Here is a 72,089-nt window from a genome sequence, read left to right as displayed (position 1 = left end):
AGTAAACGTCAAGCAACATAAATGCAATTGCATGGGTTGAACGGGCGCACCTCTAAACTTGACTTTTTGTTTTGCACCGGTTCTCCTTTATGTATTTTTTAAAGGAGACTTGGCTTTTGGGGTGCCTGGGCCCCTCCTTTCCCCAAGCATTCACCCCCCTTTCATGGTCGAGCATGTCTTGAAGGCTATCCATGTATCTGGAAAAAGGTGGGTTCCCATGTGCCTTGTATAATGGACCAAAAATATTGTTTGGAACATACAAGTGGGTCATGTCACATCTACATTCCAAATTTTGCAATTAAAGCGGGAGTCCACCGGGACTCCGCGTTTTTTTTTTTTTTTTTAAAAGCCAGCAGCTACAAATACTGCAGCTGCTGACTTTTAAATAGTGACACTTACCTGTCCAGCGCGCCCGCGATGTCGGCACCCGAAGCCGATCGCTCGCTCGTGCCGCCGCCATCTTGGGTATGGGAATCAGGAAATGGAGCCTTTCGGCTTCATTTCCCGGTTCCCTACTGCGCATGCGCGAGCCGCGCGGCGCAATCCGGACGGTCCCCACTGCCTCTGGGAGCTGTGTGTTTCCCAGCAGGCAGCGGGGCACTTGCTGAAGGGGGCGGGCGCTTGCGGAAAGGGGCGTAACGTACGCCCCTTTCCGCAGAGAGCTAGCCCGGAAGTGGGTGCAGGTAACTGGACCCCCCTCCCCCCTGAAAGGTGCCGATTGTGGCGCCGGAGGGGGGGGGGATTCCGATGAGCGGAGGTCCATTTTAGGGTGGACCTCCGCTTTAAGGTGGTCATACACTATACCAGGGATCTCCAAACTATGGCCCTCCAGCTGTTGCGGAACTACACTTCCCACGAGGCATTGTAAAACTCTGACATTCACAGACATGACTAGGCATGATGGGAATTGTAGTTCCTGAACAACTGGAGGGACATAGTTTGGAGACCCCTGCACTACACAATCTGACTGTACAATCTCTGTACAACTCAACATTTAGGCTAAATAGGTAATAGGAAGACACACTGCAAGAATTACTTCTAACTGTAGTAAATCAAACAAGCTCTTGCACTAAATCTAAGTTATGGAAGATCTAACTGATTGTCCAGTGTATTGTCACCTTTAAAGGTATGAAAACATGAAATTATTGTGTTTATAAACACTTCTCTGTTCTTTGTTATGTATCGAATGATTTGGTTAAAAAAAACATTCAAAGATATTTTAGAAATAATAATAATGAGCTTAGCATCAAAAAGGGTTGATTAACTGTAAACAGATACTAATTGCCTAGCAAGACACATCCAATTAGATGAAATAAACTCATTTCATTGGGCGTGCGCTGTTATCAAAGAGCACTTTGTATTTACCATAGTGCCAGTTGGATTTTATATTTATTATTGTGTTGTGTGTCTGCGTGCGCTGGTTCGCACGTTCAATCAATTATTTTTCTGGCGCACCGATTAAGGTATGAACCGGCGCAGCGCATTTGTCTAAATCACCCCCAATGTGTTCTACTCTAGAAAGAAGAGTGGACAATACAGACTTTATTTCTGAAACAATCTGCGGTCATCTTTCACTACTCTTTAATGGCCCACACTTTGCAGCTATAACAGCTTCAACACTTCTGGGAAGGCTGTCCACAAGGTTTAGGAGTGCGTCTATGGAAATGTTTGACCATTGTTCTAGAATGGCATTTGTGAGATCAGGCCAAGAAGGACAAGAAGGCCTGGCTCCCAGTCTTCACTCTAATTCATCCCAAAGGTGTTCTATCGGGTTGAGGTCAGGACTCTGTGCAAGCCAGTCATGTTCCTCCACCCCAAACTCGTTCATCCATGTCTTTATGGACCTTGCTTTGTGCACTGGTCCTAATCATTTGGTGGAGGGAGATTATCGTGTGAGGTTGTTTTTCAGGGGTTGGGCTTGACCCCTTAGTTTCAGTGAAGGGAACTCTTAAGGCATCAGCATACCAAGACATTTTGGACAATTGCAATGCTCCCAACTTTCTGGGAACAGTTTAGTGATGGCCCCTTCCTGTTCCAAGATGACTGAGCACCAGTGCACAAAGCAAGGTCCATAAAGACATGGATGAGCCGGCTTGGGGGTGGAGGAACTTGACTGACCTGCACAGAGTCCTGACTTCAACCCAATAGAACACATTTGGGATGAATTATAGTGGAGACAGCAAGCCAGGCCTTCTCATCCAGCATCAGTGCCTGACCTCACAAATGCGCTTCTGGAAAAATGGTCAAACATTCTCCTAGACACACTCCTAAACCTTGTGGACAGCCTTACAAGAAGAAGGTTGGGCCAACTCGATATTGAACCCTATTGACTAAGACTGGGATGCTATTAAAGTTCATGTGCGTATAAAGGCAGGTGTCCCAATACTTTTGGTAATATAGTGTATATATAATCCACTCCACTGCCACTGACTGTTTCAATCACTTAGATACACTAAGAAGACAGATGCAAGCAAAAATATATATACCCCCCCCCCCTTGCACCACTGGAGCCCCAGCCATACCTCTTACTGCCAATGCTGTGGCACATAATTACTTTAATGGTGAGCAAGGATTTTAGTAGGTCCTTGTCAGACTCTTCTAATAGTCAATCAAGGTCTATTACAATATCAGCTCAGCAGAAGGTACAGAGATGTGATCCCCAGATCAGGGGCCATATTTTCCAAGGAGTAACTAGTGAACAGAATGAACAGACTGTATACATCTCTAGTGAAACGCAGTGAATCAGATGCCTCTGCTCTCTGAACCAAGCCAAGTGAGATTTCTCATAGCCACAAAGTAGGGAACCCTTCTGGTCTTGGATAGTTCTAATGAGCTAGGGGTTCATTTTACACTGTCATTTTAGCATCCAAACCCTAGTTTGTGTAGGTAGATTGTATCATGTCCTATATGTTCTGTTAATTGCTCTGTACCTTGAATGTGATATTTTTACAAATGAACATGTGCTTGTAAAAAAAGTAAATGTGTGAAAGCTGTAGTCATATGTGTACTTGCAAAAAATATAATAAAAATTATTTTGTGAACAACAAAAAGTCACAATGTTTAAAATGCAACTTTGGTTAAAGTGACAGTGCTTCTATAATGTGTCATATTAAATAAGTCACTTATGTTTTGGAGTGTACCTGTGGATACCAGTGTGATGGTAGGACCACCAGACACTCAAAAATAGGAGGAAAAACAATTATTTTTATATTTATTGTCTATTTTTATATATTTTTTTAAAATATATTTTTGTATAATTCTTTTATATTTTGGACTCTGGGGCAAAGGCATAAAATGATAGCAAACCCTGATTTTTTTTTCTTTTTATTAACGTGTCTATTTATTTATATCTCCAATCCATCACCCCCTTCCCCTCTGGATAGGTTTGTGGGTGTCTCTTTAGCTAACTGGCTATTAAGACGACACCCATACATGTGCACTTCCATCTGGTGCTCTGTGCATCTATAGACACACACAGCACCTGGCAATCCATGCCCCTGCCCTCTCCCCCCAGCAATTTGAGTGACAGCATCAGGAACCTATTGCTCTGCTGCTCTCATTACTCTCCTCTGCAACCCAGAAGACTGGGCAAGCAGCACAGATTGTGGAGACCTGGTGGCAGTGAACATGGAATGTAGTTTTGGGAAAGGGGGGCACAGTTTGGTACTGGATATTTTTACCTTAAAGCAAGAATGCATTAAGGTAAAAAATGCCCAGCATTTGGTACCACTTTAAAAGATGCTCAGCAACTTTTAGCCAAGTGTAGTTACCGCTAGATCTGTCTCCGTGCTTACCATGTTCAGATTAAAACAGAGAACTACACAAACTGGCGGGATCACCAGATATTTTACAGCAACTTAAGAAATACTTCAACATAGCTTAGTTAACATAACATGGACACAGGGGTGTAGATACAATGTCTGCAGAGTGGAGATGGTGGACATAATGTTAGGAAAGGAAGTGGAGGTGCTTGCTATAATGAATGGATGCATTGATGTATTGCCTATAGGAGGGACAGGTTGGAGAATTGGATATACAGTATGGGACTGCCTGTATGACCTCTGTCCACTGTCCCCTGTCCCCTGTTTTTTAATAAGTAAGGCATGTCATTTTAGATTTTTTGGGCGTTTGATACTGCAGACTGTATGACACCTTAAAATGCAGCTTATTATCAATTGGGGGGTCTGTGTTATTCTGCTAATTGTTAATACTCATTGGCTTACTTATACTGCATATGCTTATTTACCATTTTTTCTTGCCTTTACTGTATTTTGCTTCATCTATAGCACATCATGGCCTTGATTTTTGTGTGTGATACACTACATATGGGGGGCAACTTTTGTTCTTTGCTTTGGGCGCTAAAAAATCTTATTCCAGCATTGATTGGAAAAATGAGGACTCACAGGGAATTCACCAGAGTGGGATCAGCACACTACAAAGACCCCTTTAAGTGGTTGATGAAAGCTTCATTTTATCCAACAGCCTGGCATCAGTGCCAGTGGGAGTTTCTTAGAAAAAAGACTCCAGTGAGACTACTTTCCATGAGTATTTAAGTAAGTGAGGCTTTATTTTCTGCATACATTTTAAGTCAGAAGAAGATAAAAAAAATGTTTTTTTCTGCGATTGCATCTAGTTTTTGTCTTAAACAAATGCTCAAATGCACTATAATATAAATAAAATGAAGTAGCCTTTTTTTCACAAAACACACTTCAGTTTGCAATGTAGTCCACAACAGTTGACCAGTCGATGGATATTGGACCTGATCTGCAGATTTCCAGGATTGAGATGATTTAGTCAAAGTGCTAGGAATTGTGGAAGTGTGAAAGGAACCTCAAAGGATTGAAAGGCTAATCCTATAACCTAAATCTGTGTCCCTTCAATAACTACTAACAACCCGCTTGCTGTTACTATCCTAGACCTGCACTACCCCTACACACCAACAATTACAATACATCTATACATCTGTTCCCTGATGATAAAAGTATGTGATTGTTAATAGAAGGGGGAGGGGGGGAGGGACCTGCTATGGATGTAATTGTAGTAGTAGTAGTCTGCGCTGTACAGAACACACACAGTACGATGTTGTTTAAGACCTCCTCATTTTATGAGACCAAAATATGGACATCATTTTATTCTTTCAAATGGTACAGTAAAAAGCCACACATAAATAGATTATGTAATGGGTTTTATACACTGTATGATCTCTGTTTTTATGGTGAGGACTATTTTTTCTTCTTTTTAGTGAGATTAACATAAAATATTGCATATTAATATTATGAAGTCTTCTTTTTAGCCAGCAGGTGGCATTCTAGCCTTGCTTTAATATCATAAGCAGTGGTGGCCCATCCATACAGGACGTAGGGGAGCTTCCCCCTAATCCATGCGTCCGGCTTACTAATCTACATGCGGGGTGCCAGACGCATGAATTCCAATGTTTTTTCTTTTTTTTTCTTTTTAGAAGCATGTGTTTAGAGCCAGAGGCTTCAAAAAAGAGTGGGCTTGGGGCGCAGATCACCTCACAGTCAAGCCTGTCTCCAGAAGGAAATCCCCCTTATTGTCATCTCGGCTTCTATCTAGGTAAGTGATAATCATTTATGAAAAGGAAAATTCTTCAATATAGAATTTAAAATACTTGATTTGTCTTTTCATTTACCTGAAAGTTAAAGCGGGAGTCCACCGGGACTCCGCGTTTTTTTTTTTTTTTTAAAAGCCAGCAGCTACAAATACTGCAGCTGCTGACTTTTAAATAGTGACACTTACCTGTCCAGCGCGCCCGCGATGTCGGCACCCGAAGCCGATCGCTCGCTCGTGCCGCCGCCATCTTGGGTATGGGAATCAGGAAATGGAGCCTTTCGGCTTCATTTCCCGGTTCCCTACTGCGCATGCGCGAGCCGCGCGGCGCAATCCGGACGGTCCCCGCTGCCTCTGGGAGCTGTGTGTTTCCCAGCAGGCAGCGGGGCACTTGCTGAAGGGGACGGGCGCTTGCGGAAAGGGGCGTAACGTACGCCCCTTTCCGCAGAGAGCTAGCCCGGAAGTGGGTGCAGTTACCTGGATTATCCAGGTAACTGCACCCCCCTCCCCCCTGAAAGGTGCCGATTGTGGCGCCGGAGGGGGGGGGGATTCCGATGAGCGGAGGTCCATTTTAGGGTGGACCTCCGCTTTAATGATATGTTCTCTTCACACTGTCTTATATGAAAAAGTTGCAATTTAGTTGCAAACAGGAAACACAACAAAGGACCCTACCTGGCCTTCTTATATCAAACAAATGCAAACAAAAGAAAAATGTTTACAATTACATTTTTTACAGACCTCAAGAGAACACATTCGAGAAGTTTGTTTTTATATTATTTTGCTTACACTTTAACTGGACTTTTCTCAGCATTTACCCAAGATACATGATACTGATACATGTTGAATACATATAATTTGTGTATAGTTGACAAACAAACGGTGAATCAGTCATTCACCATTATTAAACATGCCTCTATATTAGTAACACTAACTGCTGGGACACAAAGTCCATATCATAATTTTGTCTCCGTTACCAGTTCACGCACCGTGACCCTGCTGTCACAGCTGGAGCTGCTGATCTTTCTTGTGATAAAGATTTTGTCCTAGATTTGCAGGCACGCATTTTGGAATAGGTTTCACCTTCCCTTGACTTTCACATTTATACCTACAAGGACAAGCTGGTGAATATTTTTACTGTGAAAACAGAAGCTAAAACTTGCTTTATGAGCAAAAACAAAAAGTAGTATATGGTATGACTCCGAGTGAACACAGAGCAGACAGATCCAACGGCCTGCTTGAGGAAAATGCTTATTTAGATATCTCTGCAATCTACATACAAACACTTATGCCGTGTACACATGGTTGGACTTTCCGGCAGAAAAAGTCAGACGGAATCATTTCATCGGATGTTCTGATCGTGTGTGGGCTTCATCTGACTTTTTTTTTTCAAAAATTCTGACGGACCTTGAAATAGAACAGGTTTTAAATCTTTCCGATGGATTCAATGCCTATTGGGGAAACCGTTTGTCTGTATGCTTTTCCGATGGATCAAAAATGACACAAAGGCAGCTATTGGCTACTGGCGCTGTTTGGCCAAAAAAGGGTTAAAACCCCCCGCAAAGTGCCGCTGCACTTTGCCGGTGGTTTGACGGTTTGATTTGATTGATTTCAATGGGCAGGGACATATTAGGACACATTACAGTACTGCAAAGATGATGCTTGCAGGAGTTTTTTTTACCGTCCTGCAAGCGCACCTCTCCAGTGTGCAAGCCCGAGGGCTTGCACACTGCAGAGACAGGAGAGGCTCTTTACAGGCGCTATTTTTAGCGTTGTAGTACCTGTAAAGCCCCGTACACACTCAGATTGTCTGCTGAGTTTTTCCTTCAGATTTACCAAAACCATGTAGTAAAAGGGCCTGCCTGATTGCATACACATTGAAACTGCTGAGGTTTGACCTCATATTATATGGTTTTGGTAAATCTGAAGGAAAAACTCAGCAGACAATCTGATAGTGTGTACGGGGCTTAAAGCACCTCAGTGTAAAAGTAGCCTCACTTCTGGATTCGTTTCAACTAGAAATGATGGCCATTTGATGGTATGCTAGGCAGAACTTATATATACAAAACTATAACATATCAATAAAAGAGTACTGGACACATAAATATGTGGAGTTAAACGGCCGCTGCCTTTTATTATAGGTTTAAATATAATATGATATATATATTTTATTAAACTTTAGCAATATAATTGACAATCAACACATCAATATTAATAACAACATTACCATAGCTTAGCTATCAGAGCTCAAGCCGATTAAACAAACAGAAAACAGTCCCTTTTCTAAGAAAAGGACAAACAACCTCATAATATAAAAATAAAGGAAAAAACCGCGCTCGACAACGGTGGGAAGTAAGAGAGGATAGTAATAACAGTAGCTACGGCTAAATACTAGTTATATCATTAGGTTGCTGCCACCCACAAAAGAAAGAAACTCCAAAAGGTGTTTCCTCCAAAAAATAAAACAATATGATAACCAGGGTGATTGGCGCTACCTACAAGTAAAACTCCTTATATGTATGTATATCAATATATAATTCTGAATATATCATGTATTCATCTAGAAGAATATATATATAATAAAGGGAGGCATAACCCCCAAAAAACTACCAATCTGCAATTTGAAATTCACAAGCTACTCAGAATTCCCAAAAAAACAACAAAGTTCCTACTAAAGATATGTTCCTGGGATTAACAAATAATTCCAATAAGCAACAGAAAAGGAAAAAACGAAACCAGACAACAAACTAGAAACCAAAAAGAATTTTTTGTATCTGTATCGCTAAGAGACAGTATTCCCTAAAATCGCATAAATGCCAAAGTGTGGTTTGAGTAGGCAAATTCCCAGTAAGAGGCGTATGTAAATGTGCTAGTGAGCTTATAATCCCAAACATGCAAACTGTAAGTGTAAACGCTAATATAGATACATATGCAAGAATTTTTTGCCTAAAGTCGCATTATCGCCAAGATGTGCAAAAAACCAAATATAAGGTGTATATAAATGTGCTTAATAAAATTAAAATTCACAATACAAAATTCAGATTATACAACCTATGCATGCAATATGCTAATATAAGCATATATATATGGAAAAACAAAAATATATTAATAGTATGGTATATAAGTATATAAAAAATTATATCAAAAATATATATCAAAAAAGTGCAGCTGAAAAAACAAAGGGCAAAAAAATGTGTACAAAAAAGAAGAAAGAATATATATATAAAAAAATATATATATATATAAAAAAGCAAAGGGTCTCTTAAAAAAACAGTAAATAACAAAAAATACAAAAATAGTGTCCAAATTCCCAAAAAATCTCTTCAACAGTGCAATTATAAAAAGTTCAAAAGATGTGACTAAAGTGCTCCTCGTGCAATCTCCAACGTGACTTCTGTGTTCCCCCACAAGATCCCCCACTCACCAGAAGGATAAACCCCTGCAGGGGTAATTCGCCTTGGAATCAAAGTCTACCGATAATCAGCTCTTCATTCGCATCCAGAGAGAGTTTTTTCAGTTCCTGCTGATGTCCGGCTCATCAATCGCAACCAAGGGGGAGATTTCCTCATAGGAAAAAAATTGTAGTCTCCATAGTGTGATTTGTATAAAAAATCAATTTATTGCCACAAAAATATAAACAAATAAAAACATAAAAAATGATAAAACAGAAAAGACAATTCTCATATGTTGAGACAAGATGTGGAACCACAGTCCATTAAAAAACCTTTCCAGCCTCCATATATGAATGATAACGTTCCAGGAAAAAGATAAAAAATCCTAGAACAGGGCTGAGAGAAAAGTAATAACCATACGCTAATGGTGCTTTATCCCAGATAACACAAAGGACTAGACACCAAAAAATATATATAATGGTGATGTCCCAGGATATAACCTGTTGTCTAGAGTCACTCCAGTGTTTGTAAGTCCCCCAGGGATAGAGCCCTTCTAGCGCGAAAAAATAACAATAGTAATCCGAACGTGGAAACCGCCCGGTGGACACGCAGCTACGGCTTGCACTCCAACTGCGCTCCAACGAACGGAACTGACGTAATAGGCGTAACTCCGTCGAACGCGTTTCGTCATTGACGTCTTCAGCGGCGGTGTCACGCTAAAACGTCTTTCAACTTAAATAGGAAAAAAAGGACCCGATCGAGCAGAATATGATTGGCCAACGTTCGTAATTGACACCCAAACAGCCACCAATGGGCTATGCCCTGTGCCTGAAGGAGTGACAACCACCGTATCCAATCCGCATGTAGTTATCACCCAGTTCCCAGCCAAAAAGGCGAGGGGAGGATATCCAAAAAAAAAAAAAAAAAAAGGAATTACAAAACTCAATTTATAGTAAAAAATCAATAAATTTAAGACCCATCTATTGTCCGCCTATTGGGTACACGGCACATAAGGGTGATCTATCCCAAAGGGAACTTAAAAAGACTGTATACATGATGACAGTACTTGTATGTTAAAAACAATAATAACATCGATGACCCTTATAACAAGTTATCATAAACAGAAGTATGAAAATGAGTATTTATACAAATAAAAAATTAGGGAAAATCAGAAATAGGTCACTACTGACTGAGATGGCTGAATACAATAGATTTCATTAACAGAAGAAAAAAAAAAAAAAAAAAAAAAGAGAAAAGGGGTCATCCTCTTTACTTCATTGCAATCCAGCTATTACCTGGTAAAAGTGCTCATATCAATCTAGTTTATCTATCAATCTAGTAAAAGTTTTCATCTCTCCACAGTGTTCTATAGTGGGCTGTAAGGGAAGTGACCAGGACTAGAAATGGTATAACATATCCAAAAAAAATTTTTAATAATAAAAATAAAAATAAATATAAAATTAAAATTAACCCCTTTCTAATGGATTTGCATTTAAATGTTTCAAAAGGGGGGGAGAGCCAAATCATGTCCATATGTCTCAGAATTGGCACGTGTGATCAACAATCAGCAACATTTAGGATAATCCCAAGTGGATATAAAGTCCTCAGAATAAGTCGATATATACAAGAAGGAACATTGTCTTAGAATATTACATAATAAAGAAGAGAAAAAAATAGAAAAAAATGCAATAGTGCCAAACACCATTCTACTAGCTTAATATCGATGAATATATAGATTCCAATCTACAACAGATTGGTAAGTAACATACATCTCCTAAAAGACAACGATCAAGAGACCATCAAAGAAGAGAGATTTATGGATCAGCTATGAAACAGTTTAGGTCTATATCCAGGTTGAGGCCCCGTGGCCTCCAATTAAAAAAGAGTATTGGGAATTTGGAGAGGAAGTCGTTATTGGAAGTCGTTATTGGAGAAACAGAATAAAAAAGATAGAAAGATGGAACTGGCTTTTATTACTGGTTTCAACTCTCAATATAGGGACTTCGAAAAAATTATCAAAAAGTATTGGCCTATACTTCCGGAAGATAAAGTGCTATCTAAGGTCCTTCCCAAAAAGCCCTGTTTTGTGTACAGAAGGGCCCCCACCTTACGCTCCTTTCTAGTACACAACGCCATCGATCCACCAAAACAAATCAAAATCTTTAATGACATGAAGGGATTTTATAGGTGCCAGAAATGCCTCCCATGTAAAGTTAGCAAGAAACAGCCAAGAAAGAAAGAAACGTTTAGGGCAAAAACAGACCATAAAGAATATAAAATAAAGGAATTAATTACCTGCCGGAGTACGCATGTAACATACGTTATAGAGTGCCCGTGCAATTTACAATATGTGGGCAGGACCACACGTCCTTTATTTGTTAGGATTAGGGAACATATTAACAATATAAAAAAAGGGTTCCCAAACCATAACCTTTCCCGCCATTTTGACGAATTCCACAGAAGAGATCCTTCTGGATTAATCTTCTATGGGATTGATTGCATTAAAGATAACTGGAGGGGAGGGAATAAGACCACCCTCATCTCGCAGAATGAAACCGCATGGATATACAGGTTGGGATCTCTTGCGCCACGGGGCCTCAACCTGGATATAGACCTAAACTGTTTCATAGCTGATCCATAAATCTCTCTTCTTTGATGGTCTCTTGATCGTTGTCTTTTAGGAGATGTATGTTACTTACCAATCTGTTGTAGATTGGAATCTATATATTCATCGATATTAAGCTAGTAGAATGGTGTTTGGCACTATTGCATTTTTTTCTATTTTTTTCTCTTCTTTATTATGTAATATTCTAAGACAATGTTCCTTCTTGTATATATCGACTTATTCTGAGGACTTTATATCCACTTGGGATTATCCTAAATGTTGCTGATTGTTGATCACACGTGCCAATTCTGAGACATATGGACATGATTTGGCTCTCCCCCCCTTTTGAAACATTTAAATGCGAATCCATTAGAAAGGGGTTAATTTTAATTTTATATTTATATTTATTTTTATTATTAAAAAAATTTTTTGGATATGTTATACCATTTCTAGTCCTGGTCACTTCCCTTACAGCCCACTATAGAACACTGTGGAGAGATGAAAACTTTTACTAGATTGATAGATAAACTAGATTGATATGAGCACTTTTACCAGGTAATAGCTGGATTGCAATGAAGTAAAGAGGATGACCCCTTTTCTCTTTTTTTTTTTTTTTTTTTTTTTCTTCTGTTAATGAAATCTATTGTATTCAGCCATCTCAGTCAGTAGTGACCTATTTCTGATTTTCCCTAATTTTTTATTTGTATAAATACTCATTTTTATACTTCTGTTTATGATAACTTGTTATAAGGGTCATCGATGTTATTATTGTTTTTAACATACAAGTACTGTCATCATGTATACAGTCTTTTTAAGTTCCCTTTGGGATAGATCACCCTTATGTGCCGTGTACCCAATAGGCGGACAATAGATGGGTCTTAAATTTATTGATTTTTTACTATAAATTGAGTTTTGTAATTCCTTTTTTTTTTTTGGATATCCTCCCCTCGCCTTTTTGGCTGGGAACTGGGTGATAACTACATGCGGATTGGATACGGTGGTTGTCACTCCTTCAGGCACAGGGCATAGCCCATTGGTGGCTGTTTGGGTGTCAATTACGAATGTTGGCCAATCATATTCTGCTCGATCGGGTCCTTTTTTTCCTATTTAAGTTGAAAGACGTTTTAGCGTGACACCGCCGCTGAAGACGTCAATGACGAAACGCGTTCGACGGAGTTACGCCTATTACGTCAGTTCCGTTCGTTGGAGCGCAGTTGGAGTGCAAGCCGTAGCTGCGTGTCCACCGGGCGGTTTCCACGTTCGGATTACTATTGTTATTTTTTCGCGCTAGAAGGGCTCTATCCCTGGGGGACTTACAAACACTGGAGTGACTCTAGACAACAGGTTATATCCTGGGACATCACCATTATATATATTTTTTGGTGTCTAGTCCTTTGTGTTATCTGGGATAAAGCACCATTAGCGTATGGTTATTACCTTTCTCTCAGCCCTGTTCTAGGATTTTTTATCTTTTTCCTGGAACGTTATCATTCATATATGGAGGCTGGAAAGGTTTTTTAATGGACTGTGGTTCCACATCTTGTCTCAACATATGAGAATTGTCTTTTCTGTTTTATCATTTTTTATGTTTTTATTTGTTTATATTTTTGTGGCAATAAATTGATTTTTTATACAAATCACACTATGGAGACTACAATTTTTTTCCTATGAGGAAATCTCCCCCTTGGTTGCGATTGATGAGCCGGACATCAGCAGGAACTGAAAAAACTCTCTCTGGATGCGAATGAAGAGCTGATTATCGGTAGACTTTGATTCCAAGGCGAATTACCCCTGCAGGGGTTTATCCTTCTGGTGAGTGGGGGATCTTGTGGGGGAACACAGAAGTCACGTTGGAGATTGCACGAGGAGCACTTTAGTCACATCTTTTGAACTTTTTATAATTGCACTGTTGAAGAGATTTTATGGGAATTTGGACACTATTTTTGTATTTTTTGTTATTTACTGTTTTTTTAAGAGACCCTTTGCTTTTTTATATATATATATTTTTTTATATATATATTCTTTCTTCTTTTTTGTACACATTTTTTTGCCCTTTGTTTTTTCAGCTGCACTTTTTTGATATATATTTTTGATATAATTTTTTATATACTTATATACCATACTATTAATATATTTTTGTTTTTCCATATATATATGCTTATATTAGCATATTGCATGCATAGGTTGTATAATCTGAATTTTGTATTGTGAATTTTAATTTTATTAAGCACATTTATATACACCTTATATTTGGTTTTTTGCACATCTTGGAGATAATGCGACTTTAGGCAAAAAATTCTTGCATATGTATCTATATTAGCGTTTACACTTACAGTTTGCATGTTTGGGATTATAAGCTCACTAGCACATTTTTTATTTTTTTTTATTTTTTATTTTTTTTGGGCTACTTCAGCGAATTCATCTGCGAGGCGCCAATCAACTTAGCGTTCATTTTAGTTTTCCTCGTCTTCACATCACATCATTGTAGCTCGTCTTTTTTCTTTCAATTGCAATGATTTTTATTGAGGTTTCCACATATACAAAGAAACAAATTAAAAGGGCGGGGTAGCATAGCCTAATATATTCTGGGGTATAGGATATAATGCAGTTGAGTAAAACGTAGACATAACTTCAATCACGTTTGAGCTTAAATGGTGAGTATATTGCTAGTAATAGGCGAGGGGTGGTGGCATCGACCCCACACCTCAACGCCCCAACTAAAAGTTGTGTTATGGGGTGGGAGACGAAACCCCCCCTCCCCCGCTCTATACCAACATACACCTCCTTTTTCCTCTTTTTCCCTTCTTTTTCTCTCTTTTTTTTCGTTTCCCTTCCTTATCCTTTCTTTTCCCTTCTTTCCTTTCTTACTCTCCTTCTCTTTCCCTCCTCCTACCCTTCTTTAATTGAAATGCTTTTTATTAAGAGTTTTCCGCACATAGATAGCGGTATTATACCGTATAGAAAGGGAAAAAAGAGACAGGTTACATATCAAGCAAATTAATACGCTAAGACTGCCGTACCACGGCTACTCATTAGTACCTCCCCTCAATACGCTTCCCCCCCCCCTATTCCCCCCGAGCCTCCCTCCCAACCCTAGCCCCACCTCGAGCACGCAGCGCCGGCAGCAACCGCCCCAGTCATAACCAGATAGCTATAACCGTTTAAGAAAAGGGGTAGAAAAATCCACCCTTAAAAGAGTCCACCTAAGGGGGGAGGGAAGATGCTCCTCCCTACCCCCCAGCCAGCGGGTACTAAACCATTCTTGTGTTGGCCTCACTCCAAAGGGAACCCCATGTCGCTCAGCCAAGGATACCATAATATCTCAAATTTTCTTAAATTATTTAGCTTTATAAGCATTGCTCTCTCGCACCATATTAAAGAGTTAATTGCATTAACCCAATGTCCAATATCCGGGGGATTTTTAGCTTGCCAATTAATTGCTATCAGTCGCCTGGCTTGATATAGGCACTTCAAGACAGATGGCTTAATCGGCGACGGAATATTTGTCTCTTCAAATATCCCCAGTAGACAGGCCCTGGCCTCGGGTTTCAGAGTGGTCTTGAAAGCTCTGTTTATTTTAAGAACTATTTCTAGCCAATAGCTATACAGTTTTGGGCATTTCCATACCATGTGGAAGAGATCACCCGGTGCCCCACATCTAGGACATTCATCCCTAGGTTTCCTGCCCATTTTCCATAGCTTCTGGGGGGTGTAGTATGCCCGGTATGTAAGGAACAAATGGGACACTTGCTGAGATGGAGATATAGAGGCCAAATGCCCCTGTTCCAGCGTTTTAGCCCATTGTTCCCGAGATATCGGGCCAACGTCCCCTATCCAACCCTGCCTACTCTTGGCTGGGCCTTCCCCTTTCAAAAAGCTGCCTCTAAGCTTTGTATATAGCCTCGAAATCTGGCCTTTTACATGCCTATGATCTATAAGGGCCTGGAGCTGGGGGATTTCAGTGCGTTCGATAGCGAATGACCCGTATTGGGCTTGAATTGCATGTCTCAACTGCAAATATTTATAGAACGACCTATTAGGGACATTAAATTCCTGTCTGATCGTTTCAAAAGGTTTCATTACGTTCCCCTCGTAGAGATGCACTATTCTGTTAATCCCCTGGCTATCCCATTCCGGAGCTCTATCTACCTTATTTAGTTCGGGCAGATGGCAATTACGCCATAGAGGGGTATAAGTAGTTACACCCGCATAACCTAGCTTTTGCTTTGCTTGCTGCCATAATCTGAATTTTGTATTGTGAATTTTAATTTTATTAAGCACATTTATATACACCTTATATTTGGTTTTTTGCACATCTTGGCGATAATGCGACTTTAGGCAAAAAATTCTTGCATATGTATCTATATTAGCGTTTACACTTACAGTTTGCATGTTTGGGATTATAAGCTCACTAGCACATTTACATACGCCTCTTACTGGGAATTTGCCTACTCAAACCACACTTTGGCATTTATGCGATTTTAGGGAATACTGTCTCTTAGCGATACAGATACAAAAAATTCTTTTTGGTTTCTAGTTTGTTGTCTGGTTTCGTTTTTTCCTTTTCTGTTGCTTATTGGAATTATTTGTTAATCCCAGGAACATATCTTTAGTAGGAACTTTGTTGTTTTTTTGGGAATTCTGAGTAGCTTGTGAATTTCAAATTGCAGATTGGTAGTTTTTTGGGGGTTATGCCTCCCTTTATTATATATATATTCTTCTAGATGAATACATGATATATTCAGAATTATATATTGATATACATACATATAAGGAGTTTTACTTGTAGGTAGCGCCAATCACCCTGGTTATCATATTGTTTTAACCTCATAATATAGGCTGCGACATGGGAAGGGGGGGAGGGGATGAGTCCTTCTCTTATTGATCCGGTAAACTGCAAATTGTGACGTATGTTTATTTCTTTTATAGGTGGAAACTCATGTCAAGACCGTTGCTGTTCGATTGGACCAATCAAAGGTAAGTATTTTTAACTGATATTTTAAACATGGTCTGCCAGCATCCCATACATGGTGGGTGGGGACAATGCTTGCCCCTCCCACCATTTTTATTACATAAATACATGTTGACTTTGAAAATCACTGAAAGGGTCATTGGCTGTATATTAGTATTTTTTTTATTATTCTAGAGATAATTGTACAAGTTTGTTACTTGCTATGTCCAATTTTTTTTGTATGTGATTTCTTTGTTCTTTTTATCTTGCAATAAAAGAAATCATTGGTATTAAATGGGGCCTGGAAATGGAACTGTCTTTTAGAAATCCCTACACATACCAACAATCAGCTGTTCAAGCATTGGACAAAAGCAGGGATTTGACAAAGGCTAATTATAATGAATATTCACATGGAAAGCATGTATCCTGCATACTTGTAACACAAAGCTGCCCTTGCCAAAGTCGCTTTTGAAAAATACTAGTTACCCAGCTATCATGGTGGTCCAGTGGCTTCTGTCTTTTCTGAGGCACTGATAAAAAACAACTATACAGCAGATAAATTTAGCCAATTCCTGCCTTTCTAACACACATACTTACTTTGGGACACTTCAAACAGTGAGCTGTGTGACACTTATGAACTTCCAGGAAAAGCAGTTGGACAGATCCATCTTCCCACTGTACAGGATCTTTCAGCTCTTGCTATTATACTCTTCAAGATCCTGGTACTCATCACATTTTAAGGAGGCATTCAGCTTTCTTTCTTCCAATTTCCAAAGAGAATAAAATAGAAATGAAAGGAATAGAACGGATTTTTTTTTCTATTTTATTGCTTTATTTTCTATTCTATATCTAATCTATTATTCTTTTTGGAAATTGGGAAAATATTAAAATTTGAAAACTATTTGAATTTGAAAATTTTTCGAATTCAAAAACTTTTCGAACTTGAAAACTTTTTGAACTCTAAAACCTTGCAGTAAGGAACCGGTGAGTGCCTCTCATAGTCTATCTTCAAATTTAAGAAACTGTTATGCCACGTACACACGAGTGGAATGTCCGACAGAAAAAGTTTGACGGGAGCTTTTCATCGTATATTCTGATCGTGCGTATGCCCCATCGGACTTTTTACATCGAAAATTCTGACGGACCTAGAAATAGAACATGTTCTAAATATTTCAGACTGAATCAATTCCTATCGGGAAAATCGCTCATCTGTATGCTGTTCCGACTGACCAAAAACAACGCATGCTCTGAAGCAAGTACGGGAAGGAAGCTATTGGCTATTGAACTTCCTTTTTCTAGTCCCATTTTACGTGTTGTATGTCACCGTGTTCTTGACAGTCGGACTTAAGTGTGATTGTGTGTACGCAAGACAGTTTCAGCGGAATTCCGTTGGAACTGCGTCGGAAAAAACTTCAGAGTTTATTCTGACGGGAAAACCGGTCGCGTGTACAGGGCATTACAGGTCATTGACTTAGAGAGCACTGAAGTATTGCATTTAGGGGTTTCCTTTAAATGCAATAAAAGGTAAATTTAATATACAAAAACAGTGAAAGCTCAAGTCATATTTCAATAAGTCCAGATCTCTAGAACATTCACCATTTTTAGAATACAGCTAATAAATAATTTGCCAACACACATTCCTTCTAAGACATTTTCAAATTTTGAATTGCAGATTTATCAATGAATTATTTTGGAGACCTGACACACTTGTCTGCTACAACATTATGAATGAAAACTTTAAGCAAAAATTCTCATTTGCATACACTTGCATTCACCACTGCATCTGTCACTCAGGGGGAGTGAATGCTGGTGTATGGTCAGTAAATATAGTTAAAAACAGACATGTAAATTTGCCAATGTAGCACTAACCCCCGAAGGAGCTGCTGGTTAGATTTGGGCTTACCGTTACCTTCTGTTCTCCTCATTGTACATCTAGGGGTGTCCTGTGGTAATGGCCCAGTAACCTGAGAGACTGACAAACAGATCCACTTGAATGGATTTTATTTTCAAAACGTAGACAATGAACAGTCTCTTAAATTGGGATCAGAGGGTTGGAAAGGGAATTCAGGTACTCTAATGCCGCGTACACACGACCGGACTTTTCGAGGGACTAGGTCCGACAGACTTTCGACGGAGTTCTGACAGAGTTCTGACGGACTTTCCGAATGAACGGACTTGGCCACACACAATCACACCATAGTCTGAAGGATTCGAATGTGATGACATACGACCGGACTAGAATAAGGAAGTTCATAGCCAGTAGCCAATAGCTGCCCTAGCGTTGGTTTTTGTCCATCGGACTAGCATACACACAAGCGGATTTCTCGGTAGGAACTGGGTCCGGCGGAGTTCCGGCGGAAAAATTTGAAACATGTTCCATTTCTAAAGTCTGTCGGATTTTTACAAACCTAAAGATCGCTGCAGCCCACACACGATCGAATGGTCTGCCGGAATTGTTTCGTCGGACCTTTGATGTCGAAAAGCCCACTCGTGTGTATGGGGCATTAGTGTCAAAGACAAAATGTTGAAGAGCTTGCTTACTTTGACTGCATCCAGAGAATAGCCATTCGCAGCTGGATGATCACTCAGGTTGCACAGTCCCTCTCTCACAAGGCCTAGCAGCCAACAAGGTGCCTACTCAAGAACAAGTCTTTTTGTTGTAAGAACGTACAAGATAATGTCTCCGCCACAGACGTTGTTGTAGAACATGTAGGGAAACTAAGCTGGAAAACACTTGTAGGATACCTGGATCTTTCAGCCAGCTTGGCAATATCCACAAGACCGGATACTCTCGGGTACTTCAGCCCTTCCAGGCTCTTACTAAGAAACCAACCCGTACGTGGTCTTCTTCTGAAGAGTCCTCCCCTTCAATGCTTGAAGTCACTGGGTCTCTCCCAAACCGGAGACGGCACCCAACCACCTCAGAATCCTTCTTTTAGTTCCCTTACCTCAGGCTAGCCAGCCCCGAGACATCAAATTTGGGTGGATCCACACCCCAGGCCATAGCCTTCCTGGGGGCTGGTCAGGAGGACCAGGATCATGAGGTCAGTACACCATTCTGGACCGGAACCCCGAACCACGTGACGTCTGCATCTTAAATACCCTATCTCAGAAAGCACAGAGAGAATGCCACTCCCACTGAGCGGGCTCTGAGAGAGAGTAACTTAAGCACCTAACCAGACCATAGTTCCATGCCTGCCAGAAGAGACAGTGCCCCCTGTGGCCAGGCTGAACATCTCACAGTCCAGTCAGACTGATGCTGAAGTCTAATTTAGATAATTGTACCCAAACCAAACTGCAGTGTAGGCAATTTAAACTTTTGAAAAAAACACATAGCGCGTGCTCTTCAGGAGCCGCTGCTACACAAATATGCAGTGATAACCTGCAAGTCATCATCCTTGAACACAAAAAGTCCAGGGCTGATCGTGATCATCCCATAGTGACAAATACCCCCAAAACATACAAACACCCCCCATTAGCTGCGGAAGCTGGCAGCCACCCATTGCTTTCAACTCACATGCCTCCCACAGCTAATCGGTGAGACTTCCTACCGGGGTTCTCACATCTACACTCTGTCAATTAAATACACAAGTGTAAGGCCGCGTACACACGGGCGGACTGTTCGCCCAACCTTGTCCGCTGAACAGTGTTTGGGCGGACAGTCCGCTCGTGTGTGGGCTTTCAGCGGACAGTTTCAGCGGACAGTTGGACGGACAAAGTCTTTCGGAAATTCCGAAAAACTGTCCGCTGAAACTGTGTTTGAGCGAACAGTCCGCCCGTGTGTGGGCTTGTCCGCTGTACTTTCGAAATGAGCGGACTGTTCCCGCTCGGAAAGTCCGCCCATTTCGAGCGCGTGTACAGGTAGGCGGGGCCCGCGAAGGAGACGTCGCGGGCTCCGCCGCCTGGAATGGGCTTAAAGGGGAACCCCAACGCCGAAAAAAATCGGCGTGGGGGTTCCCCCCAAGTCCACACCAGACCCTTGTCCGAGCACGCTACCCGGCCGGCCAGGAAAGGGGGGCGAGCGAGCGCGCCCCCCCTCCTGAGCCGTACCAGGCCGCGTGCCCTCAACATGGGGGGTGCCTTGGGGAAGGGGGGGGCCGCGCGGCCCCCCCACCCCAAAGCACCTTGTCCCAATGTTGATGAGGACAAGGGCCTCTTCCCGACAACCCTGGCCGTTGGTTGTCGGGGTCTGCGGGCGGGGGGCTTATCGGAATCCGGGAGCCCCCTTTAAGAAGGGGGCCCCCGGATACCGGCCCCCCACCCTATGTGAATGAGTATGGGGTACAATGTACCCCTACCCATTCACCTGTGAAATAAAGTACAAATAAAAACACAACACAGGGGGAAAAAATATTTTATTGCACAGCCGGGGGTCTTCCGTCTTCGGGGGTCTTCTCGCCGGACTCCTCCGCTATGTGTGTGTAGCTCTTTTGCCAGCGGAGGAGTCCGGCTTTCTTCCTCCCCGCCGCCGGCCTCTTCTCCCGACTTCGGGGGTCTTGTCCCCCTCTTCGGTTCTTCTGCCGGGCCACCGCGCCTGGTCCGGTGGCCCGGTCTTCTGTCACCGTCTTCCGTTCTTCTGTCGCCGCCTTCGGTTCTTCTGCCGGGCCACCGCGCCTTCTTGTAGCTCTTTTACAGGCGGTGGCCCGGTCTTCTGTCGCCGTCGCCGCCTTCCGTTCGTGTTCTTCTTCTTGTTCTTCTTGTTCTTCTCCAGGCGATGTTGACTCGACGAGCTCTCCGGCCGGAATGCCGGGGACGCGCTGTGCGGTCACTTATATAGTGACAATGGGGCGGGGTCACATGGTATATGTCACATGGGTTGGTCACATGGGTTGATGTCACATGGGGACTATGACATCGTAAGGGGGCGGGGTCACCATGTGACATCAACCCATGTGACATATACCATGTGACCCCGCCCCATTGTCACTATATAAGTCACAGCGCAGGGCGGCTCTGGCATTCCGGCCGGAGGGAGCGACGTGTCAACATCGCCTGGAGAAGAACAAGAAGAACAAGAAGAAGAACACGAACGGAAGGCGGCGACGGCGACAGAAGACCGGGCCACCGCCTGTAAAAGAGCTACAAGAAGGCGCGGTGGCCCGGCAGAAGAACCGAAGAGGGGGACAAGACCCCCGAAGTCGGGAGAAGAGGCCGGCGGCGGGGAGGAAGAAAGCCGGACTCCTCCGCTGGCAAAAGAGCTACACACACATAGCGGAGGAGTCCGGCGAGAAGACCCCCGAAGACGGAAGACCCCCGGAGCTGTGCAATAAAATATTTTTTCCCCCTGTGTTGTGTTTTTATTTGTACTTTATTTCACAGGTGAATGGGTAGGGGTACATTGTACCCCATACTCATTCACATAGGGTGGGGGGCCGGTATCCGGGGGCCCCCTTCTTAAAGGGGGCTCCCGGATTCCGATAAGCCCCCCGCCCGCAGACCCCGACAACCAACGGCCAGGGTTGTCGGGAAGAGGCCCTTGTCCTCATCAACATGGGGACAAGGTGCTTTGGGGTGGGGGGGCCGCGCGGCCCCCCCTTCCCCAAGGCACCCCCCATGTTGAGGGCACGCGGCCTGGTACGGCTCAGGAGGGGGGGCGCGCTCGCTCGCCCCCCTTTCCTGGCCGGCCGGGTAGCGTGCTCGGACAAGGGTCTGGTGTGGACTTGGGGGGAACCCCCACGCCGATTTTTTTCGGCGTTGGGGTTCCCCTTTAAGCCCATTCCAGGCGGCGGAGCCCGCGACGTCTCCTTCGCGGGCCCCGCCTACCTGTACACGCGCTCGAAATGGGCGGATTTGCCTCCTCCTTACGTGGGCGAGTCCGTTCATTTCAAAAGTTGAGCGAACTGTTTGCCCAACCTTGTTCGTCAAACAGTCCGCTCGTGTGTGGGCAAGTCCGCTCATGCAAATTTTGAGCGGACTGTTTGACAAACTGTTTGCCGAACAAGGTTGGGCGAACAGTCCGCGCGTGTGTACGCGGCCTAAATGTAGACGTTAAGGCTGGACTTGACTGCTTTGAAATGTCCCATACAGATGATAGGAAGAAGGAAAACTAAAGAGACTACCTGCATGCAAGGCCAATCACTCGCATGTGATCGCTCCATGCACAATTACATGTGAGTGCCAGCGATTAGCTACAGGAATCAGCAGTCTCCCAATGCTTTTAATGGGGCAGCCTCCTGTACCTTGTCGTGGGAACCTCTACAGGGATTCTCCCATCTAATTGAACTCAGTAGGGTGCATTCGCAGGTGTGAATGCACCCTTAAAAAAAAAAGTTCAAGAAAATCAAAACACAAAGTTACATTCTTAAAATTGACATAAGGCAAATAAAGTGGGCCTATACCCAAAATAGGGCACCCTAAGGGTTCTATTTATAAATGTTTTCACACAAGAGTCACACAACTTTCACCTGAGGTTTAAAGCGGACCTTCAGTAATTTTTTCATCTTTCATCTATTAAATATTTTTACCCTTGTTCTTTTAACTTTGGATAGTAAAACATTTTTTTTTCTGCCAGTAAATACCTTATACAGCCCACTTCGTGCTTCTTGTCTGGTCATTAGCCTAGGCATATGACATCATGAACAGCTCTCTCCCTCACTCTTGTGTTTGCCATAAATGGAGGGGAGAGGAGTCATAGGAGGGCCAATGAGGGCTGCAGAACTGGAGGTGTGCCTCTGTTTGTCTGTGTAAATCCAGGAAGTGAACAGGCAGCAGCTTCAACTGCCCACAGTTAAATTGGATGCAGCCAAAGGGATAGGAAGAGAGGGAGATTTCTGTAGCATATTTGGCAAGTACAAATCACAGTATATATATATAAAATAATATGCAAAGTAGTTGGAGGGAAGCTTCAGCGTGGCACAAATGGCACAAATGTTTTTATTTCAAATTATGTGAGCAGACTGTAGTTCCTCTTTAAATATTCTAACTGGATTCAATTGCTGGGTGCAAGTTTTGTAAATCTTGTGTTAAAAAATGTAGGCCTCATGTACATGGATTCTTAGCAGCTCCCTGGGGCTGAGGTGTAAAATCCCCGGCACTTTCTGGTGTGTGGGGAGTCGCATGTGCCTCCCACAGCCGAAAATGTGAGTGAATGACTGTGTGCAGCCATGTTCAGATAAACACTGATGGCTTCTGCATTTACCTATGCATGCATACACGTCACTTTTGCCCGTACACAGCAGTTTTGCATTTGGGGAGAAGTGTGGTACATGCAAGTGCAGGTAAATGCTGATGTAGAAGCCATCTGTGGCATGGCCTATTACAGCCTCTCACTTGTATTGTGGCACATGTGGCTCCCTGGGTGCTGGAAGTCCTGAGGATTTTACACCTCAGCATACAAGAGTTGGCAGGCATCTGTGTGCATGAGGCCTTAGTACCATAAACAGCAGCTGAAACTATGAGGTATTTCTAAGATTGCCAGCAGCAGAATAAACATATATCTAGGCAAGTGATCATGAGATCAAATCCGACTCCTGATCTTCTTCGTTATCAACAATCATGTGACCGCTCGCTCACTGTTATATCCAGAAAAAGCAGTTTCTTTAGTAAACATATATTGTGGATTATGCCACTGTATATGGTAGCGGGGTGCCCAGGAGTGGGATGTGTTTTTAATTGGTAGGCATATACTAATTATTTTCGTTTGGTCCTCGGATGCCATCAATACTTTCTTCTTTTTCTGGCTGAAATATAATGATCCTCTTTAACAAAGATTCTTACTTTTCATACTTGATAAACATACTGGTTATGTTTAATTTGTGTCGGCTTCTGTTGAAACAATAGACTGAACCTTGACTCTTTCCCTCCTAGGAAAAGGCTATTTTTCCAGCGGGTTCAGTGAGATGGAAAATGTAATGAATCCTGCCCGTTGCACATCTCCAGGGATGTTCATGAACTTGCTGTGATTTCACCCAGAAAGTTCTCATTTTACATTATTAACAGGGTGATTTTTGCAATTTTGCACTTTCATATTTCCAATCCATGCTTACGTGTGCTGTGATAATGACCCAGAGCTTAACAAATTATAACAACAAACACATTCTGCTATGCCCACCAACATTTGTCAGCCATCCTAAACTAATAGAACTCCTCAGCATGCTTTATATTAATAGTTAGTCCTTAAATAACCTCTAGCAGTGTATATCATTTGAAAGCTAGAAACACATTCTTCATGCAAACCAAATCTATCCAACCCATCTCTAGTTGCCAAGAAACCGTCCCAGCAAGGCAAGCTAAATGCCCAAAATATATCTATATATATATGCAGCATTTGATCATTTCTGAAATATGCACATAGTTTTTTAAACTATGGGGCTGATTTACAAAGCATTTGCGCCATGAGTTGCGCAGCATGCCAACGCGCAACGAACGTTTTTGTATTCACAAAGCATCTGCGCCTGTAACACAGCGCAATTCCCCATTTACTATCATGTTGCTGGCGCACGGGCGGCCGCGATCTGTGTGCCGCTATAGACCTGGCGCATGGCATCTTCAACTCAGAATTAAAAGAAGCTGGAAGTGCGAATATTATAGGGGTGATGTGGGGTGATGTGAAGAAGTATAAATATGACTGTCCAAGTAACAAATATGGCCAAAATAGGACGGAATATTAACTTTCTCTGAACAAGCCTGCTGCGCCTGCAAATACACTCGGAACTGCGTGAGATAATTGTATGCACTGCGCATGCGCAAACGGCATTTGCGCCCGTTCAAGTGCTCTGGTTCACTGCGCTGGCAAAATCTTCGTAAATGTCAAGTCACGTAGGTTCGTTTGCATAAGTTGAACAGGCGCACCTCTCAACTTGACTTAAGGCTATTTGCACACAGGTCATGTTAGCATTAAGAAGAAAAAAAATGAAGAAAAATAAATGCGTGGGGGTCCCCCGAAATTCCATACCAGGCCCTTCAGGTCTAGTATGGATATTAAGGGGTACCCCATGCCAAAAAAAATGGCGTGGGGGTCCCCTCAAAATCCATACCAGGCCTTTCAGGTCTGGCATGGATATTAAGGGGAACCCTGCGCCCCAAAAAAAAAGGGCATGGGTGTCCCCCTCAAAATCCATACCAGGCCGTTATCCGAGCACGCAACCTGGCAGGCCACAGGAAAAGAGGGGGGACGAGAGAGTGCCTGGACCGTACCAGGCCAAATGCCCTCAACATTGGGAGGGTGCTTTGGGGTAGCAGCCCCCCAAAGCACCTTGTCCCCATGTTGATAAGGACAAGGGCCTCATCCCCACAACCCTGGCCGGAGGTTGTGGGGGTCTGCAGGCGGGGGGCTTATCGGAATCTGGAATCCCCCTTTAACAAGGGGACCCCCAGATCCCGGCCTCCCCCTGTGTGAAATGGTAAGGGGGTACAAAAGTACCCCTACCATTTCACCAAAAAAGTGACAAAAAAGTGTTAAAAATTACAGGAGACGGTCTTTGCAATGGGAGGCTCCCGCTGTGTGATGCTTCTCTTCTTCTGACAGGTCTTATATAACGGAGGGTGGGGCGACCCGGTGACCCCGCCCCCTCTGACGCACGGAACTGCCCTCCGTTATATAAGACCTGTCAGAAGAAGAGAAGCGTCACACAGCGGGAGCCTCCCATTGCTTGGAGCGGCTCGAGAACCAAGAAGAGACGCCGTGGAGGAAGATGCCGGACGAGAACACCGGAGCAAGAAGAAGCGGATCAGAGGAAGAAGAAGATGGAGGAAGAAGATGAAGAAACAAAGGATGAAGAAAGGAAGAAGGAAGAAGACCAGAAGAAAGAAGATGAAAGAAGACTTTAATAAAGGACTTGTGTAAGACCGTCTCCTGTCATTTTTAACACTTTTTTGTCACTTTTTTGGAGAAATGGTAGGGGTACTTTTGTACCCCCTTACCATTTCACACAGGGGGGGAGGCCTGTATCTGGGGGTCCCCTTGTTAAAGGGGGCTTCCAGATTCCAATAAGCACCCCACTCGCAGACCCCCACAACCACCGGCCAGGGTTGTGGGGATGAGGCCCTTTTCCTCATCAACATGGGGACAAGGTGCTTTGGGGGGGCCGTACCCAAAGCACCCTCCCAATGTTGAGGACATGTAGCCTGGTACGGTTCAGGAGGGGGGCCGCTCTCTCATCCCCTTCTCCTGCGGTATGCCAGGTTGCGTGCTCGGATAAGGGGCCTGGTATGGATTTTGAGGGGGACTCCCGTGCCATTTTTTTTGGCGCGGGGTTCCCCTTAATATCCATACCAGACCTGAAGGGCCTGGTATGCTCTTGGAGGGGATCCCATGGCGTTTTTTTTTTTTTTTTTATTAAAGTCGCCTGGCCTGGGGCGACTTAAAGTCATGTTGTAAGTTGTCACAAGTCACGCTGTGATTCACACTCAGGTCGTGTCCAAGTTGTCTCCCAAAGTCGTGCTAGAAGTCGTGTTGCCCCTGTGTGAATGCACTGCTAATGATATGGCACTCGCTACTATGAATTGTGCCGGCATATTATGTGTTGCGCTTATGCGTGCGCCGGTTCATACGCTCACTTGAAAATTTACCTGGCGCACAAATGGAGGTATGAACCGGCGCAGCACATTCATCTTAGTAAATGAGCCCCCATGTGTCTTTGTAGTCATGTGAAAAAACAAAACGTTATTGGGGCTTTTTAAAAATAAAGGAACACCACGGACTCTTGCACAAGGGTTACCAAAAAAATGTCCCTAACCGACATGTGAGCTGGATTGTTCATATTTCAGACCACTTATAGCCTAGAACAGTGGTCTCAAACGGTGGCATGCATGCTTGATGCGGCCCTTTGCTATCATTTGTCTGGCCCTTGGAGCACTATTCCTCCCATTGATTCAAAACACTATTGCTCTCACTGACACCAACAGTGAGGCATAATCCTGCCACTGATAACAAAAATGGGGCACTATTCCTCCCAATGATACCAACAATGGGGCACTCTTTCTCCCATTTATACGGTAGCGACAATAGGGTACTATTCCAACAATAGAGCATAATTCCCCCCACTGATATTAATGTTGGGTCACTAATTCTCCCACTGACACCAACAATGGGGCACTATTCCTCGCATGTTAGCAAAAATGAGGTATTATGCCTCCCACTGATACCAATAATGTCACAGTATTACTCTCAGTGATACCACTTATGGGACACAATTCCTCTGATTGATACCAATGATGGGATACTCTTCCTCCAACTGATACCAATAATGAGGTACTTTTCCATCCACTAATATCAATGATGGGGCACTCTTCCTATTGACCACAGGTACTATATATTTTTTTTTTTACTTCTACTGACCACCAAGCCTGAGGTATGGTTTACTCCAGTTGATGATGGAACATTTTCCACACCTACTGGCCACAATCTGATCCACCTAGAGTCTGAAGGACAGTGAATGAGCCCTTTATTTAGAAAGTTTGAAAACCCCTGATCTGCAGAAACAAATCAGGTTGATGTAGATGTTTTACCAAACAGTGGATACTGAGCTAGACACTTCTGGATGAACCACCTTCTTTGCAAATAACAGGACTGCTGTAGTTACATCGTTGGTAAGGTTGAAAAAAGACACAAGTCCATCAAGTCTAACCTGTGTGTGCACTTTATATCAATATTACATTGCATATCCCTGTATGTTGTGGTCATTTAGATGCCCATCTAATAATTTTTTTTAATTATCTATGCTCCCTGCTGAAACCACTGCTTGTGGAAGAGAATTCCACATTCTTACCACTCTTACTGTAAAGAACCCTCTATGCAGTTTCTGGCTAAAGATATATCCCCTTTATTTTATACTTCAGTTCAGCTCCCATGGCTACCTCTCTGTCCCAAGTCGGTGATTGCACAATGAAGGAGCAGCAGCATACAAACAACATAATTCCTCTGCATGCTATCCTCTTCTGTAAGATTTTCAGTGTTGGGTTGAAAAATACTGAACTATGGAGCTCAAAGGGATTACTGGCTTTACCCCATAACCCCCACCCCCAACCAGGGGAGAATGCTGTTCTGAAGAGGATTGCAGGAAACTGACATCAAGACAGATTTAGGAAGAAATACTTATGCCACGTACACACGACCAGACTTTGCGACAGAAAAGGTCTGACAGTCTTCCAGACGGACTTTTGACGGAGTTTCGACGGACTTCCAAAGGAACGGACTTGCCCACACACGAACAGACTAAAGTCCGTGCGCTTTGAACGTGATGACGTACGATGCAATAGCTGACCTTGCGTCGTATTTGGTCCGTCGGACCAGCATGCAGACTAACTTTTTTTCCGATAAGAATTGAGTCAGTCGGGCAGATTTGAAACATGTTCTATTTCTAGGTCTGTCTGAATTTTTTAAAGAAAAATAATCGGATTATCCCACACACAATCGGAATATCCGACTGCATGATTCCATCTGACCTATTCTGCTGGAAAGTCCGGTCGTGTGTACGCGGCACTAGAGAATGTAAAAACACATTTGATGATTTGCCAATGAAAAGAAATGTTGCCCTATTAGCTTTTATTATAATATATTTTATTAGAGATTCATTTTAAGTGTACCTTTGGCCTGTCATGTTCCAGAGCGGCAAGCTTGGAAAATATCTGGCACTGGCATGCAGATTCCAGCTAATGAACACGATCACTGGGTCCGTGAATGTAAGAAGATACAGACTATGATGTATCATTTAGAGGACCTTAATACTCACTTCTTCTGCAATACAAGGTCAGTAATAAATATGTAATGTGAAAAGCTGTTTGCCTGGATCTGCTTTCTTTTTTGTGGATGCAGTGTTTGCAGGTAATGGACTGTAAAGATTTGGGTCTGTAGCAGGAAATTAGGCTTGTCTGAGCTTCTCCAAGGTAATAAAGACACCATGGTCATTATTCTGTATGTTTATATTCAAAACTTTTTTAATTAGATAGATTGGAGAAGGGTCACTTCTGTCAACTTTTATTGTCTGTGTGAGACTCACCCATTAATCCTCGGATAGATAGTCCATTGTCACTAAGACAGAAAGTGATTTGAATTACAAACTGTTAGCCCTTGTACACACGGTCGGACATTCCAACCGAAAATGTTCGATCGGACCATGTTGTCGGATAATCCGACCGTGTGTGGGCTCCATCTGACTGTTTCCGTCGGAATATCCGACCGACAAAGTTTTAGAGCTGGGCTATAAAATTTTCTGACAACATAATCTGATCGGACTTTGTCCGATCGTTTGTAGAGAATTCCGATCGGACAAAGTGCCACGCATGCTCAGATCAAATTACGAGACCAAAGCTATTGGCTACTAGCCTGAACGTAGTCCCATTGTAACGAAATAACGGCATCACGTTAAGAACGATTGGATTTTCCGACAACTTTGTTCGACTGTGTGTATGCAACACCAGTTTCGGACAAAATCCAATGGATTTTGTTGTCGGAATGTCCGACTGTGTGTACAAGGGCTTACAGATAAAAAAAAAATGTGAATGAATATTTTCTGTTGGGCACCTGTTCCTGTGGCAGCTGTCTAAAGCCAGGTACACACTATCAGGATTTTTTTGCATTCAACCCAGCGGGCTGAAGGAAAAAAATGGAAGTGCTCCATACAGCGATCTCCCCCCGCTGAGCTATTGTGTTTTGACAGGGGGAACGCCATTGGCTGAGCACGGTGATCAGATGCCGGATGTTTTCTATTGATCATTCAACTTGGGTACTACCAGCCTGATGAATTTTATATGCGATTATCACAGCAGCTATTATAGCCATTAGCAATAATCACTATGCTCTCCCAGCAGGGCTGGCTTCCCCGCCAGGAGAAAACAATGATTTGGCAGGAGAGAACTGATGGGGAAACCCAAGGTTGTAGGAAAGAAATTCGGTCCAACTATGCCTGGCCTAAGAGGGTATTTCTCTTCACTTTGGACAGATTTCCACTTATCTTCTGTTGCTTTTCAGAACAGGAAGTAAAGGGAAATATTCGCAAAATGACACAGACAGAAAAAAAAATACTGACAGGGATTCTAACCATTGTGTAGAGTTTTCTTTATTCCTTACTATATTAAATATTACCTACTTTAAATGAACCAAAAAATGTAACTATGGAAATACCCTATAATAGAATCACAACTATATTTTCATAACTCATAGACCTAAATGCTACTATCTTACTGTAGCAAGGTCTCCAGCTAATGTCCAGTCTAATGAGGACCTCCAAAGCCAAAGATAGCTGACATCCTTCAATATGTAGTGGGTTTTGAGGCATAGTGGGTGCAAAGATGCTGAAAGTCATTGGGCACCAGACACTTCTTGGATGTAAAAGAGGTTTTATTTCTCTTGAAAGTCCTTTTTGTATTTTTGAAAGAAAGAAGGTTAGGGCCAGGACACCCTTAAGTAGTTATAGATACAATTGGGCAGACTCAGAGACTTCAATAGGAGGACAGCCATGTAGGGCCCCAGCAAGACGCCACTTCTGCACATGCAGGAATGCTGTCTCCTTCTATGGTAACAGTCTTTAACAGTTCCTAACTCAAATGTAAGAGTCCTTTCAGCTCCACTACAATTGCCTCTTGTAGATCTTCAACACTGAGCTCCCAGTCTCTCACTAGACCCTCTGATTCACTGACTCTGAATCCCTTGAGCTCCTCGAAGGTTGGTGGTGGTATCTCCCTCAAGCGTCTCCCCTATCTCCCTCAAGCATCACCCCTGCTTCTCTGCTGGGTCCCTAGCTTGGAACTCCAGATACTTCTCAAGCTTCACCCCTGCTAACTGGAGAGGTCCCTGGCTTGACTCACAAGGCTGCTCTGCAAACGTCTTATCTGCGGGTTGGGTCCTTGACATGATCACTGCCTGAAGTTTCCTGATTCTCTACAGTGCCCGTTCGAGAATATGTTTCCGGTACTTTCTTCAGTTATTCACTGTGGTCCCTGGTAAAGGTGGCTGGCCTCTTTGTGACGATAGCTTCCCTTCTACCTCCGACCACTGACAGAACCGTCATTTTTGGTTGGACTGCAAGCCGCAATCCGAACCCTGTGCTGCCTTTTAACTTCTGGATAGGCCCTCACACAGTCTAGCAGCCAGATCTCCCCAGGATAGGCCCAATCTCTGACACACATCCACCCAGACAGCCGTTCAGGTGGCAAAGAACATAGGTGACCTGACTCCACCCAAATATATAGGTGCTCCCAGCAGACCAAGGGATTCAAGAAAACCCCTGCCCATTGGCTGAGATACCCCATATACCCATATCCTGACCTTGGGTTTCCCTTCTCATATCTAAAACCACCAAGTTCCCGGCCACCTAGTGGTAGAAGAGAAAAGTGCAACAAAGCCAAACTTAGGGAGAAATCAATAGATCTCTATCAATCAACAAAGATAACTACTCTTGGCAAGTAAATTTGTGAGGAGCTCCCTGACTAAAACCCAGGGTGCTACATCCTTCCCCTGCCCAAAAAATGACATCTCGGAGTTTGCAGAAAAATATAATTTGAGCTCCCAGGCCTGAGAGTGAATGTCCTGGCAAAAACTGGGATGGGGGGAGATAGGGAAAGGGTTATCAGGATAACAATAGAATAACATATGTGTGGCGTGCCACATGAATAAACATTGGTATCACATGAAAAGTAGTTAGTCACGTATGACATTTAAGTATCAAAAATAGTTATGTACATTTTGAGAGTAAGTAAGCAAGAATACTATCACCTAACTATCTATCTAATATATACAGTTGTAGCAAATATATACAGGGTTAGTGTTGTTATCCAGCTAGATCACTGTCCCTCCTTAGCCAAGGAACACGCACCGACACAGCAACACCTGAAGGAGAGAAGTCAAACAATGCAAAGGCACCCTATCCTATAAGAATATAGTGCAATATGTACACAGTGTTTTGAACTGATCCTCAGTCGAGGGCAGCATGAAAATGTAAAAACATCCTATACACGTCTACATTATTTACGTTTTGAAAGCAGGCCCCATTCTCATTGACAATGCCACCCCCTTTCCTTATCAGCATAGAACTATAAACTTCAGCAACGCTTTAATCAGTAACAGTCCTGGCGTATGTATATGAGTCCATTATTTGAAGAAATAGACAATCATTTCCCTATCATAGACTATTCTAACTAGCTACATGCTCAGTGTCCATGACATGTTACCGTCCATTAACTTTACTTCAAATAGACTTAATTTCCCAGTAGTTCCTTTTCTTCTTCGAAAGGCAACTCTGGGCAAAAGGGCATGGCTGCATCTCAGGCAACAAGCAGCCAAGTTATGATGCAAGAGACCATACTCCGGGACACAGGACCTCTTGCAAAGACATCTCTAGTCTGTCCACATGACAGCTGAATATAAAGACATTCTCTTCATCATTTGCAAACACAGTCTGCTGGAAGTCACAGACCACTCTTCAGGGTGGAACACCCCAACAACTTCAGTTCTAGCTCAAGGTATCACTCACTGTATCTGCCGGCAACATTCAGTCCCGCGCAGTCCTGGTGATACAGCTTTCTGAGGTGTTCCCCATTACCAAAGAACTTTGTGCAATGAATAGAGTAACTTCAGCAAAGCGTTATTTTACTCCACAACTGCACATTTGTAATCCACAGAGATGATATTGGTATTTTCCTGCAACGGTTACCAGTAATACCCAGGATCAGGTAGGATCACGGTTTCTCCCTTGGTACTCGCCATTGTGACAAATAGTTTAATGTCTCTTTTATCCGGTCTGCGAGTAACCACATCATCCAAGTTGATCCTCCGGCCGTAGCCTCAGGTATCTACTACAGAGTGGTACTTTGCAGCCATTTTAGGTGACAACTTAGGAAAATCCAGGTGGAGAGGAGTATGTAGAAAACTGCGCACAACCTCATCCACCCACTGAGCCTCTTTGTCGAATATCTCATCTTTCAGATGAGCTGGTATGTATGGATACAAGTATCCGTATTCAGACGCTACCTTCTTTATTATAATGCGCTGTATTTTGGATAGCCGAGGCAGGGTCTTAAGATTTCCGTACCCAGGTAGAACACGTGAATCCGGGGCATGCAGGATTGAACACCCAGCAACCATCTCTGACGTACGATCTACTTTGGAACTCAGCATGGGCGTGATAGGCTGGGCTATGGGAACCCATTGATTCCCTTGATCCTCCTCACAGGACCTGGCAATACTAATCAGCGGTGCTGAATAATCTGAACACTTGCAGTAGTGGTAGCAGGTACTTCCTCCTCCTGCACATTACAAGTTAACTCATCATCACTTTGTTCCCATTTTCCTGAGTAGGACAGGGTACCGAGAAGAGCTCTCACAGACCATCGGACGGAATGTCCAAATCTGAAATTGTCAAGCACTCTTCTGCCGGCATGTAGTTGTGCTTGGTTTTTGCTCTGGCTGGTGTGCCCACGTCATCCCCTCTCACGGCCACTGGTATCACTTACCCCCACAGGTACACCACACTCACTTCTCACCGGCTTACCCGGCCCCGGTATTTTTCTCTATAGTGGCTCAGACATCAGTGTGAGTAGTTGTGCCCGACCTCTGCATTTAGTAATGGTCGGTGCGCTGTGTCCTAGAGTAGTCGCTGGGGCAGTGGTAACAGCTTCCTGTACGACTTGGGTGGCAATCGATTTTTTTGAGGCATCACTCTCCGAAGGGACAGCAACATTCTTGTCCCAATCCACTTGTAGGATCTGTGGGGGTAGAGTTGGAGGGACAACCTCAAACAGATGCTCCCCACAATGTCCACAAATGATCCAAGGCCTAAAATGTGTAGTGAGGCTAGAGCACCTTCCACAAATCAGTCCTAAGGACTTGTAGCCCCCAGCCGTATACAAGGCAAACTTAACATTTGGTGTGTACCGCACTCCAGTATCAGTCAGGACAGGTTTTCAGCTGCTCGGGCCAAAGCAGACGCTCAGAACATACTTTCTCCAATCAACCATCTCACTCATGAACTGCACCATTTCCTTCACTAACCCACAATCAGAAACACGTGACGGCACTTCCTTATCCTCCTCTGCAGAGCGGGAACTCCTCCCCCTGCCAACGGATTGGTGCGAACGTTCTTTGGGGATTGGCGCCCGCTTTCTTCATGCTGCAGCATGCCAAAGCTGTAATGGAGTCCATTTTGGAGTCTGCATTAACCCTCCACAGTACTGGGTAGAAGTGTCAAAAAAACAGGCTGATCCTTTCTCCCGAACAATGAGACTTGGTGGTTCTTCCCCACATTAATAGTGCACATGAAAAACACAGTCTATAAAAAAGGTAAATGTTACTTGCCACCTTCCTACGGAGCCAGACAAAATCTCAATGGAGCTGAAGCTGGTTGCTATGGGCGTGGCTGCAAGGTCTCCAGCCTTGTCCAGTCTAATGAGGACCTCCAAAGCCAAGGATAGCTGACATTCTTCAATATGTAGTGGGTTGTGAGGCATAGAGGGTGCAAAGATGGGGAAAGTCACTTCTTGGATGTAAAAGAGATTTCATTTCTTTTGACAGTCCTTTTTCTATTTTTGGGGGGAAGGGTTAGGGCCTTAAGTAGCTATAGATTCATTTGCTAGACTTCAATAGGAGGACAGTCATGCAGGCAAAGGCCCCAGCAAGGCGCCACTTCTGTACACACAGGAATGCTGTCTAGTGCTATGGTAACAATCTTTAACAGCTCCTAACGCAAATGTAACAGTCCTTTCAGCTGCACTGCAACTGCCTCTTGTAGTTCAACACTGAGTTCCCCGTCTTTCACTACACCCTCTGATACACTGACTCTGAATCCCTTTACCTCCTCCAAGGTTGGCGGTGGTATCTCCCTCAAGCGTCAACCCTGCTTCTCTGCTGAGTCCCTAGCTTGGCACTCCAGATACTTCTCAATCTTCACCCCTGCTAACCAGCAAAGTCCCTGGCTTGACTCACAAGACTGCTCTCCAAGCGTCTCCCCTGCGGTTTGGGTCCCTGACTTGATCCTGAAGTTTCCCGATTGTCCATCATGCCCGTTCGGTGAGAATATGGTTTGTGTACTTTCTTCACTTTCTTCTTTCTTCTTCTTTTGTTACTCACTCTGGTCCCTGGTAAAGGTTGTTGATCCCTTTGTGGTGACAGCTTCCCTTCTACCTCCGACCACTGACAGGTTCTCCAGCTTAACAGCCTAGGACATATGACACACGCCCACCCAGACAACCGTCCAGGTGGCACAGAACATAGATCACCTGACTCCTCCCAGAAGGCCAAGGGATTCAGGAAAACCCTGGCCCATTGGCTGATATACCCCATATACCCATAACCAGACCTTGGGTTGGCCTTCTCATATCTAATACCACCAGGTTCCCAGCTACCTAGTGGTAGAAGAGAAAAGTACAAGTCCAAACTTAGGGAGAAATCAATAGATCTCTATCAATCGACCAAGATAACTACTCTTGGCAAGTAAATTTGTGCGGAGCACCCTGACTAAACCCCAGGGTTCTACATTACTATGAGTCATCATTTCCAGACACATAAGCCACCTGAATATCACCTGGAATAGGTTGTGGATAATCAAGATCAGCCATTTCCCCAATTGTACTGCCGTATGACTTTTTTGTTACTGTGGTTGGTTTGTGATCATAAGCTATGAAGCTTATGATCACAGGCATCTGGTGATCATATTACAAGGCCAGGAGTTACGGGCATAAAACTGCCCATATCATTTAGATGTTATATAGAACATTTATCATGTGTTGCACTATGGTCTCTGCTAAATTTTACCTCGGACCTCCAGCGGACCTCCAGCTGTTGCAGAACTACAAGTCCCATGAGGCATAGCAAGACTCTGACAGCCACAAGCATGACACCAAGAGGAAGAAGCATGATGGGACTTGTAGTTTTGTAACAGCTGGAGGTCCGCTAATTGCATATCCCTGGTGTAGCCAGATAATGGGCTACAGCAATATGGAGAAGGAAACTTGCCTTTCATTCTTCTGTCCCTCAATAAGATACTGATATTATGCTGCACCATTTTCCATCAGCCAGCAGGGGGAGAGATAAAGCCAAGCAAGCCCATAGACTTCTGCACAAAGCACTGAGAATCCTAGGAGTTTCAGATTGAGACAGCAGCCAAATAATGGGGCGAATAGACTGCTTACACCACAGATCCCAATAAGCACTGTGCAGGAGTAGGAGTGGAGACATACTTTCTATTAAACTGCATGGGAAAATTGTTCTTCTTGGTGCTGAGGGAGTAAGAGAGAGAACAAGTTTGTCTAGATATTCACCTGCCAGCAGGAGACCATACTGGGAGAGATTTGATGCTGGGTTTGGGGACACCCAGGTCAGCTTACTACTGCTTACATCACAAAAGCACCGGCACTGCTGCCACAGGAAGACTAGAGGGTCCACTCACACCATGCTTTCCACCGATCATCACTGGAGGCTCTTGGGAGAGACCAAGAGGCACGCTTTTACAGTGAGAGGTCACCACAGCATTCTGGGAACTGGTGACAAGGTTATTTGCCCATTGCCAATACTACTAGCAGTAACTGAGCCACTGAAAAAAGCATGCCAAGTGTACCCAATCCATGTTGCACCCATACCACACTCTATACCTCATTTATTCCAAGCCTAGACTGTACCTATACCAACCCTATATCACATTATACCAAACCTTTACCGTATCTGAACCACATCTATCTTGCACCTGCGCTGGGACAATTCCATATCTATACTGTACCTATACTACATGCAGCTTAACTGGAACTGACGTTAAGTGCACTGATGCTCTTAAATAGGGATAAGCTTGGTGTTCGAGTTGAACACATATTCGACTCAAACACCGGCTGTTCACCCGTTCGGTGAAGCCAGAACTCTGTGGGCCATTCACGCCAAATTCCTGTGGCACTCACAGCCCACAATGCACTGCGCCATCAGAATACATTGCTGGCTCATGATTGGCCAAGCATGCACTGTGACCCCGCATGCTTGGCCAATCACAGTGCCAGCAGCGAGGAGAGCCATAATTGGCCACAGGCAGGATGCTGTTGTTCTCTAATACAGCCATCTGCAGGAGTTAGTGTGTGTTATGTGCCTCCAGCACAGCACAATATGCACTTGTATCTACCCTTTATTGCTGGTGTTCTCTAATACAGCCATCTGCAGGAGTTACTGGGTGTTGTGTGCCTCCAGCGCAGTATACACCTGTATCTACCCTTTATTGCTGTTGTTCTCTAATACAGCCATCTGCAGGAGTTAGTGGGTGTTGTATGCCTCCAGCACAGCACAGTATACACCTATATCTACCCTTTATTGCTGGTGTTCTATAATAAAGGCATCTGCAGGAGTTAGTGGGTGATGTGTGCCTCCAGCACAGTATACACCTGTATCTACCCTTTATTGCTGGTGTTCTATAATAAATGCATCTGCAGGAGTTAGTGGGTGTTGTGTGCCTCCAGCGCAGTATACACATGTATCTACCCTTTATTGCTGGTGTTCTATCATACAGGCATCTGCAGGACTTAGTGGGTGTTGTGTGCCTCCAGCACAATATACACTACCCAATTGCTGGTTTTCCCATCTCCCTGCAAGCCATTACTATGTCTGGAAGGCCAACAATGAGAGGCAGACAGTCACAAGCCAATAAAAGAGGGCAAGCAGACTCTGTGTCTAGAGACAACAGTGCTGGTCGTGGACGCGGTGCATCGTCATCAGCACATGGCCATGGGACATGCTTGTCCTTATTTTAAGCAGCTGTATGTGTTGAGCCGCATTATGCTGAAGACTTGGTAGAGTGGATGACCAAGCCCTCTTCATCCTCCTCATCCTCTCTCGCCCAGGCTCAGGGTACTAGCAAAGCAGCTGCCAACGCATCCTCTTCCCTCGTCTCAATGTCATCATCAGTCACTCCTTCCCTAGACCCACCATGTCCTCTTGAGGAGTCCCCTGATCTGTTTGAGCACAGTGTTGGGTACATGTTCCAGGAGGATGCCCAGTGTTTTGAAGGCTCTGATGATGATACCCAGCTAGAGGAAGGCAGTAGCGTGAGCGCAGAGAGAGGGGATGCTCATGTTCCACTAGCTGAAGCATACTGCCAGGTTTGCTCCAGCGATAAAGAGAGAGGGAGGGGATGATGAGGTCACTGACTCCACGTGGGTGCCTGGTAGGAGAGAGGAGGAGGCACATCTCCAACAAGGCAGGATGCCCTCCGGGGGCCAGCTTAGGGGCAGCACACCGACTGAATCACACCGCAGAGCTCCACCTGTGCAGGGCCATGCCTCTGCGCGTTAAAAGTTCTTTGGTGTGGGCCTTTTTTGTGCCGAGTGCATCAGATTGCCCCGCTGCTATTTGCAACATAGGTCTCAAGCGTATCTCGCGTGGCCAAAACATCAGCCGCTTGACCAGACATATGTTGACCTGCCCTGCAGCTCGTTGTCAAGCATACCTTAAAGACCCACACCAAAGAACCAAGCGGACCTCTCCTTGCTCCTCATCAGCTGGCATCTCCAACCCCACTAGACCTTCAGTCCTCTCTGAAACCTGCACTGAGAGGAATGAAGGTGTAGAATTAGGTGTGTCACAGCCAAGTACATGCGGGCACTCTGCTAGCAGTACACCCACGTCCGATTGTAGCAGGCAAATTTCGCTGCCCCAGCTGCTGGACAGTCGAAAGAAGTTTGCTCCCAGCTATCCACATGCCCAGTGGTTGAATGCTAGCTTGGCTAAATTGCTAGCACTTCAACTGCTACATTTTCAGTTGATAGACTCAGACCCCTTCCATGAGTTTGTGCAATATGCGGTTCCTCAGTGGCAGGTCCCCAAACGCCACTTTTTCTCACGGAAGGCGATTCCGGCTCTCTACCGGCATGTGGAAGGCAATATCCATGCCTCGCTGGACAGGGCGGTAAGGTGCATATTACTGCTGACTCATGGTCCAGCAGGCATGGACAGGGACGTTACCTATCTTTCACGGCCCATTGGGTCACTCTTCTGGCAGCTAGGAAGGATGCAGGACAAGGTGCAGTAGTGTTGGAGGTTGTTCCGCCAAAATGCTACTACTGGTTGTGACACACCTCTCTCCTCCACCCTCTCCTCTTCTTCTTCCTTCATGGCCTCTTCCAGTGCTCTGTCCTCGGAACCAGCGGTGCTCCGTAGGCGTTCAAGGGGCTACGCAAGTATGCAGGCAAAAAGATGCCATGCCGTGCTTGCGTTGGTTTGTTTGGGGGACAGGAGCCACACTGGGGCAGATATTTTATCAGCTCTGCAGGGGCAGGCCGAGAGGTGGTTGGCGCCACGTCAGCTTAAGCCAGGAATGGTGGTTTGCGACAATGGCACCAACCTCCTCTCCGCTATCCGACAGGGACAACTGACCCATGTGCCCTGTGTGGGTCACGTCTTTAACCTGGTGGTGCAGCGGTTCTTGGGCAGGTACCCGGGCTTACAGGATGTCTTGAGGCAGGCAAGGAAAGTCTGTGTGCATTTCCACCAATCATTTAATGCCAGTGCTCGGCTGGCTGAGCTCCAAAAGGAGTTGAACCTGCCCAAGAACCGCCTTATATGTGACATGCCCACCAGGTGGAACTCAACGTTGGCCATGCTGCAGCGGCTGCACACCAAGCAGAGGGCCATCAATGAGTACCTGTGTGACTACTGCACCAGGACAGGGTCAGGGGAGCTCAGTTTTTTTTCTCACCATGCCAGTGGGGCATGATCAGGGATGCATGCGCTGTCCTGTCACCGTTTGAAGAGGCCACGAGGATGGTGAGCAGTGACAGTGCATGCATCAGTGACACTGTACCTCTTGTCCACCTGTTGGAGCATACACTGCGTGGAATAATGGACAGGGCACTTGAGGCAGAACAGAGGCAGGAAGAGGAGGACTTCCTTGCCTCTCAAGGCCCCCTTTATGCAGACAGTGTTCCTGCTGTCCCACCCATCACACAGGAAGAGGACGAGGAGGAGGAGGAGGATTGTGTTAGCATGGAGGTGGAGCCTGGCACTCAGCAGCAGCAGCAGTCTTTTAGGGATGATTTACAGTCCCAAGAAACCTGTGGACTTCTACGTGGCTGGGAGGATGTGGCTGCGGACCATGTTGTCTTTAGTGACCCAGAGGACTTCGGACCGAATGCCTCAGCTAACCTACGCTGCATGGCCTCCCTGATCCTGCAAAGCCTGCGGAAGGGTCCTCGTATTCTTAGAATCAAGGAGAGGGGCCATTACTGGCTGGCCACTCTCTTTGATCCACGGTACAAGGGTAAGGTTGCGGCCCTTATCTTGCCATTGCAGAGGGAGCAGAGGATGAGACATCTCCAGGAGGCCTTGCAGAAAGGTCTGTGCAACGCGTTCCCAGAGACTGGGAAGTTCCAAACTCCTGGTCCTGGACAACGTGTTGCTGAGGCTTTAGTCAGTCACAGAAGGAGCGGTGGAGAAGGTGGCCATCTGACCGATGCGTTCAGACAATTTTTTAGTCTTTTAGTCCGCAGCCCCAAGGTATGATCGGTTCCAGCAACCATCGCCAGCGTCTGATTTACATGGTGCAGGAATACCTAAGGGCAAGGTCAGACTTGGACACCTTTCCCACCGAAAATCCTCTGGCTTACTGGGTCTTGAGGATGGATCTCTGGCCAGAGCTTGCACAGTATGCAATTGAGCTACTGGCCTGTCCTGCATCCAGCGCTCTTTCGGAACGCACCTTCAGTGCTACTGGTGGCTTTCTAACCGATCACAGGGTGCACCTGTTCACCGACTCAGTTAATCGACTGACCTTCATAAAGGTGAATCAGTCTTGGATCACCACCAGCTACCATGCACCTGAAGCTGATGTAACAGAATAATTTTTTTGGAAATGTCACATCCCTTCAAGACTGCCTATGCTGAGTGACTGTCCTGTTTTGTTGACTGACTATCCTCTTCCTCCTTAATGATCCTGCTGATATCTTGTGTGGCAGCATGCAGGTAAAGTCACCTGGTTGTATCCAGGATGTGAAATATGTGTGCCCTAGATTCAGGCTTTATGCAGACCTTTACAATTAGAGGGGAAGAGTTAATGAGCCCAGCTGAAGTAAGTGGGCTCATTAAGACCTCTACAAAAAACCCCAGCATGCTTAGGGAGATGCTCCATCCTGGAACCAGTTTTTGTGTTGTATAGACTGGGGAGTGTGACACCTGTTCTGTGCGGGGAGTTAACGCCTGTGTGGCAAACCTCTACAACAGGGACAGGGACTGGGGCAGCACAAGGCTGCTCTCAGTTGTTAGACAGGGAATCTAAGTGTGTAGTTAGAGGTCAAGCTGACCAGGATTTATTTTCATGTTTTATTTTTGTTTGGCTGTTATATGTATCACTGCATGTAGCATAAATAAACCACATCTTTTGTTTTTTTGCACCTACAACGCTGTCTGCTGTGCCTGATTTTGTGTTGTGAACCCATCCAGGGGGTCACACACACCCGCTGCCGAGCTAACCCCTCACAGTTGGTGGAGAATTTTGGCAGTTTTTTTTTCAATTTTTTTTAAAGGCCAGCATGGAGGAGATACTGAGACAGCTGGCTCTAGCAAATGCAAACCAGCAGCAAGCAAATGCAAATCAGCAGCAAACAAATGCAGCTTTACAAAAGAGCCTTGCAGCTCAACAACAGAGCCTTGCAGCCCAGCAGAAAGCTCACCAGCAGAGCCTGGAAGCTCAGCAACAAGCACAGCAGCAATCTGAAGCCCGCTTTATAGACCTATTGCAGAAACAAGAGCAGAATTTTCAACAGAAAATAGAGAAATTAATACAGCAACGTCCGCAGACCAATGAAGCAAGTGGTTACAATAATACCGCATCCTTTGGTGTGAGCCGTTTATTGACAAAAATGACTGGAGAGGATGATCCGGAGGTGTTTTTGACCACATTTGAAAGGACTGCTGAAAGGGAAAAGTGGCCTAAGGAGCAATGGGCTGGACTGGTGGCCCCTCTGTTAACTGGGGAATCACAGAAAGCTTATTATGACCTAGAGCCTGACCAAGCAAAAGACTATGTGGTGCTAAAAACAGAAATATTGGCACGGCTGGGTGTCACCCTGGCCGTCCGGGCTCAGCGTGTGCATAATTGGACTTTTCAGGTTGGAAAACCCCCCAGGTCTCAAATGTATGATCTCATTCACCTGAGCAGGAAGTGGCTGCAGCCAGAGACTTTGACCGCACCAAACATTGTGGAACGTGTTGTTATGGATCGTTTCCTGAGAGCTCTTCCTACTGCCATCCAAAAATGGGTAAGCCATGGAAACCCAGAAAATGCAGATAAACTTGTGGATCTGGTTGAGAGGTACTTGGCTACAGAGAACCTGACCACCTCTTCCAGGGACTCACGGACTTTCCACCCTAAGACCAGATCATTCCCAGTGGCGGGTAAGATGACTCCAAGGGGTGAGGGTGGAGAGAGTGAGAGGGTGGGAGTTCTACCTAAGGTCTGGCGGGAGCCGCCCAGGAAGCCCATGCTGCAAGAGACAGCGAAAAAGATTATTTGCTACCGCTGCCGGCAAGAGGGACATATTGCAGCCAATTGCCCCGTTGTGGATGAGCTTATGCAATGTGACTTTATAAGGGAGAGACGTCAGTCGCTGTTTGCGACAGTTGCATGCACTGCCATTCGGGGACCTGAGAAACATTTATGTAAAATGTGTATTAATGGTAGAAATGTTGATGTGTTGCTGGATTCAGGTAGCCTGGTAACATTGATAAAAGCTGAATTAGTTACTACAGAGGTCTCTGGGAGGAACAGGGTGGCTGTTATTTGTGTGCATGGGGACACCCGAGAGTATCCTGTAACTTCAGTGTTTTTTGAGACCCCCAAAGGTAACCTCTCTCATCAGGTGGGGTTAGTGTCTCACTTACCACATGATGCTATTGTGGGAAGGGATTTTACAAAATTCTGGGAACTCTGGGATTGTCCTGAGCCCCCCACTGGTGCCCCTATAAACCAGGAAGATGACCAGAATTCCTCTGGGAGTGGTGAGGACTCTCCTGAATTTCCCTTGTCGGTATTGGCGGGGGAAACTCGAGAAACTGGGGGGGAGCCAACATCCTCAGATGAAAACATGCCGTCTGTGGAGTTTTCGGATCTTGAGGTTCACAGGGAAAATTTTGCCACAGAACAGTTAAAAGACCCCACCCTAATAAAGGCACGGGAAAATGTGGTGAAAATAGATGGCGAGTTAGTGAACCCAGATAAGACTTGCCCTTATCCTTACTTCACTATGGAAAGGGACCTGCTGTATCGAGTGGCTCAAAGGGCAGAAGAAACCATTGAGCAACTTGTAGTGCCCAAACCTTACAGGAAGTTGGTGTAAGAATTGGCTCATGGGCACATTCTGGGAGGTCATCTGGGGACAGAGAAAACCAGAGAGAGGGTATTGCAGAGATTCTATTGGCCTGGGGTCATGAAGGAAATAGAAAATTATTGTTCCTCCTGCCCTGTGTGTCAGAAGTCGGCACCTATGCCCCATTTCCGTAACCCGCTGGTACCTCTTCCTATCATTGAGGTCCCCTTTGAAAGGATCGCAATGGATTTGGTAGGTCCGATAATGAAGTCCGCCAGGGGCCATCAGTACATTTTGGTTATATTGGACTATGCCACCCGTTATCCGGAAGCAATTCCTCTCCGAAATACCTCGGCCAAAACCATAGCCAAAGAGCTATCTCTTGTTTTTAGCCGCGTGGGTATTTGTAAGGAACTGCTTACGGACCAAGGTACACCCTTTATGTCCCGGGTTATGAAAGAATTATGCAAGTTGTACAAAGTGACGCAATTGCGTACATCTGTGTATCACCCCCAAACAGACGGGTTGGTTGAAAGATTCAACAAAACCCTTAAACAAATGTTAAAGAAGGTGGTGGATAGAGATGGAAAGAATTGGGACTGTCTAATACCTTATCTAATGTTTGCCATTAGGGAGGTACCCCAATCCTCTACGGGTTTCTCACCCTTCGAGTTGCTCTATGGGAGACACCCAAGAGGGCTGCTGGATATCGCCAAGGAAACTTGGGAAAATGAGAGTTCTCCTCACAGGAGCGTGATTGAGCATGTCGCCCTGATGCAAGACAGAATTGCACAGGTAATGCCAATCGTAAAGGAACATTTAACCCAAGCGCAGTTAGCACAGCAGAGAGTGTACAACCGTGGGGCCAAGACCCGTACCTTTTCCCCGGGGGATAGGGTCTTGGTGCTAGTCCCTACGGTTGAAAGCAAATTTCTGGCCAAATGGCAAGGTCCATATGAAGTAATTGAAAAAATTAGTGAGGTGAACTACAGGGTTAGACAGCCAGGAAGGCGAAAGCCGGAGCAGATCTATCACGTCAATCTGCTGAAAGCCTGGAGGGATAGGGAATCCCTAGTCGCAGAGACTTTGTCACAAGTACAGCCTGATTGCTTAGTTCCTGAGGTTGGAATAGCAGACACCTTATCGAAACCCCAACAACAGGAGGTTAAAGAGTTTGTACTTCGTAACAAAGAGATTTTCTCTGAGCTTCCGGGACAAACATCTGGCGTAGAGCATGACATTATCACCCCGCCAGGAGAAAGGGTAAAACTAAAACCTTATAGAATACCAGAGGCCCGACGGGAGGCAATACATGGGGAGGTTCAAAGGATGTTGGAATTGGGTGTGATAGAGGAGTCCCAGAGTGACTGGTCCAGTCCTATCGTACTAGTGCCCAAACCTGATGGGAGCTGGCGGTTTTGTAACGATTTTCGACAATTAAATAAAGTTACAAAATTTGACACCTACCCCATGCCGAGTATAGATGAGTTGATTGACCGGCTGGGAACAGCCCGATATATGACAACTCTTGATCTCACCAAAGGCTATTGGCAAATTCCCCTGGCCGAGTCGGCCAAGGAGAAAACTGCGTTTGTAACCCCAGATGGGGCATTCCAATATAAGAGAATGCCGTTTGGGTTACAGAATGCACCGGCAACATTCCAGCGGAAAATGGATAAGATTCTGAGGCCCCATCAGAAATATGCTGCAGCTTACCTGGATGATGTGATTATCCATAGCACAGACTGGGTCTCACATTTGCCGAAAGTACAAGCAGTCCTAGACTCTATCCAGGAAGCTGGGTTTACGGCCAATCCAAAGAAGTGTACCATTGGACAGGAGGAGGCCAAATATCCTGGGTACACTATTGGGAGGGGGGTGATAAAACCCCAAGTCAATAAAGTCGAGGCCATACAGAGTTGGCCACGTCCCAACAGCAAGAAACAGGTACAAGCCTTTCTGGGAATCGCTGGCTATTATGGACGATTCATTCCCCATTTTGCTTCTCAGGCTGTGCCCCTCACCAACCTGACAAAAGGGAAAGAGTCGGTCATGGTTAAATGGTCCCCAGAGGCTGAAGAAGCATTTCAGTCCTTAAAAACAGCCTTATGTAGCCAGCCAGTGTTGTAATCACCAGACTTCTCTAAGGACTTCGTGGTACAAACTGATGCATCAGACGTTGGGTTAGGAGCAGTGTTATCCCAGGTCTGGAACGGGGAAGAGCACCCAGTCATTTACCTCAGCAGGAAGTTGAAGTCCCATGAGGTAAATTACGCCACGATTGAGAAGGAATGTTTAGCAGTGAAGTGGGCTCTAGCTTCCCTTCGGTACTATCTGCTAGGTAGGCACTTTGACCTGGTGACTGATCACGCTCCTTTAAAGTGGATGGCTCAAAACAAGGAGACCAATAGAAGGGTAAATAGGTGGTTCCTGGCCCTACAAGAATTTAACTTTACAGTTAAGCATTGCTCTGGTGTTAAAATGGGGAATGTGGATGCTTTGTCTCGGATACATGCGTGTCTGACTGCTTGTGTTACAACCCCAAGGTTGAAACAAGAGGGGGGGTATGTGGCAGCACGCAGGTAAAGTCACCTGGTTGTATCCAGGATGGTAAATATGTGTGCCCTAGATTCAGGCTTTATGCAGACCTTTACAATTAGAGGGGAAGAGTTAATGAGCCCAGCTGAAGTAAGTGGGCTCATTAAGACCTCTACAAAAAACCCCAGCATGCTTAGGGAGATGCTCCATCCTGGAACCAGTTTTTGTGTTGTATAGACTGGGGAGTGTGACACCTGTTCTGTGCGGTGAGTTAACGCCTGTGTGGCAAACCTCTACAACAGGGACAGGGACTGGGGCAGCACAAGGCTGCTCTCAGTTGTTAGACAGGGAATCTAAGTGTGTAGTTAGAGGTCAAGCTGACCAGGATTTATTTTCATGTTTTATTTTTGTTTGGCTGTTATATGTATCACTGCATGTAGCATAAATAAACCGCATCTTTTGTTTTTTTGCACCTACAACGCTGTCTGCTGTGCCTGATTTTGTGTTGTGAACCCATCCAGGGGGTCACACACACCCGCTGCCGAGCTAACCCCTCACACTTGGAAGAACATTTTTGGTTCTGGGTGATGCCACCAGCCCAATTTTTCAGCCCCTGTTTAACAGGGGCATGTAATTACAATTTTTGATGCAATGCTTTGCAGCAGGGCTCATTCCTGCACTACAAATAGAGTATAGGGGATAGGTTGCAGTGTCGTGGCACCAGCACCAGTGCCACCAGCCCAATTTTTCAGCCCCTGTTTAACAGGGGCGTGTAATTACAATTTTTGATGCAATTCTTTGCAGGAGGGCTCATTCCTGCACTCCAACTAGAGTATATGGTAGAGGTTGCAGTGCCATGGCACCAGCACCAGTGCCTAAGGCCCAATTTTTCAGCCTCTGTTTAACAGCGGCATGTAATACAATTTTTGATGCAATGCTTTGCAGCAGGGCTCATTCCTGCACTACAACTAGAGTATATGGTATGGGTTTCAGTGTATAGGCCCTATTTTTCAGCGCCTGTTTAACAGGGGCATGTAATTACAATTCTTGATATAATATTTCACAGCAGGGCACTCCAGCGTCCACCAAGAGTCACTTTGAGGGCTTACAGTGTGTTGTGGCAACACCAACACCTTAGGCCCCCATTTCTGCAGAGCATATAGGGCAGGCCATTACTTTCAAACATTCAACTTACAAACGTCTCCTACTTGCAAACAGAAGGAGACAACAGGAAGTGAGATGAAAAAAGATGGACGGCAAAAAAAAATAAAAAATATACAGGGGTGATATGTTTTCCAAAAATCTTAAAAAAAGATTTTTTGACTGGAGCTACACTTTAAAAATGTACCAGTTCAAAATTACAAACAGATTCTACTTAACACAACAAACCTACTGCCTCTCCTGTAATAATTATTCTGAAATCCTCCTCCTAGTCACCAACCAAATTGGGTGACAATATATTAAGTTTGCCTTAGCTAACTTGTTTGGTGCCTGTTTTCTTTGATATAACTTTACTATTTTATACTAAGTATTACTTTCAGTGAATTCCTGTGATATTGTATGGTACTTCAAGGCTGAACAGATCTCTAGCCAGAGATCATGGCAGTCAGCACGTTGACTCGAAACTTGAGCAATCAACTGAGGGTATTCAGGAACCTTTTTCCAACCGTACCTGGAACGTTTCCTGCTTCCTTTATGGTACTGGAAAATTGTGAATTTGTCAATGTCCTCCCCAACTCAGCAACCAGGCACTTCTCAGAATGCCACTTGCCGGCCCTGCTCCAAAGAGTCCTCCCCCGGTCATTTCCACGAGCTGTGGTGTCCCTCCAAGCCGAGAGCACACCCGGACACCTTGAATCCTCCCTCAGTTACAGCTCCTCGGACCAGCAGGTTCCGAGACTCGGAACAGACGGATCCCTACCCAGGGTCTATCAGGGGCCACTGAAAGAAACATGTTGCGGGATGTCGAACACCCAGTGACCGGGACCCCTCACGGGGCTATCCCGGTCCTGGAACCAGGACAGACCAAACGGGTCTCACGAACAACCCTGGAACCCCAAACATGTGACCCACACCTGTTTAAGTACCCCCTCCCAGACTCCTCAGCGGGCCCCGGAACTCACGCTGATTGGCTCCGTGAGAGCTTATACCAAAACATCCAACCAGACTTGGTTCTTGCCTGTCATGTGCACCTCACCGTTCACATGACCAGGCAGAACTTCTAAACACAGCCTGGCCAGACTGGTGCTAGGCCTACCTACAATAATTAACCCTCAGAACCTTTATTGTCCTGAGGCCAAAAACGTAATTTACAATGCGTGTGACATTTGATCCCAAATGTCATCCGCTACACATCCCCCCCAGCCATTTAGACGATGTCTCCATCGTCTGGGTAACAACCGGGGTAAAAATCCTACTCAATAACGAAAAAACTAACAGCACCTGAGTTCTTATTTTTGGTGTTGGGGAAGGGAAACATGTTCAAACATTTAACATTTATCACAATGTCACATCAATGCTGTATGCACACCACCCAACTAGCTATCTAGCCCATCCGGACTCCTCCGATGACCTTGATAGCTGATCTCAATGTATCCTGAAAAAGAAAACATAATGCAAAAAGGCAACACTGTACACTATACATTCTAGAGTTTGAAGGGCGAAATTCCGGCTTGTATACAACGGAATTTCCTCCTTCAACAGCACATGAAATGTCTTCTCTAACACATTCTAATCGTTAGTGAAAGGAAAAGTCTCTGCACACTATCACTATTTTCCTGCCGACTCCTAGTCCTAGTGGTCAGAGCCGCTGTACCTGGAAGTCCTTTAACAAGTGAATACATTGGGCCCAAAGCATGAAGAACTTAACATGTATTCTGTTATAGAACCACCTGTCTAACTACCCCAGAGTCTTTGTGGATTGCAGTAACACTGAAAAAATTAAAGACACAAGGAACTCTTCTCCTTTTCTTGAAAACAGTTCACCAATAGAACCTTGGGTCATGTAGAGTCAAATCTTTTCCTTGAGCATCCACTGTAGTGATGAAATAGATGGCACTCTCTTTATCAGGTCGGCAAATTACGATTTTGTCACTGTAGATGTGCCAACCATAGCTCCAGTGTAATATCAGTTCCGTAATCCATTCAGCCTTTCTCATGTGAAAAACATTTCTTACAGTGACTCTGAGACCTTTGTAATGTCCATGACTTAAACTAACACAGGAGAAATCAAGTCCATACTCTGTTGCCACCCGCTTAATAAAAAGTCTCAGGGGCCTCGCGGCTCCTTCATTCTGGGCAGTGTCATACACCGGCAACAGTCCGTTTAGTATTAAAAGAACTTAAAAGTCTAAAACTATTACTCACAGGAGCTTTGGCTTGAAGTACAAGTCATCTCCCTCGTCGGAGCCAGTTCCCGCTGGTGAGCCAGGCGAAGAATCCCCAGCCGGTAAATAATTTTCCATGCTGACTTTGGTAGTGCCCCGAGGCTTGCACTTAAAAACGTTTCCCCAGATGTCCGGCCTCGGAGTGCAGGAGGCAGGTCTGCCTCTGCAATGATGGGGCTTCTTGTTCCTCTCCTCTGCCTGTACGGCCCATGCGGCAATGGCAATCTTCTTCCGCTGAACCTCCTCCGCAACCTCAGCAAAGGTCTCTCAGGTTTTAGGAGGGGTAGGGTCACTTGCGGTAGCCTGACCCTCAAAAGACGGCAATGGTGCCGTATTGACAGTCTCCTCAGTGGCAACGCTTGTGGCCCAATTATAGGGAAAGGCCCGGGTCAACAGGCTGCACCACCTGAAATATGTAGTTTCCGCACTTGGGGCATCTGAAGAACTGTTGGGGATTCGTGACCAGACCGTAACACCTTCCACACAATATCCAGAGTGCTTTGACCTCCCCTATGTTGCACAGGGCGAACCTCCCCTGCGGCAACAACCGGATGCCAGTATCCGTCACCTCCATCCCCGGCGTCTGCACACTCGCCAGACCCTTCTCCGAAGGCATCCTGGGTCCAGGCGCTGACTGTGCATGCAAAGGCGGAAACATCTTCAGGTTCTCTCTCCAAGCTCCGAGAAACAACCTCACCACTTCCTTTCGCCACACACACTCCCGCGGTGCCTCGTGCGGGGAAAAGATCAGCTCAGACTGCTCCCACTGGGCGTTGGCTCCTGTAGATTTTCGCGGGCTTTTGATACAGGCTCCTCCCATGCTTATGCACCTCAGTGAAAGTCTTTCCAAAATGGCGCGGATCTTTGTGGTGCAGTTCGAAAAACACATTCTTCACCCTCTGTTCCAAGGCCTTGCGAGGTAACAGTAAATCCCAGACTACGAACCCCCACATGTAGCGGCCATAACCCGTTGCAGGGCAGCCTTGATTTAATGGGCTTACCGGGTTACCTTCTCTCGGCCTGCTCCTCCACGTCTAGGAGTTCCCAGGGTTGATACCCAACGACTTGTACACTGACACAGGTGAAGTCCTTTCAAAAAGGTTTTTTTTGCAGTAGAACTTTCACAAACACAGTCTCTTAGGGAACAGAAGGCACTTTTACTCCAACCGTACCTGGAACGTTTCCCGCTTCCTTTATGGTACTGGAAAATTGTGAATTCGTCAGTGTCCTTCCCAACTCAGTAACCAGGCACTTCTCAGGATGCCACTTGCCGGCCCTCCACCGAAGAGTCCTCCCCCCGGTCAATTCCACGAGCTGTGGTGTCCCTCCAAGCCGAGAGCACACCCGGACACCTTGAATCCCCCCTCAGTTACTGCGCCTCGGACCAGCAGGTTCCGAGACTCGGGAACAGACAGATCCCTACCCCAGACCCGACAGGTCTATCAGGGGCCACTGACAGGAACATGTTGCGGGATGTCGAACACCCCGTGACCAGGATCCCTCACGGGGCTACCCCGGTCCTGGAACCAGGACAGACCACACGGGTCTCACGAACAACTCCAGAACCCCGAACACGTGACCCACACCTGTTTAAGTACCCCCTCCCAGACTCCTCAGTGGGCCCCGGCACTCCTGCTGATTGGCTCAGAGAGAGCCGATACCAAAACATCCAACCAAACTTGGTTCTGGCCTGTCATGTGCACCTCACTATTCACATGACCAGGCAGAACTCCTAAACACAGCCTGGCTAGACTGGTCCTAGGCCTAGCTACAATAATTAACCCTCAGAACCTTTATTGTCCTGAGGCCAAAAACTAAATTTACAATGCGTGTGACATTTGATCCCAAATGTCATCCGCTACAGACTATTTTGAGTCTACCCACAAGGGCCAACTATTAGTCTATAGTGCAACCTAGTAGACACAAACAACGGATTTGATACAAGGGCAGGTCTTAAATGAAAGAACCATGACCGGTGTTCTTTAATAGCTGAACAGTCTCTAAAGGCATTTGAAATACTTTGAAAACACACTCATACTGCAATGGAGTAAAACAAAAGATGAATGCACACAATTTAAGAGCCAAAAACAAATGACTTATTTCACTGTCCATACAATCAATACATCCACAAAACCTCTTCACTATAAAACTCACTGAGGAATAATTGCAGCGGTGTTCCTGAAAGATGGCATCAGTTCTACCTGCACTGGCCACTAAGTTGTCAATGTAAGTTGTTTGCAGAGAAAACACTAGCCTGGTAGATTTTAAATCTGTCATATTAGTGTCTGGTTAGGTTTTTGTCTTTAGACAGATTGTCCTATGGCCTTAAAATAGTACTGAAGAGGATTAGAGAGGTAACTGGAGGAAAAAAGGCACATTTCTGACTGTATATTTTAAATAATCACTGAGAAGTATATAACCAGCTTCTAAAAGTCTAGTTTATCACTTTAAAGCTGACATGTAGCAAACCCAAAAACATTATACTGTATGTATAATAAATTTAGTTTGCTGGGTGGTAAATCATATGTTGATGCCTATTTACTGTATATTGTAAAATGTACAGCATTATAAACAGTAATTTCCAAAACTTTGTATTATAGATACTTTTATGAGTAGTTGCTTAATGTCAGCCTCTGCAGGACATCAGAAGAATGTATGTGATCACAGCAGAGCCATTAATAAGGCAGTATAACTAGCCCTCCAGCATTGGGCCTGGGCCCCTTCAGCAGCTTTTTTACTCATTTATGGACTGCTGGTACATCACTTTTAAATAGATTACTACTGCTCCTACTAGGCATGAGGGCTTACATTACCTGGGTGCCATCAGTTGATAGAGGGGTCCAGGAGGTGAGAGCACCGAGGGGACTTTTTGTTTATTTTCAGCATGCAGGCATATAAAGCCAGTCCTGCAGTTTCTAATACTAAAATTAAAATTCCAGCCAGCAGCATAAGCCCACAGCGATTTCCTGGTGGAGTGATATTCAGAAAGGTCTAAGGGGATGCTTTAGCCAGGTGGGGAGCGAGAGGTGGGTGAAGGAGCAACTGTGGGATTCTGGTGTTGGGTGAAGAGTCAGGCAGTCAGGCACAGAAGATACAGCAGTACATACACAGTACAGCCGCAGTATCAGCATATACAGCCATATAGAGTCTGGCTGTATTGTACATGGCTGTATATACCAATACTGTGGCTGTGCTCTAGATGGCTGTATATGCTGGTACTGTGGAAACATATTTCTAAACATGACAAATCAAAGATAGTCTGTTGTCAATGTCACAATCTGAGGATTGGAACACCTGGCACTGTAAAACTCCAGGTCTAGCGGGGCGGTAGGATAACTTAACGGGTGTAGGGTACCGGTCCTAGAAGATACAGGAGCAGTGTGGCTGCACGCAAACAGGGGTGTGTAAGAGTCACAGGATCTAAGGAGACACCTGGTCTTCACCAGAGACACTGGAAGCGTGAATGTTGCACTGTGAGGCAGCCCCCAGGTTGTGGCTCTCCAACTCACCCATACAGGCACAGTGCTAGCAAACAGCACACCGGAAGGACTGAGGGTACACAGTAGATACCATAGCTCCCATCTGTCCCTGATTTCAAGGGGCTGTCCCTGATTTGGAATAATAATCCTCTGTCCCTCATTCCTCCTCATTTGTCCCTCATTTTGGTCTGATCTATATATTTGTGTATAAAATCCACTTTTTATTTTTCAAAAAGTATTTCCCAATTCTAAACTTTTCATGCAATTTCTAATTTGCTGCATTTACAAATTTAAAAAGCCAATATAAAGAAATAGTAGTGGTAAAAAAAGGACTTGTGGGTTTAACTAATCATTTTTTGTATAATCCTTCTTTAAAGGGGCGTGGCAGGGGGTGTGCCCTATGTCTACATACTTTTGCTAATAGTTTCCCTCGTTCCCATCTCAAAAAGTTGGGAGATATGGGATACAAGGTACCAAGGAAAGACTACTGAAGCAAGCTAAGAAGAGACACTAGGAGGAAGACGCAGGGAACAAGCGTGAAGCACAGGAGAGCAGAGGAAAGCTGGGCAAAAGTGTAGAGAGAGATGGACACAGCAAGCAGGAATAAGGACAAAATGAATAAGCAATGCTGTGGAGAGCAACCACAGCAACAGAAAATAAAGGGATACACAGATACCTAAGGGAGAAAGTCCCCTTTCACACTGGGGCAGAAAGAGCATCGTCGGTAAAGCGCTGCTATTTATTTTAGCGTTGCTTTACCGTCGGATTTGCGGCCCTATTCGCCCGCTAGCTGGGCGGTTTCCCCCCCACTAGTACACATAATGCCTATTATTAATAATAAAAAAAAAATGTAATAAAAAAAATGTATGAACATAAGATAAAAAATACATTTTAATAATACTCCAAATAAAACCTCAACGTGATCATAAACATAAACGAGGTATGATATGAACATAAGACAGGTACTTTGGAGTTCATATTTGACCTTTAATGATATCACATATACACTAAATATACAAATCAATATTATTGGCTTCTTCAGGGCTGGGTTTACCTTCGGAGATATCAAAGTTGTTATGTAGCACTCTGTACATCCATCTAAAACAAATGTATACTGCAATATCGATTATTTACTTGATACAAGGTTTGAAACACCCAGCAGTACAACAGTACAACAAAACTGCAATAACAATCTAAATGTCCACATACAGTACATATAAAAATGACTTATCTGTCTTAAATCTACTGAAAACAACTCATAACTCAGGAAACAATCCTACAGGGCTGTAAAATCATGGTATACATAAAGCATACTGTATGGCTCCAACAACCAACACCAAGAGAGGATTCCACACAACCAAAAGCAGTGAGCCAGTGGGAGAGCATATTGGAAATACGACAAATTGCAAAGAATCCACATAAAAAAGAAAGGACCCCCACCCAAGGCCACAAGCACCACAGACACTGAAAAATGTACTACTCAAAAAGATCTGTATGGTATCGGGAGCCATACAGGTTGAATAACAAAGTACCTGCCTTTTGAACAAATCATATTGAGCTTTTATGTGGACTATTTTTACATTTTGAATATTTTGATCTTATGTTCATATATTTTTTTTTTTTTTATGCCACATCATACACCATATTACCAAGAGTATTGGGACGCCTGCCTTTACACGCACGTGAACTTTAATAGCATCCCAGTCTTAGTCCGTAGGGTTCAATATTGAGCTAGATATAACAGCTTCAACTATTCTGGGAAGGCTGCCACAAGGTTTAGGAGTGTGTCTATGGGAATATTTGATAATTTTCCTTCAAAATCATATTTGTGAGGTCAGGCACTGATGTGGACAAGAAGGCCTGGCTCGCAGTCTCTGCTCTAATTCGTCCCAAAGGTTTTCTATTGGGTTGAGATCTGGACTCTGTACAGGCCAGTCAAGTTCCTCCACCCAAAACTTACTCATCTATGTTTTTATGGACCTTGTTTGTGCACTGGTGCGCAGTCATGTTGGAACAGGAAGGGGCCACCCCCAAACTGTTCCCACAAAGTTGGGAGCATGAAATTGTCCAAAATGTCTTATATTGCTGACGCCTTAAAAGTTCCCTTTACTGTAACTAAGGGGCCAAACCTCAACCCCTGAAAAACAACTGCACGCCATAATCCCCCCTCCACCAAATTATTTGGACCATTGCACAAAGCAAGGTTCATAAAGACATGGATGAGCGAGTTTGGAGAGGAGGAACTTGACTGGCCTGCACAAAGTCCTAACCTCAACCCGATAGAACACCTTTGGGATGAATTAGAGCGGAGACTGCGAGCCAGACCATCTTGTCCACTTCAGTGCCTGACCTCACAAATGCACTTCTGGAAGAATGGTCAAACATTCCCATAGATGCACTCCTAAACCTTGTGGCCAGCCTTTCCAGAAGAGTTGAAGCTGTTATAGCTGCAAAGGATGGGCCAACTTAATATTGAACCCTACAGACTAAGACTGGGATTGCATGCCATTAAAGTTCATGTGCATGTAAAGGTAGGCACCCCAATACTTTTGGTAATATGGTGTACATTCTATATGACACTAAGAGATACTGGCTTTTGACATATTGATCAATATCCCTCTCCTCAATAAGAATCGACAAAGAATTGACACGCCAATTTTAGAAAATACTTGTCCATATCCATTACCTAGCATTTTTTAGATAGCTACAATTCAGGTTTACATATTAGCATACGAACATCTGTCTCAATTCACAGAGGTTTTCTGAATAATGTTTTGGAATTTGTTACTAATTAAAAATGGAATATACTGCTCACTTCTTACCAGTTATTTCTTTACATTTTTCTGTTTGCTATCATTAACATGATGAAATTTGAAGCCAGGCATTTAGTCTGGACCTAGAAAAATATTTACTGCATGGAAAATGTTGTTGAGCTTGGCAGCACTCAATATCCAGCTTGTAATGACTTGATCAGATAAACTGATAAAATAAAAATAAAGAGGGTTTTGTGATTTGGTTTACAGGAAAAGAAATACAACATTTTAAAATGGAATAAAATGTAATGACTATAGCAAAGTGATATTTAGAAATAAGCCTGCCAGTATCTTTTTTACATAACTGTGTATAGTAATATCACATAGATAACTGCCAAGGGAGAACCTGAGTAAACATTTGACATGAATAGACCCAGCTTATGCAGCAGTGAAAATGTTTGTGTGGTACTCAGTGATAATGCACATTATCTTTTCTTTTATGGCTTCACACAATGGCGCTTGATTGTATCATTCTTCTAGGAACTGTTTTGAGAGTTCTGTACAGGCTAGACATGGTGAATAAAAACTTTGTCCTCATACTACATTTGTTGAATATTGATACAACTTGGTTTCATGTAAGCTGTTCTATCCTATACTTATTTCTCAGCACCATATTTCTGCTATTCCTAGAGACTGCCCAGGGTGTTTTAACAAAGGGGATACAGGTAATTATCATAGGCTCCCCACAACCTCGGGCTCTACAATAGACCCAACAGTAATGAAAATTGGATTAGGAGGCTACAATGGAGCACATATGTCAGCCCTGCAGGAAGCCAACAGCCTAGTTGCTTTAAAGAGACCCACAAATGAGCTCATGCAAGAGTCTAAATATGCAGACTTTACTAGAATTGTAAAGGCTTGCTTACATAAGATTTCTATCTGTCCTCTTCTTTAGCTTCTAAGGCTCCATTCACACAGGGGGCGACGCGAGGCGACACGACTTGCCGTGCCGCGACCTGACAAGTCGCCCCCGTTCTGTACTACGGAACCGTTCTAAGAGGAGCGACTCGAGTCGCTCCGACTTAGAAAAAAGGTTCCTGTACTACTTTTGGGCGACCTCGGGGCGACTTGCATTGACTTCTATACAGAAGTCATTTGCAAGTCGCCGCTGAGGTCGCGGCAGGTCGCGGCGAGGCAAGTCGTGTCGCCTCGCATCGCCTCGCATGTAGCACTTACCTCCGAAGGATCTGCTGGTTTTTGTGGGGCTTACCGTTACCTCACCTGTTCACTGTGTCCATCTTAGGGGTCCCGTTGTAGAGTGGATTAAAGAATGTTAACTCCGACACTTAGTATTTTTTCTGGATGTTTATTTAACAAAACACACACTTTTGCAATAGAGGGGTAGAGGATAAGGGAGATTCAGGTACCTTTGTAGTTTTGTGGGTTAAAGGCATTTCCTTGATCCAGAGGACAAACAATTTCCACAGGCTGAATCTAGAAATTGCCAGATAGGCCTCTCTCACAGACCTAGCAGTCGATGATATGTTCAGTCAAAGTCTCTGCCCCAGACTTGATAAGTTTAGCGATCTTGTTATGCGATCCTCTGCCACAGGAAGGCACAATAAGCTTCTGGTTGCAAAAGAGTTTCCCCACAGTACCTATTCTTTCAGTCGACCCGACTTTGTGGTAGACAACCCAGGATGCATCCTCCAACTGAGTCTCCAGGCTTTTCCATGAGGCACCAGCCTTGTTGCTCGGTCCTCTTCCGAAAAGTCTTCCCCTGGATCCTCCAGTTGCGTGGCTTCTCCCCTCAGGCAAGACAGCGCAGGATCATCTCTGGATCAGTAGGCCCCAGAAACTCTGGGCCTACTCTTCAATTGCAAAGCCTCAGGCCAGCCAGCCCCCAAGGCATTGAACAAAGCAGCATACACCCCAGGCCAGGAGGGCCATGAGGTCGGGAAAAACGAACCCTAGAAAATGGCGTCGGTACCTTAAGTACCCTTACCCAGAATGCACAGCGGGTAGACCACTCCCACCAGGCTGTTTCTGAGTAAAAGGGGTACCCAATACATTCAGCCTGTTGCATTTCCAACACTTACCGGTGGTGACTGTGACACCCACAGCCAAGTGGAAACTAAAAAAAATACTAGCACCGGTATTGAAAATACCAGCGTTACATATATATATATATATATATATATATATATATATATATATATATATATATATATATATATATATATATATATATATATATATATCCTGGTTACCCAATCTTTGATTCAATTTCCAGTAAAATGTATGCTAACATAAGAACAAATAGTAAAGTATGGAAATAAAACACACAATGCATCTACAATACACTGCAACACACAAATTTGCAAAGGTGTGAATACCGCCTTACTTATGGCATAAACCTTCCATATTGCTCAACCTCCTGGTGGCACTGTACATCAGCAACCTGTAGTGCGTGGTTCCAGTAGCCACCTGTAAGTGTCTCAATACAGCCTGTTGTATGTACCACTGTCATTATTTGACAACTGTTCTTGATGGGAAGCTTTATAGCCTCATCCCTCAAAGGTCAGAAGCCTTAGCTATCCATCCATTCATTTCTGTTGCTCTGGCCTCCTGTTCTGACCCTAATTCCTTCCTGGTCTTCACAACTCCTCCGAAGGAGTCTCAAGACAGGGAGCAAAGGAAAATCTCGCCCAAAGGGACATAGACCCACAGACCCCCCCCCCTCCCCCCGAAAAAAGGACAGCAATTTAAACCATTCCCTATACGATCCAAGATTAAAAAGGTTTGGATTTGAATATGCTTTAATTTGGATTCAGTTTGCGCTGTGCTGGAGAAATATTATGTGGAAGCTGAAAGGTTGCTATTGGACATGTCTTCCTATAGCATGTCTTCCTACAGGTGCTTTGCTAAATGGGACTTATATAGCATCCTAAAAACATTGCTAATTGCTCTGAATTAAAACTATATATATATATATATATATATATATATATATATATATATATATATATATATATATATACATATACAGTATAGTTAAAATAGGTGAAATAAATGTGACTATGGGCAAACTGAAAAAGCATTAATGCAGAAGTCTTGTATTTTCAGAGTCATCCAGAACATAATTTTATTAATTGTTGACCTGGCCAGTAGTTTCTTTATTTTGAACTTCCTGAAATAGTGGGACAAGGCTTTTCATTCTGCAATGAAATTGCACAGTGTTGTCACTCTGTGGACAGTGTAGCCTTCAATGGATTTGTAGTTTTAAAGAGAGATTAAACAAGAAACAAACCTATTAGAGTCCACCTATAGCTAAAACTTTTTAGGCAATTACGGCAAACATTTTTCTTTTATGTAAAAATATTTAAAGTGGAAGTAAACCCTTCTATCGTTTTCAGTCAAGGAAGCCGCCATCTTGGCCTCTAATGATTCTTCAACTGCCATAATGCTACACATGTGATCAGTTATGAAACCGGCCATTGGATGGTTTGAAAGTTTGGTTGAGAGCACAACCAATGTGAACGTTAGCATTTCCGGCATGCGGGGAATGTAAGTGTTTTTTTAAACTGGGTTTACTCCCGCTTTAACATTTGAATAAAAAGTGACTGTTGAAAGCACCCTCAGTAGTCTTATGTGGTTTGTCTCAACCATGTAACTGCAACTTTTGCTGGACAGTTTGACGTATTAAATTAAGTGGAAACATTACAGATCTACTGACAAGATCAACAAGTAATATGTCTATGTTACAGGAGGATTTAGAAAAACAAAAATGGCTGTGTTAATGTTATAAGCAGACTGCATTGTATATAGGATTTTTTTTACCTATAGTTTTACTTTAAACCGTTTTATACTGCAACAGGATGTGCCACCGTGATTTAGCAAAAATGTCAGTCCCTGAAGAAACTTTGTTTCTGTTCTTAAGACTAATCTTGGCACAGCAGGTAATGTCCCCTAATCATTGTTAGTGATGGCCGAACGGTTCGCCCGGCGGTCGTTTCGCGGCGAATTTCCGACTTTCGCCGTCCGCGGGTTCGAACGCCTTTTTCCGTCGTTCGCCCCGGCGGACTTACGTGTTTAATGTATACAAGAACTTTAACCTTTCGTGACACGTTTATCATGTGTTACAGGACAACCAATTGAGACATGACAGCTCATGGACACTTGGACATTCCCCCTAACCTATAAATACACCCGATCCGGTGGCCATTTTACATTCTTTCTTCTGTCACTGTAGGGAAAGGATCCTGTGTGGAGTAGGGACAGAGAAAACGCTAGCTATTTGGTACACAAAAGTTCTTTTCAGGACTGGTATAGGTGTTAGGTCAGCAGCCTGAGTTTCTTTTGTCAGTTTAGATAAAGGGACAGAGCGCTGTATGCTGCTATTTTAGGGACAGCTCAGCCAGATTAGTCTTTCTTCATCATCATCATCATCATCATCATTAGCTGTTACTATCAGGTCCACAAAAGAGCTGTTCCAGCTAATCGTTCCAGCCTACTCTTTTTTGCCAATTTGTATAGGGACAGGCAGGAAGCAGTGTGTCAGGCAGTGAGGATAATTTTAAAGACTTGCTGTTACTATTAGTTCCACAAAGGTTCTTTTCAGGACTGGTATCAGTGGTACGGTAATAGGCTTGTACACGTATAATATTCTTTCTTCCAAATATAGAAAGAATATTATACTTGACTGCTGCCCTTCTGCTGCAGTCTGCTAATCATTCACAACTCACTTGTTCCACAAAAGTTCTTATAAGGACTGGTAACTTGGTCTGTCTAGGGTGCTACGGTACATAGGCTTGGGTGCGGTACAGTCTGCTGTTCTGTAAGGACCGCTATCGGTCCACAATAGATAGGGTTGCCGTGCACTACTGCTGACCGCTGCCCTATACTGCAGCAGTCCTTCAGCGGTATAGGGACTGACGCACAGTCTGCTAAACACTAATACACAACCTGCTTGGTCCACAAAAGTTCTTATAAGGACTGGTAACTTGGTATAGGGTGCTACGGTACATAGGCCTGAGTGCGTTACAGTCTGCTGTTCTGTAAGGACCGCTATCGGTCCACAATACATAGGGTTGACGTGCACTACTGCTGACCGCTGCCCTATACTGCAGCAGTCCTTCAGCGGTATAGGGACTGACGCACAGTCTGCTAAACACTAACACACAACCTGCTTGGTCCACAAAAGTTCTTATAAGGACTGGTAACTTGGTATAGGGTGCTACGGTACATAGGCCTGAGTGCGTTACAGTCTGCTGTTCTGTAAGGACCGCTATCGGTCCACAATACATAGGGTTGCCGTGCACTACTGCTGACCGCTGCCCTATACTGCAGCAGTCCTTCATTGGTATAGGGACTGACGTACAGTCTGCTAATCACTAACACACAACCTGCTTGGTCCACAAAAGTTCTTATAAGGACTGGTAACTTGGTATAGGGTGCTACGGTACATAGGCCTGAGTGCGTTACAGTCTGCTGTTCTGTAAGGACCGCTATCGGTCCACAATACATAGGGTTGCCGTGCACTACTGCTGACCGCTGCCCTATACTGCAGCAGTCCTTCAGCGGTATAGGGACTGACGCACAGTCTGCTAAACACTAACACACAACCTGCTTGGTCCACAAAAGTTCTTATAAGGACTGGTAACTTGGTATAGGGTGCTACGGTACATAGGCCTGAGTGCAGTACAGTCTGCTGTTCTGTAAGGACCGCTATCGGTCCACAATACATAGGGTTGCCGTGCACTACTGCTGACCGCTGCCCTATACTGCAGCAGTCCTTCATTGGTATAGGGACTGACGTACAGTCTGCTAATCACTAACACACAACCTGCTTGGTCCACAAAAGTTCTTATAAGGACTGGTAACTTGGTATAGGGTGCTACGGTACATAGGCCTGAGTGCGTTACAGTCTGCTGTTCTGTAAGGACCGCTATCGGTCCACAATACATAGGGTTGCCGTGCACTACTGCTGACCGCTGCCCTATACTGCAGCAGTCCTTCATTGGTATAGGGACTGACGTACAGTCTGCTAATCACTAACACACAACCTGCTTGGTCCACAAAAGTTCTTATAAGGACTGGTAACTTGGTATAGGGTGCTACGGTACATAGGCCTGAGTGCGTTACAGTCTGCTGTTCTGTAAGGACCGCTATCGGTCCACAATACATAGGGTTGCCGTGCACTACTGCTGACCGCTGCCCTATACTGCAGCAGTCCTTCAGCGGTATAGGGACTGACGCACAGTCTGCTAAACACTAACACACAACCTGCTTGGTCCACAAAAGTTCTTATAAGGACTGGTAACTTGGTATAGGGTGCTACGGTACATAGGCCTGAGTGCAGTACAGTCTGCTGTTCTGTAAGGACCGCTATCGGTCCACAATACATAGGGTTGCCGTGCACTACTGCTGACCGCTGCCCTATACTGCAGCAGTCCTTCAGCGGTATAGGGACTGACGCACAGTCTGCTAAACACTAACACACAACCTGCTTGGTCCACAAAAGTTCTTATAAGGACTGGTAACTTGGTATAGGGTGCTACGGTACATAGGCCTGAGTGCAGTACAGTCTGCTGTTCTGTAAGGACCGCTATCGGTCCACAATACATAGGGTTGCCGTGCACTACTGCTGACCGCTGCCCTATACTGCAGCAGTCCTTCAGCGGTATAGGGACTGACGCACAGTCTGCTAAACACTAACACACAACCTGCTTGGTCCACAAAAGTTCTTATAAGGACTGGTAACTTGGTATAGGGTGCTACGGTACATAGGCCTGAGTGCAGTACAGTCTGCTGTTCTGTAAGGACCGCTATCGGTCCACAATACATAGGGTTGCCGTGCACTACTGCTGACCGCTGCCCTATACTGCAGCAGTCCTTCAGCGGTATAGGGACTGACGCACAGTCTGCTAAACACTAACACACAACCTGCTTGGTCCACAAAAGTTCTTATAAGGACTGGTAACTTGGTATAGGGTGCTACGGTACATAGGCCTGAGTGCGTTACAGTCTGCTGTTCTGTAAGGACCGCTATCGGTCCACAATACATAGGGTTGCCGTGCACTACTGCTGACCGCTGCCCTATACTGCAGCAGTCCTTCATTGGTATAGGGACTGACGTACAGTCTGCTAATCACTAACACACAACCTGCTTGGTCCACAAAAGTTCTTATAAGGACTGGTAACTTGGTATAGGGTGCTACGGTACATAGGCCTGAGTGCGTTACAGTCTGCTGTTCTGTAAGGACCGCTATCGGTCCACAATACATAGGGTTGCCGTGCACTACTGCTGACCGCTGCCCTATACTGCAGCAGTCCTTCATTGGTATAGGGACTGACGTACAGTCTGCTAATCACTAACACACAACCTGCTTGGTCCACAAAAGTTCTTATAAGGACTGGTAACTTGGTATAGGGTGCTACGGTACATAGGCCTGAGTGCGTTACAGTCTGCTGTTCTGTAAGGACCGCTATCGGTCCACAATACATAGGGTTGCCGTGCACTACTGCTGACCGCTGCCCTATACTGCAGCAGTCCTTCAGCGGTATAGGGACTGACGCACAGTCTGCTAAACACTAACACACAACCTGCTTGGTCCACAAAAGTTCTTATAAGGACTGGTAACTTGGTATAGGGTGCTACGGTACATAGGCCTGAGTGCAGTACAGTCTGCTGTTCTGTAAGGACCGCTATCGGTCCACAATACATAGGGTTGCCGTGCACTACTGCTGACCGCTGCCCTATACTGCAGCAGTCCTTCAGCGGTATAGGGACTGACGCACAGTCTGCTAAACACTAACACACAACCTGCTTGGTCCACAAAAGTTCTTATAAGGACTGGTAACTTGGTATAGGGTGCTACGGTACATAGGCCTGAGTGCAGTACAGTCTGCTGTTCTGTAAGGACCGCTATCGGTCCACAATACATAGGGTTGCCGTGCACTACTGCTGACCGCTGCCCTATACTGCAGCAGTCCTTCAGCGGTATAGGGACTGACGCACAGTCTGCTAAACACTAACACACAACCTGCTTGGTCCACAAAAGTTCTTATAAGGACTGGTAACTTGGTATAGGGTGCTACGGTACATAGGCCTGAGTGCAGTACAGTCTGCTGTTCTGTAAGGACCGCTATCGGTCCACAATACATAGGGTTGCCGTGCACTACTGCTGACCGCTGCCCTATACTGCAGCAGTCCTTCAGCGGTATAGGGACTGACGCACAGTCTGCTAAACACTAACACACAACCTGCTTGGTCCACAAAAGTTCTTATAAGGACTGGTAACTTGGTATAGGGTGCTACGGTACATAGGCCTGAGTGCGTTACAGTCTGCTGTTCTGTAAGGACCGCTATCGGTCCACAATACATAGGGTTGCCGTGCACTACTGCTGACCGCTGCCCTATACTGCAGCAGTCCTTCATTGGTATAGGGACTGACGTACAGTCTGCTAATCACTAACACACAACCTGCTTGGTCCACAAAAGTTCTTATAAGGACTGGTAACTTGGTATAGGGTGCTACGGTACATAGGCCTGAGTGCGTTACAGTCTGCTGTTCTGTAAGGACCGCTATCGGTCCACAATACATAGGGTTGCCGTGCACTACTGCTGACCGCTGCCCTATACTGCAGCAGTCCTTCATTGGTATAGGGACTGACGTACAGTCTGCTAATCACTAACACACAACCTGCTTGGTCCACAAAAGTTCTTATAAGGACTGGTAACTTGGTATAGGGTGCTACGGTACATAGGCCTGAGTGCGTTACAGTCTGCTGTTCTGTAAGGACCGCTATCGGTCCACAATACATAGGGTTGCCGTGCACTACTGCTGACCGCTGCCCTATACTGCAGCAGTCCTTCAGCGGTATAGGGACTGACGCACAGTCTGCTAAACACTAACACACAACCTGCTTGGTCCACAAAAGTTCTTATAAGGACTGGTAACTTGGTATAGGGTGCTACGGTACATAGGCCTGAGTGCAGTACAGTCTGCTGTTCTGTAAGGACCGCTATCGGTCCACAATACATAGGGTTGCCGTGCACTACTGCTGACCGCTGCCCTATACTGCAGCAGTCCTTCATTGGTATAGGGACTGACGTACAGTCTGCTAATCACTAACACACAACCTGCTTGGTCCACAAAAGTTCTTATAAGGACTGGTAACTTGGTATAGGGTGCTACGGTACATAGGCCTGAGTGCGTTACAGTCTGCTGTTCTGTAAGGACCGCTATCGGTCCACAATACATAGGGTTGCCGTGCACTACTGCTGACCGCTGCCCTATACTGCAGCAGTCCTTCATTGGTATAGGGACTGACGTACAGTCTGCTAATCACTAACACACAACCTGCTTGGTCCACAAAAGTTCTTATAAGGACTGGTAACTTGGTATAGGGTGCTACGGTACATAGGCCTGAGTGCGTTACAGTCTGCTGTTCTGTAAGGACCGCTATCGGTCCACAATACATAGGGTTGCCGTGCACTACTGCTGACCGCTGCCCTATACTGCAGCAGTCCTTCAGCGGTATAGGGACTGACGCACAGTCTGCTAAACACTAACACACAACCTGCTTGGTCCACAAAAGTTCTTATAAGGACTGGTAACTTGGTATAGGGTGCTACGGTACATAGGCCTGAGTGCAGTACAGTCTGCTGTTCTGTAAGGACCGCTATCGGTCCACAATACATAGGGTTGCCGTGCACTACTGCTGACCGCTGCCCTATACTGCAGCAGTCCTTCATTGGTATAGGGACTGACGTACAGTCTGCTAATCACTAACACACAACCTGCTTGGTCCACAAAAGTTCTTATAAGGACTGGTAACTTGGTATAGGGTGCTACGGTACATAGGCCTGAGTGCGTTACAGTCTGCTGTTCTGTAAGGACCGCTATCGGTCCACAATACATAGGGTTGCCGTGCACTACTGCTGACCGCTGCCCTATACTGCAGCAGTCCTTCATTGGTATAGGGACTGACGTACAGTCTGCTAATCACTAACACACAACCTGCTTGGTCCACAAAAGTTTTTATAAGGACTGGTAACTTGGTATAGGGTGCTACGGTACATAGGCCTGAGTGCAGTACAGTCTGCTGTTCTGTAAGGACCGCTATCGGTCCACAATACATAGGGTTGACGTGCACTACTGCTGACCGCTGCCCTATACTGCAGCAGTCCTTCATTGGTATAGGGACTGACGTACAGTCTGCTAATCACTAACACACAACCTGCTTGGTCCACAAAAGTTCTTATAAGGACTGGTAACTTGGTATAGGGTGCTACGGTACATAGGCCTGAGTGCAGTACAGTCTGCTGTTCTGTAAGGACCGCTATCGGTCCACAATACATAGGGTTGACGTGCACTACTGCTGACCGCTGCCCTATACTGCAGCAGTCCTTCATTGGTATAGGGACTGACGTACAGTCTGCTAATCACTAACACACAACCTGCTTGGTCCACAAAAGTTCTTATAAGGACTGGTAACTTGGTATAGGGTGCTACGGTACATAGGCCTGAGTGCAGTACAGTCTGCTGTTCTGTAAGGACCGCTATCGGTCCACAATACATAGGGTTGCCGTGCACTACTGCTGACCGCTGCCCTATACTGCAGCAGTCCTTCATTGGTATAGGGACTGACGTACAGTCTGCTAATCACTAACACACAACCTGCTTGGTCCACAAAAGTTTTTATAAGGACTGGTAACTTGGTATAGGGTGCTACGGTACATAGGCCTGAGTGCAGTACAGTCTGCTGTTCTGTAAGGACCGCTATCGGTCCACAATACATAGGGTTGACGTGCACTACTGCTGACCGCTGCCCTATACTGCAGCAGTCCTTCAGCGGTATAGGGACTAAGAGTTTTGTCACAGGGTGATTTAAAAAATGACAGGCAGAGGAAGAGGCAGGCCCTTCCGCAGGGGTGGTAGGGGTAGGGCAGGAGCAACAGCCTTGAGCCAAAGTGGGAAGTTGCAGAAGGTGCGTTCAATTACTTTAAAGGACGCACCAGACTTGGTTGAGTGGCTCACTCAGCCTTATTCTTCTGCACCCTCCTCATCCTCTCGATCTGCACCCTCTTCTTCACTCTCTGCTATGTGCACCCCCAAAGACACTACCACCAACAACACCACCACCACCACATACCTTCCGCTTGAGTGCAAATGGGGGCCTTCATGCTCCAGTGTTTTAATAGGGACCCCCGTATAAAAAGCATGAGGGTCAAGGACCAGTACTGGGTGGCAACGTACTTAGATCCCCGGTACAAACACAAAATGGCGGAAATGTTACCGCCGTCGCAGAGGGCTGTCAGAATGCAGCACTTCCAGGCCTTGCTTCGAGAAATGCTGCATTCTGCTTTTGCGTGCGCTGGCAGAGGAGCAATTCCCACTCCCAGAGAAGGATTTGCGGGTACCAATCCAACAGCGCCTGCAAGAAGAGGCCGGTTTGAAGATGTGTTGGTGACTTCGGATATGAGGTCATTCTTTCAGCCGACCCATCGACAGGTGTCATCCGGATCCAGCATCAGGGAACGCCTAGACCGTCAGGTGTCCGACTACATTGGGTTAACGGCCGATGTGGACGCTCTGAGGAGTGATGAACCCCTAGACTACTGGGTGGGCAGGCTTGACCTCTGGCCAGAGCTTGCCCAATTTGCAATCGAACTGTTGGCTTGCCCCTCATCCAGTGTCCTGTCCGAAAGGACGTTCAGCGCAGCAGGGGGGATTGTGACCGATAAGCGTACTCGCCTAGCTCACGACAGTGTTAACTACCTCACATTTCTAAAAATGAATGAGGCATGGATCTCGGAGGAATTCAACACATGTGATCAGTAGACCATGTATATGTCTATAAACAATTTTTGGAATCAAGCACACAGACCTTCTTAATTCATTTGGCTCACTTCCCTGACCCAAAAAAGCACACCGTACTATATGCCCCTACCCTCCTCTTTGAAGAGGTTGAGCGGTGTCATATTTCTACTGGGGCTGCTTATTATGAGGGGTTCCCACCATCCCTGTGCTGTGCTGACTTCCTCCTGGGTGTTCTTATTATGAGGGGCTCCCACCATCCCTGTGCTGTGCTGACTTCCTCCTGGGGGTTCTTATTATGAGGGGCTCCCACCATCCCTGTGCTGTGCTGACTTCCTCCTGGGGGTTCTTATTATGAGGGGATCACACCATCCCTGTGCTGTGCTGACTTCCTCCTGGGGCTGCTTACGGTGCTGCTGTCAGCGCTGTATGTCACGGAGCTGCTGTCAGCGCTGTATGTCACGGAGCTGCTGTCAGCGCTGTATGTCACGGAGCTGCTGTCAGCGCTGTATGTCACGGAGCTGCTGTCAGCGCTGTATGTCACGGAGCTGCTGTCAGCGCTGTATGTCACGGAGCTGCTGTCAGCGCTGTATGTCACGGTGCTGCTGTCAGCGCTGTATGTCACGGAGCTGCTGTCAGCGCTGTATGTCACGGAGCTGCTGTCAGTGCTGTATGTCACGGAGCTGCTGTCAGCGCTGTATGTCACGGAGCTGCTGTCAGCGCTGTATGTCACGGAGCTGCTGTCAGCGCTGTATGTCACGGTGCTGCTGTCAGCGCTGTATGTCACGGAGCTGCTGTCAGCGCTGTATGTCACGGAGCTGCTGTCAGTGCTGTATGTCACGGAGCTGCTGTCAGCGCTGTATGTCACGGAGCTGCTGTCAGCGCTGTATGTCACGGAGCTGCTGTCAGCGCTGTATGTCACGGTGCTGCTGTCAGCGCTGTATGTCACGGAGCTGCTGTCAGCGCTGTATGTCACGGAGCTGCTGTCAGCGCTGTATGTCACGGAGCTGCTGTCAGCGCTGTATGTCACGGAGCTGCTGTCAGCGCTGTATGTCACGGAGCTGCTGTCAGCGCTGTATGTCACGGTGCTGATGTCAGTGCTCTGTATTACGGTGCTGCTGTCAGTGCTCTGTATCTCCTGCACCCTCTTGTTTGCCTACCCTGGTCCCTGACCTTCCCTCTCCTCCATTGCCTTCATTAGCTCCATAGTCCTGAATTGTCAGAACAATTTCCCAAATAAAAAAAAAATGCTTGTAGTTATCGATCCCAAATTCACCTCATACATGTATTATGCTATTGTCCAGGTGGTGGGACTACGTGCTACCCCCTAATAATTACCCCGTGGCCGCAAATTCGACCTAAAGGTTTGCGAAATTCGCCTCCCATTGAAGTCAATGGAGCCCGCGGCGAACGGTCGTTTTCGCGAACGTTTGTGCCCGTTCGCGTTTCGCGTTCGCGAAACGTCCCGTCGGAAGTTCGTCCATCACTAATCATTGTGTCTTGCTGAAAAATATGCCAATTTCCTTTCAAATTAAATTTCAGTGAGATTACTTGTCAATCTACCGTAATAAATTTGAATTATCGCTTTGGCTACTTTTATATTTGTTCTAAAAAGTGAACTTCCCCTCGACAGCTGCTCAAAGACTCCAAACTAGCTAGCATTTACTGTGCAGCACTTGAAAGCCATTAAAAAGCAGTTCGCCCCAAAGGCTGTAATTTTTAACCTTAGTACAGTTGTGTCTGATGGGCAGGATCAACCTCATGGGATATTACTAATCTATGGTGGATTATGTAGCTGTTCCAATTTATTTTAATAAGTAAAAAGAAACTGCAATCGTTCCAATAAATTCACAAGAATACTAATATTAGTGACAGGCAGTAGCACTCACTTAGTATCTGAATACCCCAATACTAACAAAAAAAAAATGCAATGGGGTGTGCTAACCTTCATAGATAATCAGTGCCAAAATAAATAGTATAAAAGTGTAAATAAAACTTTATCAAATATGCAAAGAATATATTATAAAGTGAAACAGTGCTTATAAACACATAAAAAATGTCGATAATGATTTGTTCAATCTAAGGCCGCGTACACACGGGCGGACTGTCTGACGGACTTGGTCCGCTGAAACGTGTTTCAGCGGACAGTCCGCTCGTGTGTGGGCTTCAGCGGACTTTTTCAGCTGACAGTCTGGCGGACTAAGTCTTTCGGAATTTCCGTAATATTGTCCGTCCAAACTTGGTTTCAGCAGGCAGTCCGCTCGTGAGTAGGCAAGTTGGACGGACTAAGTATGGCGCATGCTCAGAAAGGATTTACACGGCCGAAGGTTGCATTGCAGTGTATTGGACGTCGTATTTCTAGTCCCGTCGTACGTGCTGTACACGTCATCGCGCAAGCTTTCAGCGGACTGTCTGTTCATCGTGTGTGGTCAAGTCCGTTCATTCAAAAGTAGGACGGACTGTCTGTCGGATTGTCTGACGGACTTAGTTGGACGGATAGTCCGCCCGTGTGTACGCGGCCTAAGTGTGAAAACAAATCCCCTATCTGTGCAAAGACAAATCTTAAATGCCAAACCCCTAGAACACACTGTAGCAGCTTACCAGTGGTCCAGACTCCAAACTATAAGTGGCCTGACAAAACCTAATAATGACTAGGAACCCCCAAGACCGATGCACAATTGTAGGTAATGCCTTGCCATCTCAAAAGCTTAAGCAGCCTAGTAAATGTGCCCCTTGGTGATGTTGGTTGTGATGAAATGCACAGACCGGAGTCTAGTGGTGACCTCATCATGCCTCGGTTGGTCGTGGTTTTGTATATTGATGCTTTTTTTTTACCAACTTCTATGTGAGTACATTACATTTACCGGTAAATGCACTAATAAAACATAGTACACTATGGAGTCTCTCTGCTTTATCCCCTACAGTTATTCCTGGACGGCTTGATTTTTTGAGGCATTTTCTGTGATTGTGCATCGATCTTAATAGTAGGCATTATTAGATTTTGTCAGACCGCATATTGTTTGGGGTTTGAACCTCTGGTAAGCTGCTACAATGTGCTCTGGGTGGTGGATCACTGGAGTTTGGCACTCAAAGTGGTTGTTAAGCCACTATAGTATAAACATACAATCCCCTCTGTTAACCACTTCGGCCCTGGAAGGATTTACCCCCTTCCTGACCAAGCCATTTTTTGCGATACGGCACTGCGTCGCTTTAACTGACAATTGCACGGTCGTGCGACATTCCACCCAAACAAAATTGATGTAATTTTTTTCCCACCAATAGACATTTCTTTTGGTGGTATTTGATCACCTCTGTGGTTTCTATTTTTTGCACTATAAACAAAAGAAGAGTGACAATTTTGAAAAAAAAACAATATTTTTAACTTTTTGCTATAATAAATATTTCAAAATATAAAAAAACAAATGTCTTCATCGGTTTAGGCTGATATATATTCTACATATTTTTGGTAAAAAAATTGCAATAAGCATATATAGAGAGTCCCGGAGCAGAAGGAGAGAAAAGGATAAGCGTAGGGACGGCATGACAGGTGTGGACAGCACAGTCATGCTAGTAAGGAAAAAATAATTTGTCTCCTTTAAGAAAAGGGGAGTGGCCGGAGCAGGGGAGGCGCTCGGGCTAGAAAACTATTAGGCAGGAAGGAGAGTGACACCAGTAGTGAGCGGCGGAGGAAAAGATTCCCACCCACCCCACCCTCTTCCTCCTCGATCCATGGACGGCTGTGTTGGCGGCAGAGGAGTCATTCCTGCACAGCTACGAGCGGCTGCAGCGGTGGCACAGAGGTATGTCACGGCTGCAAGCACGGGCGGGGGGCCGGTATGCGGAGGATGGGACGAATGCCAGACGGGGGGGACCTGTGACTCCACGTGCTCGGCTGGCTCTCCAGCCGGAGCACCTCAGCCAGATACTTCAACGGGGCTCTGTGGCCAGCAGGGTCTCCACGTGCTCGGCGGTCGCTACAGCCGGAGCACTTTCGCCTGCCACCTCACCAGGGCTCGGTGCCAGCGAGTGCGGCTAGATGGGAACGTGAGAAAGAGCATCACACCTCTCCCCCCCTCCCCCACGGCGAACAGAAGCCCCGGGGTTTCAGGGGGGGTGTGAGACGCACGCAGTTGCAGGAGTGCGGGGGGGGGAGCCCTACACGACTCATGGCTCCGTTCCGTTCCCCCGTCCCCATTACTCGTCGCAGAGGCCTGGTGCACGCGGCCAGTTTTGACGGAGCAGGTCTGCACAGCGGCACGGGTGGTGGGTCAGGCGGCAGGGCGGGCCCGCTGGCCCACACGACCTGAGGGAGGACAGGAAGAGCGCGGCGTTGGTGGGGAGCGTGGTCTGAGTTCGGACTGCTGTTGCGGAGACCGGGAGCCCAGCTATGC

The sequence above is a fragment of the Lithobates pipiens genome, unplaced genomic scaffold (assembly GCF_037356315.1).
Source record: "Lithobates pipiens isolate NorthernLeopardFrog02 unplaced genomic scaffold, aLitPip1_a1.2 Scaffold_1, whole genome shotgun sequence".
Lineage (NCBI taxonomy): Eukaryota > Metazoa > Chordata > Amphibia > Anura > Ranidae > Lithobates > Lithobates pipiens.
This window is presented reverse-complemented; position numbering follows the sequence as displayed.